Source organism: Helianthus annuus, chromosome 16 (assembly GCF_002127325.2).
Source record: "Helianthus annuus cultivar XRQ/B chromosome 16, HanXRQr2.0-SUNRISE, whole genome shotgun sequence".
In the NCBI taxonomy this organism is placed as follows: Eukaryota; Viridiplantae; Streptophyta; class Magnoliopsida; order Asterales; family Asteraceae; genus Helianthus; species Helianthus annuus.
Window position 1 is genome coordinate 159,783,127 of NC_035448.2, and position 72,089 is coordinate 159,855,215.

The 72,089-nt window shown below is 37.2% G+C and overlaps 2 protein-coding genes and 2 long non-coding RNA genes across 4 annotated transcripts; 3 read left to right on the forward strand and 1 right to left on the reverse strand.

Moving 5' to 3' along the window:
* Positions 1-9,626: 9,626 nt before the first annotated feature.
* On the reverse strand, positions 9,627-10,317 carry LOC118488385. The gene is made up of 3 exons (XR_004884455.1): positions 10,261-10,317; positions 9,940-9,996; positions 9,627-9,859 (listed from the first exon to the last, which is right to left on the reverse strand). It is a non-coding gene; the product is annotated as an uncharacterized LOC118488385 (long non-coding RNA).
* Positions 10,318-15,914: 5,597 nt separating this feature from the next.
* Positions 15,915-46,931, forward strand: LOC118488386. Its single transcript, XR_004884456.1, has 4 exons — positions 15,915-16,040; positions 33,344-33,606; positions 46,538-46,759; positions 46,841-46,931. It is a non-coding gene; the product is annotated as an uncharacterized LOC118488386 (long non-coding RNA).
* A 3,254-nt stretch (positions 46,932-50,185) lies between these two features.
* LOC110917444 lies at positions 50,186-52,470 on the forward strand. The gene is made up of 4 exons (XM_022161996.2): positions 50,186-50,271; positions 50,336-50,384; positions 50,501-50,599; positions 52,265-52,470. Exons 1-4 carry the CDS (start codon positions 50,192-50,194, stop codon positions 52,355-52,357), a joined length of 321 nt encoding a protein of 106 aa, XP_022017688.1. The 5' UTR covers positions 50,186-50,191; the 3' UTR covers positions 52,358-52,470.
* A 10,492-nt stretch (positions 52,471-62,962) lies between these two features.
* LOC110919842 (uncharacterized protein YtfP) lies at positions 62,963-66,360 on the forward strand. The gene is made up of 3 exons (XM_022164092.1): positions 62,963-63,034; positions 63,516-63,593; positions 65,308-66,360. The coding sequence occupies exons 1-3, from the start codon at positions 62,963-62,965 to the stop codon at positions 66,358-66,360; spliced, it is 1,203 nt and encodes a 400-aa protein (XP_022019784.1).
* The last annotated feature ends 5,729 nt before the right edge of the window (positions 66,361-72,089 follow it).

The following is a 72,089-nucleotide window of genomic DNA, read 5'->3' on the forward strand; positions in this document are numbered from 1 at the left end:
ATCTCTCTTTTTAAGTTATAATTATGCATAAAATACACACTCAAATTGATTTATGACATAAAACATATTATAAAAATAAAATATAATATAAATGGGTTAAACGGGTCAACCCGTTAACCCGACCGGGTTGACCCGAACCCGACCCGTTTAGCTAAATGGTTTCGCGGGTTCAACCTGAAACTGACCCGAACCCCTTTAGACTAAACCTGAACCCGCAAATTTTAAACATGCAAGTTAAGGATTAAATGGGCCACCTAATTGTTAGCAGTTTTGTGTTTGTTATGTTCTTACTTGTTACCTAAATTTTGTATTATGTTTTATAAGTTACTAAATTAGGTTTGAAGTTTGATTTTTGTTTTTTTGTCATGGTGAATAACTAGTTAGTGACAAATGGTCATGGATAAATCATGGATTTCATCAGATAGATTATCAAATGCATATGACAAAGGCGTGGAAGCGTTTTTAGATTTTGCGCAAAGTAATAATCCTCAATTGGATGTTATTCCATATCCTTGTGTAAATTGTATCAATTTGTGTCACCGCTCTATTGATGATGTGCGTTATCATTTGTTTGCCCACGATTTTGATGAAAGTTATACGGTCTGGTCTTTTCATGGAGAAAAACTTCCGAAGCTTGATTCTAGATGCCTTAATGAATCTAGACCTCCCGACTTTATTAATACAAAGGAAATGCTACATGATGCCTTCAATTATGTAGAGAATGAACCCGATTCATTGAAATCACTTCTTGAAGAATGTGATGAACCACTTTATGTTGGGTCAAAGTATAATGCACTTAGTGGATTATTGAAATTTCAACATTTGAAAGGTCAATTTGGCTGGTCTGATGCTAGTTTTGACGCTTTGTTGGGTGTCCTAAAAGATATCTTACCATCAAACAATACAATTCCTACCTCGATATATGAAGCCAAGAAGTTGCTAAAAGGAGTAGGTATACAGTATGAAAAGATTCATGCATGTGAAAACGATTGTGTTCTATTCTGGAAAGAACATAAGGATGCTTCTCAGTGTCCATCTTGTGGCACATCTCGTTGGAAGAAGAATACCCAAAACGTGCCTTCAAAAGTTTTGTGGTATTTTCCTCCCATCCCTAGATTTAAAAGAATGTTTTCATCACCATAAATTGCACATGACTTAACTTGGCATGCACAAGGTCCGGTCAATAATGGTAAGCTATCTCATCCTCGCGATTCCCCCTCTTGGAAGCTTGTTGACAACACGTGGAAAGAATTCGGAAAAGAAAATCGGAATCTTGGGTTAGCCTTGTCCGCTGATGGTATCAATCCTCACAAGTCATTAAGTTCTACGTATAGCTGTTGGCCGGTTATCCTAATAACATATAATCTTCCATCTTATTTGTGTATGTCAAGAAAATTCATGATGTTGACTCTATTGATATCTGGGCCAAACCAACCTGGTAAGAATATTGATGTATACTTGGCACCATTGATAGCATATCTAAAACTCTTATGGGAAACTGGTGTTAAAACGTCTGATGCTTATAAGAAAGAATACTTCAATCTAAGAGCAATATTACTCTGGACTATAAATGACTTTCCCGCATATGGTAATCTTTCGGGGTGTGTTACCAAGGGTTATTATGCTTGTCCAATATGTTCAGAGAATACTTGTTCACAATGGTTGCCAAAGTCCAAAAAAGTATGCTTTCTTGGCCATAGAAGATTTCTCCCACTTGAACATCCTTTTTCGTAAAAGAAAAAAAAGATTTCAACAATCAACAAGAGAACGATATTATAAAAAAGCCGTTATCAGGTGAAGAAATTTACGACTCTTTGACGGGGTTTGAGAATACATGGGGTAAGAAGAAAAAGACAAAGAAGGAAACGTCAAGGAAGAAAACGTCAAAGAAGGAAACACCAAAGAAGAAAACTTCAAAGAAGGAAAAACTAAGTATCGATGAAAGAGCTAAATTGTGGAATAAAAAGTCAATTTTTTTTGAACTTGAATATTGGAAGAAGTTGCTTGTTCGTCACCAGTTAGATGTTATGCACATAGAAAAAAATGTGTGTGAGAGTGTTTATGGGACATTGTTGAATTTGCCCCACAAGAAAACGGATGGATTAAATGCACGACAAGATCTTGAGGAGTTAGGCATTAAGTCTGAATTACAACCTCAACCAAACGGGAATCGACTTTTGCTTCCACCTGCGTGCTACACATTGAATTACTCGGAGAAATGCCTATTTTAGGATACCTTGTCTAACATAAAAGTGCCTGATGGGTATTGCTCCAACTTCAAAAATCTCGTCTCTGATGATGTTTCAAAGATGAATGGCTTGAAGTCTAATGATTGTCATGTCCTAATGCAACAACTTCTCCCTTTTGCAATCAAAGGGGTGTTACATGAGAAAGTGAGGAAAACAATCATAAGCTTATGTCATTTCTTCAACAAGTTGTGTAGTAAAGTTGTTGATGTTAGTAAACTAGGCAAGCTGCAAAGTGACATCGTATTGACTTTGTGTTTGTTAGAGAAGTATTTTCCTCCTTGGTTTTTGTAAGGCCTCCTAATCCAAAATCTCACTCAGCTAAAGCAACCAACAGGTGTGCGGAATCCTCCTGATGATCAACACCCCAATAGTTCCTAAAAATGATATCATAACAATAGGTAAAGAGTTTTATCTCAAAATTTTAATTAATGCTTGATTTATGTACCAAAGGGCATTTTAGTCTTTATAAAAGCATGATTTTCGATCATTTGCATAACATCAGTTTATGCCCAGAATGTAAGTGTCAAAATATTTAAATATGCTTACTAATCAGTACCTAATCCGTTTGCATGTTTATTTATATTAAAAACGTCATTTTTAGACCAAAGGGCATACTAGTCAATATTAAGCTTAATATCGGAAACATGCATATAATTCAGATTACTAAGTGACCATGTAATATAACCTTGGAGGGATATACTACAACATCATATGGTCATCATGTAACCTTAATGCATAAAGGAATTAAGCTATTTCGGGTCAGAACTGAAATTCAAAGCAAAAGTCAAGCTTTTGCGACTTTCGGTTGCGAACCGAGTTTAAACTTAGAATTGTTGGGTTAAACTTATTTAGACACGTTAGATTAATGTTCACCAAGTTATTTATTACAGTGACAAAACATGTTTTATAACCTCTACATTATCATATTTGATTTTTATTTTAAAATCTGATTAGTTTGACTTTTTATTTAATTACTTTGACCCGACAATTAACTAAGTAAATGTGGTAATTAGGAGGTGCCCTTTTGAGGGATTAACACCTACCTTATTACAATCACGTAGCCATATTCGCCTCGAACAATGGCTGGACCGTTTAGGTCTAAACCGAAAGTAAAAGCCGTTTTGTGGCAACTTTGACTTTCGGTCTTTAAACGCATAAAAACCGAACTAGAGTGGCTAAAGACACTTACAAAGGGTCCTAACTCGAAGCTCAAACTAGAAGGATCATCCTAATTTTATCAAGAATCTCAAAGGCTGGCCATGTCACAGGCATCATCTCTGTAGTTGCATTAACCAATCCTTGTATCTATATATTATTTCATCATATAGATGAAAATTGTTCATTATTAATATAAGTTAACATCATGTAGACGACATATAAGTATGCAAATGCTCTTTTAAATACTTTTAACTAAAAAATTAAATTTTGAAGTTCAGAATTCTAGTTTTGAAGAGAGTAAAATAGGAAAGAATCATACATGTTAAAAAATTGGATGAGTCAAATACGGAGTCTCCCTCACAAGCCCAAAAGGGATAGCATCCTGAATCTCTGGTGCAATAGATGCAGTAGTGAATGTCACCTAGGAAAAACCTTCAAAATTCTGGTGAAAAAGGTATACAAACATTCACAATGTATGGAAAAGGGAGACACTCACAGATTTCCCCAATGCGAAACTTTGAACACAGTATCAACATCTTCAATAAGGTTATACAGCTCGTATAGAATGAGTTTGCACAGAAATAAATGCAGTGGAATCTTTTTTTTTATTTACATGTATACGAGCCGTATAACAATATACGACCCGTATACATGTATATACGAGCAATATATTGTTCTACGGCCAAATGTGTTTATTTTTTGAGGTTTGATCAGTTTTTTGGGTTGAAGATCTGTATACGTGTATATATATATATATATATAGGGTAGGGATCAAGAGTAAACCATGTTTAAATTGTGAACAAAAGCGAACAAATCCTGGCCGTTGGATGATGAGGTCTTGATTATAGGATTTAAATGGTTTTTAAATTAAATAAAATAATAAATTGTTATATAATAACCGAATAAGGACATAGTTGTAATTTTTTGTTCTCTCAAATCACATTGTTATTTATTTTTAGAAGCAACTAACAATGATTTGCATTTTTTTATCGTGATCCCAACTAAATCACATATTATATATATATTTTTAATTTGGTGAATACATCATCCTTTCTTTTAATATTAAATACATATGACCTTATATGCAAATGCTTGAGTTATCATAATATTATTTAATATTCTTTTGCACACATACGTGAAATACTATAATACATGTATGTATAATGGTTATAACATACTAATGTTGATAAGTAAACAAATATGTACATATGTGTATAAAAAACAAACATTAATTTAAACAACAACCATACACATTTTTATAAAGAACAAACAGTCACTGAACATCAACTACAAGTATATACACATGTGTATAAAAACTAATTGCTTAGCGAACAACAATTATAAACATTTGTATAAAAAACAAATCGTCACTTAACACTTAACGACAACTATACACATGTGTATAAAAAACAAACAGTCACTTAACAACAACCATACACATGTGTATAAAAACAAATATTCACCAAACAACTACTAGATGTATACAGAAAGAATTAAAAAGTGATAATTTGTATTTGTTCTATATGAATATTTCTAAATGAGGAAAACATAAATTAAATCCATAAACGTTCTTATTAGATACATACACAAACTTTATTTCAAAATATATAATTGATTATGGTTTGTTATATAAGAAAACTATTGGGGATTACCAATGTTATAGTATTGATCCAAAATTAACAATTTTATTATCAAACAAAGTGCTACGTGAATAAGAAAAAAAATAATATATGAATGTGTAAAATAATCCAGAAAAACAATAATGACAATGAATAAACTGATGCAAAGATATAAGAAAATTCGAATATTGAATTTTGTAATCTTGATAATATTGGATCAATAAATTAAAAATCACATGAAATATAGGAAACGGTTACCTGATTTTGATTAATCAATTTTAAAATTTGTTTACAATTAAAAAAATTAAGTTAAATGACAACCCTACCCTTATATATAGTGAAGAAGATCTATGGCCAGGATCTGTTCGTTTTGTTCACAAATAGGGAAGTGTTCACAAATGAACCTAACCCTATATACATACATATATATATATATATTTATTTATTTATATACCGGTTGAGTTCATTTCAGAACTCTAAATAACTACCGAACTTTCAGAACTCCTAATAAACAATCATTATATATACAAGTTTTTGTATTTAGGATATTTTTATCATCTATTATATATATTCCTTTGATTACATTCATGTTAAAAGTACTTTACATATGTTTAATTACCAAAATTATATATATGTGTCATAACTAATTACATATATGTAAAAGAACTAGTTTACACATGTGTAATTATAAAATTACATATAAAAAATGATAAAATTACTCTTAACATGTATGTAATCGTAAAAAAATACACATAATAAATGATAAAATTATCCTAAACATAAAAATATATAAATAAAAAGATTGTTTATTAGGAGTTCTGCGAGTTCTATAAATATTTATGGCTCTGAAATGATCCTGGCCCTATATATATACATATATATATATATACATATATATATATATATATATATATATATATATATATATATATATATATATATATATATATATATATATATATTGTGTAAAACCGAACAACCGTTTAATAAATTTTAGTAATTCTTTGGGTTATTGGATTTTAATAATCCAAACTTTGACCAACTGGCCGGCAATAATCCCAACTTAAAAAATTCCCCTACCAGTCCCAACTTTCAAGCTATTTTCCTCCACCAAGCCTTTACTATCCGGGTTATAACCCAGTTAGTGTTTTGCATATGTGGCAGCTTATGTGGCACACAACCTGGTTAAATGCTGACGTGGAAGCTTACGCGTCACCATCATCTTCAACACCACCACCCACAACCACCACCTGCCACCACCATCACCACCACACACCATCGACAACTTGTTTCAGCGACCTACACCTTACTCCAGCAACTTGTTCCGGCGACCTTACAACTTGTTCAGGCGACCTACACCTTACTCCGGCAACCTGAAACCTACTCCGGCGACCTGCAACTTGTTCCGGCGACACTATTTACCTATGAAACCACCAAACGAGACAACCGCCAGTCATCTCCAACCTCCTGTGACCTTCTCTGCCACTCAAACCTTCAAAATTTCAACTATCGTCGTGTCTCATGTTTTTCCGGTGAGGTTGGAGTAGTGGATGATAGTTTGATGGTTGTAGCCGAGGTTCGAAAGGTGGATATCTACCGAAAATCTCACCCTTCAAACCTCCGACCACCTCCATTAAACTACCATCCATAACTCCAAACTCACCGGAAAAACGTGAAACAAGGCGTTGGTGGAAATTTTGAAGTTCTGAGCGGTGAAGGTCACATGAGGTTGGAGATGACTGGTGGTTGTCTTGTTTGGTGGTTTCATAGGTAAAGAATGTCGCCAGAACAAGTTGCAGGTTGTCGGATTAAGTTGCAGGTCATCGGAACAAGTTATAACGTCACCGGAGTAAGTTGCAGGTCGCCAGAACAAGTTATAAGGTCGCCGGAAGAAGTTGTCGCGATGTGTGGTAGTGATGGTGGTGGCAGGCGGTGGTTGTGGGTGGTGGTGATGGTGTTGATGCCACGTAAGCTTCCACATCAGCATTTAACCAGGTTGTGTGCCACATAAGCTGCCACGTATGCAAAACACTAACTGGGTCAGTTACTAAAGGCTTGGTGGAGGAAAATAGCTTGAAAGTTGGGACTAGCATGGGGAATTTTTTAAGTTGGATTATTGTCGGCCAATTGGTTAAAATTTGGATTGTTAAAATCCAATAACCCTAATTCTTTAGATAACGTTTTCAGTATCCGGAGTTTGTTGGTTTGTTTGTAGCTAGGGTTCAGAATGCTTGAATATGGTGATATTAGAACACTCTACACTACATGTAAACACAGCGACTTTGTGATGGAAGGATCTTCGAATGCGGTATGTACGTTAAATTTTATTAAATGATACTATTACTCGTTTACCAGATGGAGTCCTTTCGCGGTCTAATCATATCAACTATGTAAGAGAGAGACCTTTAAGTACGGATCCTACAGTTGCATTTGGAACAAGAAGTCCAACAATTCGTTCATTATCTGTTATTATCTCAATGCCCACAACACGCAGTCGTTGATGGGCTTTGCGGGCCTGATGTTGTTTAATAAATTTTAGTAATTCTTTAGATAGCGTTTTCAGTATCCGGAGTTTGTTGGGTTGTTCGTAGCTAGGGTTCAGAATGCTTGAATATGGTGATATTAGAAAAGGAAAAACACTACCATAGGTGAACCCTTCAGAAGAAATCGCAGGTTGATACATAAAAATACATATAACGAGTTATCCTGAACCCTAACAACTGTCCATGTGGGTTGTCGCCAGAACCCTGCCGATGATCGTCTATTAACTACCGGATGGAGTACTTTCGTGGTCTAATCATATCAACTATTCACTACATAGAGCAGATAACGGTTTGTTGGGTTATTTGTAGCTAGGGCTTAGAATGCTTGATTATGGTGATATTAGAACATTGTAGACTTCATGTCAACACAGTGGCTTTGTGATGGGAACCACATATTTGTGTGTTGCACTGTTGCAGTTTGGAATGATGACCGAATACATGTCTGAAATTTGTGAGCCTTCAAATTATTCTCAGACAATTCCTAACAACTGTCCATGTGAAAGTTAGGGTTTGTTGGGTTGTTTGTAGTTAGGGTTCAGAATGCTTGAAGCATATTATGTAACTTTTTATAGATGGTGTTTGTAAGGTTTAGGGTATAGTTATAATTCCTCTAATATCAGACCCATCGTTTACCGTTTGGAAAGATGATTTAATAGAGATCTGAATAACCGATACAACTCATTTGTAACCCAACTCAAATCTGGTAACTGTGAATCTCTTCCCTCCAAAACCACCACCTTGTCGCATATGGTCGTCACCCCCAAACTAGGACATCAAAATCAATTGATGTCCAATTAACAAACACGAATGTGTGGAATAGGATTTATTTAAAAGTAAAAAGAAAACTGAAACCAGTTTTCCTTGATAGCAGAAGCTGTTCGATTTGATGGTTCTGAACACAAGTTTTCTTTTTAAGCTTGATGGATGTCCATTATCTCAACGCTTCTCCTTACATTACTGATCAGGAATTGGAGAACCGTTGTGTATTTGCTTACTGATTGTTGAAAAGATTTGTTGAAATCGAAGAAAAGAGTAAAAAAGATGAAATGAGGCGTGTTAACGCAAATGCAATACTTACAATTAACCAACATACATTGATTGTGGATTTAATTTGCAACATACATCTAAGCTCCATGCAGCCGAGACCGCTTAGCTAATTTTAATGAAGCAACGAAGATTGAAGGTGCCAAATAGAAACTAAATGAATTATGCAACATATCCATATCCCCTTGGTAGTTGTTACCATATCCATTGATGTCCAACTGTCGAACACGAATGTGTGAAATGAGATTTATTTAAAAGTAAAAAGAAAACTGAAACCAGTTTTCCTTGATAGCAGAAACCAGTTTTCCTTGTCTGAGTTTCTTTCTCTTTGATGAAATGAGATTTATTTCAAAGTAAAAAGAAAACAGAAACCCGTTTGCCTTGATAGTTAAAAGTCTTCCATTCCATTCCAGAACCCCATCAGTCCCAAAATTCCCAGAAAATTGTTGAGGATCAATGGGCCCCAGCTGCTTATACTAGACAGAAATGTGACCCGGAAGACAGGTTTTTAGACTGCATCTAGAATACCTGATCAAATACACACAATTTTCTCACCCGTAACGTTTACTCCTCTTACAGATACTTTACCATCATCTTCAACCTCACAACTGAACTCCCATGCACCCACATATTCGGTGCTTTTGGTTATTTGTGTGTCAATAAGTTTCATACCAACTGTAACAAGACTGATTATCAAAGGCTTCTTTTATAACCTAATACACAAGAATGTTTTTTTTGATCATTCTATATATTGTTTACCTAAATCATCAGACTTTTCCGAGCAATCAATATCTGAATATTAGATTATTCAAACCATAAACAACAAAACAAGATACAAACATTATCTAAAACAGCCAGCGTTATTAACTTATTACAGCAGAGTATCTGAGTATCTGACTCTCGTTATTCAACAAAGTTTATTGTAGCACTTCCAGTCAATAAACATCGGTTTTTAGGGAGAAAAAGATGATCAAATTATGGGAAAGTGTTATTAAAACATAAACTAGATTGAGGCCTACCTCGTGCAACGACACAGTGTCATTGCTGGCCATAGCAAGCATATTTCTGTCCTGTGCCAGAGCAAAACACGCAATTCTAGAATCATGAGCTAAAATAAACTTTGTTGGTTTTGATGCGTAATGCTCAACCCTAAATTGCCCCTTCCTTAATCCGAGACACACAAGCACAAACTTACCATGCGCTTGTGAAATCTCACAGAGCCCTTAGGTTTCCCAAACATCTTAATCTGTTGCAATAACTTTAAATCTATAAAATTATACACAAACATAAACATCTCAATCTGATTTATCTTTTAATAACCATTACCTCAGCCCGCAGCTCGTCATCCAAAAGCAGATATCCTGTAACACCATATCTCCCATCCTGTAACACATGAACACAACCACTCTATCAACACAAAATCAACAAGCAAAATGCACATTTCTACATCCACAACACACTTACTTTCCAAAAGCTTACACAGCATTTTAACTTACAACCTAGAAATATGAACCAAAACTGTAACATCATTTTTCAGTTACAATAACTAACCTCACTATCACATAAACAATTATAACAAAACATCTGACGAAATCCACTTAAAAAATACAGATAACATGAACTATAACCATAACGAATGATCAATACCTTCCTAAACTAGTACAGACCAGACGCAACCGCTAGCCAGAAGATCTACAGGCTCCTGAACGCCAAAACAAAAACAAAAACAAGAAATCAAAATCAACAATAATCGTTCAATATTCTCATCTATGGCCTTGATTCTGAAACCCTAAACTTGAGAATTGCAGAGTAACCTGAGTGCGGTTATAATCTCTGATTCTGAAACAGCGCATCGCACTGCGAAAGAATTCTTTAAATTCACACGAAAACAATGAGAATCACATTGAAGATTAGAGTATTCGTACGAATGATGAACCCTAGATAGTGATAAAATAAGAATTTGGGGAAATTGGGGGGTTTTGGGATTATTTTGGAATGGGCGGGAGGTTGCTTTACAAATTACTAGAAAAGTGAATTAAGTATAAATTTTTCTTTTTCATATACAACCTTTTAAAACGGTCGCAACTTTTGCAACAGGTTTGCGACAACATCTCGTACTTGCGATCACACTTAACCTTTATATACGCATATAAACATACTAGGTTAATGCCTGCGTAATACGCGGGGCTTCAACCAAAACTATATTATTTACTTTGAAATGAAATGTTCTGTACAAATACATACATCGGAAGAAAAAAACAGAAAACTATTCAAATGCCGGAAAAAACTTCCTTGTAGACTACATTTGAGAAGTTCACAGCCTAACCCACCTGCAGTGCGACACCCACCACCAATATACGTACTTACTCTTGAATATCGTCCCTTAGCTTCACAAAATCAGAGCAAGTTAGGTACAACTAAAATCTTAATAAGATATAATAATAATCATATTACGAATCTAGAAGAGAAGTTGAGGGGTAGTACGGGTTAAAAAAAATTGTTTAGGGGTAGTCGATAACTAACTATATTTACCATGACCTTCCTCTGTGATATAAAAACTACTTTCAAACAAAATTATATTTTGGACCAAATTTTCACTGCAAAAGTACAAAGGCAACTCCAATAGGTGAAAGGCTGAATTTTCAATACTTATTAAAACCAACATGTGTTATCATTTGTATCCAACTTGATACTAAAAGTGCACCTGAAAAGGCATTATATAATAACAAAACCACGGGCGTCAACCAAAACTATATTATTTACTTTGAAATGAAATGTTCTGTACAAATACATACATTGGAAGAAAAAAACAGAAAACTATTCAAATGCCAGAAAAAACTTCCTGGTAGACTACATTTGAGAAGTTCACAGCCTAACCCACATGCAGTCCGACACCCACCACCAATATACGTACTTACTCTTGAATATCGTCCCTTAGCTTCACAAAATCAGAGCAAGTTAGGTGCAACTAAAATCTTATTAAGACACAATAATAATCATATTACGAATCTAGAAGAGAAGTTGAGGGGTAGTACGGGTTAAAAAAATTGTTCAGGGGTAGTCGATAACTAACTATATTTACCATGACCTTCCTCTGTGATATAAAAACTACTTTCAAACACTACTAGAAAAAAGACCTTTACTGACACAAGAACAATGACACACACTAATCTTATGACACATAAACACGTGTATCATAAAAAAAATGTCATGGTTGGTAAAATCTGAATATTTTATGACACCTATATTTGTGTGTCATCGTTTAAATGTCATTTAAAAAAAACAAAACACATTAAAATATGTGTGTCATCGTTGTGTGTCATCTTATAATTTTTATGACACTACAGTTGTGTGTCATCGTTTAACCATCATTAAAAATCATATTGAAATATGTGTGTCATCGTTGTGTGTCATCTTATAATTTTTATGACACTATATTTGTGTGTCATCGTTTAAACATCATATTGAAATATGTGTGTCATCATTCTGTGTTATCTTATAAATTTATGGGGGGTTCATTTTATCCAAAACCCGAACCCAATACCACCCGACCCGAAAAACTATCATACCTGAATTACCCGAACCCAATGAAGGGTGAAACCCAAACCCAATTGAACTTAATCAATGGATATGATTTTGGTGTTTCGGGTTCACCCGAAAAACCCGACAAACTATTAGAAACATTTCAAATCCCAGTATATTCTAAGTAATTTTAAAGTTGGGAGGTGGAAAAACGGGATTCTATGCGAGTATGTTGTGATAAACTGAATATCCATGGTCAATTTATGCATCATTACAAGAAATTTTAGTTATAGTGGCAACACTTTCAGCGGTGACAAAGGAAAAGTCGCTGCTAAAGGCCTAATCTGGAACACGGGCTTTTCAAGTGATTTAGGCCTTTCCGTCCTTAACAAATCAAATGGACAGGGTTTATCCTTGAATAAAGGAGTAAAAGAAATTAGAATAAATAATTAAAAGTTGAAACGCTAAGTCAAAGAAATTAAAATAAAATTAAAAGTTGAAATGTTTTTGTTATTGTTTTAAACCGTAAAAACATTTCAATAAATTATTAAATTATGACTATATCAACGCCCTTAGGCTCCCTTACTGCTCGGCCAGTAGACACGTCATATCCTTACAAATCCTTAAAAACTCAATTCCACCTACAACCACACACACATCCTTACATATCGAATTTTCCATATCATCACCTAACTTTTTAATTATTATATAAACTTTACTTTTTATATAAATATTTTTAATATAAAAATAGCAAAAAAAATTTTGCCCTATGTTTAATTAATCATCCAAGTTACTAGTATACGACCCAAATTGTGTTTGATTAAATAAGCCTATTAACTGTTAGCCCATGAATTCAACCTTAAAATTGTATGAAAATCAACTTCTACCCTAAAATAAGATAAGTTATCTCAACAAGCAGTCGCTACCATTTCTAGTTTTCTACCGTCCATGATTCATCAACTATCAGTTATTTCTCTATCCTTCCATCGTTCAAATGGAATCACCTCCGTTCAATTCCCCCTTTTTGCCTTACTCTGCTGCACCACCTTTACTCTCCCGGAGCACTACCGCACCACCTTGACTCTGCCGGAGCACCGCCATCTCTATCCGCCTCAATCTCCAACGCCACTCTGAAAATGATACTACATTCCGAATTTCTTTGTAATTTCAGTGGTTATGTTGATAATTTGAGTAGATTTGTGTCGTTTTTAACTACCAACGAAACCGTAGAATAGTTTGACTTGATAGAGGAGGACAAATAAATATATTAGGCCCAGAGGAGAGTAGCTTACGAACATCGTACGAAAATCGATTCAGTCTTGTGCCTCTGTAAATTTTTATGTGCATATGTGATTTCTATGTTGGAAATAGAAATAGTTAGGAATGTATATTTTCTATGTGGGAAATAGGAATGTGTGTTTGGCTGGGTTTTAATGTTCACAAAAAAGAGTACTCACACTTGGCTAGGTTTTAATATACTCGACCTATATTTAAAATACCCTACCTCGATCTAACCAGTTTGAATCAGCAACTACTCAAAACAGCAATCTATTTTTACAAAGTTCGGTTTTCTTTATACTTGGGTTTTTATTGTTATACTATTTGAATGGCAATATAACTCATTTATGTCGGTTTGTGAACTAATGTGCTCGAACAAAATTTGGTTTTCTTTGTACTTGTGATCGTAGGTTGTAGGACGTATCAGAGGAAATACAAGCTCGAGAACACAGGACCGTTTCTTATTGAACTAATGTACTCGAACCAAATACAAATTTCTGATCTCATATTGATTGACTCGCTTTTGTGGTTTGTTCATCCAGTTTGTAGCAGGTTAACTCGTCAGCCAGTTAAAGATTTTTTGTTTTAAATCTCTAACACGATTTCTAATAAGAAACTTTTTATTATGTGTTATTCAAGATCTAACCATTTGTGCATCGGTAGATTACTCTAATATACAGATGGAATAAATCCAGGTTTTACTTCACATGGAGTCAAAATTTCAAATTGAGTTAATTACTGTTTTCGTCCCTGTGGTTTGTCAAAAATCACTATTTCAGTCCATTAGTTTAAAAATTGCGATTTCAGTCCCTGTGATTTCACTTTGGTAACCATTTCAGTCCAGTCTCCTAACACCGTCTATTTTACCTTTAAGTTTTTAATGAAATACCTAAATTACCCTTGTGTTAATTAGTTATGGACTTATATGATTTTATTATTGGATTTATATGATTTCATTGTTGTATGACATATGGACTTAAATTGGATTGTAGGGTTTGACCCACCATGGCTTCAGTAGAAGTAGAAGTCTGGCACTATTTTTACAAATATGGTTCCAAAATTTTAATTGGAATTTAGAATGAGAAAATGTCCAGGTAAGCATTATTTTTTCAAAGTTATTATGTTAATTGATGCTGCTAGGAAGATATTAATTGGGGTGGGGTAATGGGTCGCCGGGCATTAAGAGGGTGGGTTTGTGATGCCGGAGAAGATGACCGGAAACTTTTGCCGGAAATGAGAGCAGAGATGGAGTGGGGTGGGGTAGCGCGGGGTTGTGTTTTAACAAGTGGATCCTAGAATATAATCTTTTAAATTTCCATTGTTTTTTTTATTAAATTAACACAAGCGTAATTTAGTTATTTCATCAAAAACTTAACGGTAAAATAGACAGTGTTAGGAGACTGGACTGAAATGGTTACGAAAGTCAAACCACATGGACTGATATAATGATTTTTTTACAAACCACAGGGGCGAAAACAGTAATTAACTCATTTAGATATCTTTTTGTTTTTATTAATAAGGGCATTATGGTCGATTCATGTGTACTTAACAAAAGAGTTAATTACTGTTTTCGTCCCTGTGGTTTGTCAAAAAGCACTATTTCAGTCCATTAGATAAAATTGCGATTTCAGGGAGTGGTTTCACTTTCGTAACCATTCCAGTCCACTTCATAACCATTTCAGTCCCCGTTCTTACAGAATAAATGGATTGAAATGCTTACGAAAGTGAAACCACAGGGACTGAAATGGTTACGAAAGTGAAACCACAAGGACTAAAATGCAATTTTTAAACTAATGGACTGAAATAGTGATTTTTGATAAACTACAGGGACGAAAATAGTAATTAACTCTTAACAGAATAAATGGATGGGGTTAACGGAGGTGGAGGTGGACTGAAATGGTTACGAAAGTGCAACCACAGGGACGGACTGAAATCATAATTTTTAAACTAATGGACTGAAATAGTGATTTTTTGCAAAACACAGGGACGAAAATACTAATTAACTCTTTCAAATTTAATAGCCTTTACAAGAGTTGCCCACATCAATTTAAACCCGATACCCGAGAAACCCGACCCGGTGAAACCTGAAACATCAGTTTTATTAATTTATAATAAAAGTTATATGTATGTAATATACATTTTTAATTTATAATAGTTGTTGTACAAATAAAATTATATAATAATTATAACAGTAAAAATGGATTTGGAAATCTCAACATATATCTTTAACCAAACTAATGGGTATACCCGATGCCCGAAGGGTAATTACCCGACAAATGCCCCACAGGTATTGGGTCCGGTATGAGACACGATTTTATAACCGGGTATGGATATGAGATTACCAATACCTGACCCGAACCCGACCCATTGACATCTTGCCCAAAGAACACCCCCTTTTTCTAATTCCCGCCCCTTTGAAATAAAAAAAAATTCGATCAATTTACAACTTCAGTTCAATCTTTTCTATTAACTCCCACACCCACTTCCGGTAATTCTCTCTAAAACTAAATCATCACCCTCTCAATTAAAACACTTAGTCACATCAAATTTGAAGGCCGCTTCACCACTGCAACCGCTGGAAAACAAGGAATCGCTTCATCACTGCAACCGCTGGAAAACAACCGCCGGTAAATTTCATCTGTTTACATCATCTGCTTATGAATTGCGAGTTTTATCTTTTTAGTGTTTGTGAATTGCGAATTTAATCCATTACTAGTTTACATCATCTGCTTCAAATCTGTAGCTAGGGTTTTTGAAATGTAGAATATGTCTCATAATATGTTAGTTAGGGTTTTGATAATTATACAAAAGTATATTTGGAGAAAGTTTATACCTCCTAGCAAGATCAACAAGTGCAAGTTGTAACTTGAAAGTACATTCGCCATTTGTATAACTCACCCTGATGAATCTCGTTGGCATTTTTTTTCGTTTTTTTACTCGATACATTTGAGCTAATCTTTTAAATTGGCATGTTTAAGATCAAATACAACCCAACCCAACCCAACCTAACCAAATTTAAGAGGTGAAAACTCACATCATGCAGTGCTTTATAGTCCAGTGCTTTGTAGTCCAGTCTCTCAACATTTCTCTTTGTAGTTATGCGGCCAAAATCGCCATTTTTTTTGTACGCGATTCTGGTAAATCTTGTTTATCTCTAGACATATCAAGCCCTTGAACGTATCTAAAAGTAGATGGCAACGGTGTTGGCTTATCTGTACCAATAAATAATACAGATTATATAAAAAATTGAAGAATCGAATTTCATTTAACCATATCTCGCATATTAGTAGAATAACTTGACCTGCTAGAACCAAATAGTGTTGTAGATCATAAACCTGGACATATAGGCAACCAATGAAACTAGTTGTGCACCCCACGCGCATTGCGGCACGCTAAACCAATTCGTACTCGGTTTGACAACATAATAGGATGTAGCGAAAAAAACATTAGGAGTAGATCAAAACGTCTAAAAATATTGTTACACCTTCAATGTAGATTTACTAAATAATGCCATGAATCTAAAAAATATATCGAGCCGTTATGATCTCCTCCTCGTGTATTGTGAACGTTGATCGCTTTAATCCCAGCCATCATAGATACGGTAAATTAGTCTTTTTTATCTACAACTCTTCTCGTTACATTGCAAACGTGTCAGTCAATCAGAATACCTGAAACCGAGGTACGCATCGTCCTTTAACTTCAACTTCATCTGCTGAACTTTTGATCCCACATGTCATTGACTGTTTGATTCAGACACCTTTGCAGACCTTGTGTTCAAACACCATTGCAGACCTTGTGTTCAAAGCAACCCTCTTCTTCAAATCGCCATCGCTTGACTGTTTTGATCCCACATGTCAGTTCAAATACCATTGCAGACCTTGTGTTCAAAGCCGCCCTCTTCTTCAAATCGCCGTCGCTTGACCGTTTTGATCCCACATGTCATTGATTGTTTTGATCCCAGCGGCTCTCTTCTTCAAATCGCCGTCGCTTGTCTCTCCCCTTTAATTCATGGTTTTTTCAAACACCATTGCAGACCTTGTGTTCAAAGTTGTCGATCTCGCCAATCTCTTCCGAGTAACACTACTAGTCTCACCAATAGCTTGAGCAACTAATTTCTTTTAATGTTTTTGTTCCCTCACAATCAGTGAACACTGATTACCCAAGAGCCCATACCACCACTGCTGTTATTCACTCTCAAAATGAAATCAAACAATTGTTCTTTCAGATCTTGAATGAACTCAAATGATTAATTATATCTAAATGAAATCAAAATGGCTGCTTTGTTCACTAGTTTAGATTTACTTTAATTTTATAGGATAAATTACCTAAATATTTGCCTGTCAATCTTCTCCGGTCAAATCCCAACCCACGATTTTCCGGCAATCGGAACAGGGGTGGATCTACATTAACTGATATGGCTTCACGCGAACCCACGACGTTTCAAAATTTTAATAGAGATGATATGAAAAACAAGTATGAACCCATAAATATTATTGTTTGTGAATCTATAACTAAAACTATTCACAGTTCAGTTGTTAATTAAGACTTTTGCTAACAATGCAAAGATTCACCGATTCGAGCCTCACGCCAGACATTTTTTGCAATGTTACTTTTAATTGTGATTTTCTTACCTGTTGTACTAGAGTGGGGATTGATACTTTCATTTGTGGAAGCTAAGGGGCCAAATTGTACATACCAGCTAACTAATCAAACTAGGGGTGCTAAACGGGTCGGGTTTGTGGGTTGCAAGGTTCAATGCGACCCGAACCCGGAAATTTTAGACGAATCCGAACCCGAACCCGAAAATCTTGTTATACATATGAACCCGAACACGACCTGAATATTAGTGGGTTGACCGGAACATGACCCGTTAAACCCGGATTTTGAATTTTTAAACTTTTTTTTCGCAAATTAATATGTTTAAATTAAAACTTTACTACAAAAAACACAAATATATATATATATATATATATATATATATATATATATATATATATATATAATTGCATTTAATTATAAAACATTATGTCAATCTCTCTTTTTAAGTTATAATTATGCATAAAATACACACTCAAATTGATTTATGACATAAAACATATTATAAAAATAAAATGTAATATAAATGGGTTAAACGGGTCAACCCGTTAACCCGACCGGGTTGACCCGAACCCGACCCGTTTAGCTAAATGGTTTCGCGGGTTCAACCTGAAACTGACCCGAACCCCTTTAGACTAAACCTGAACCCGCAAATTTTAAACATGCAAGTTAAGGATTAAATGGGCCACCTAAATTGTTAGCAGTTTTGTGTTTGTTATGTTCTTACTTGTTACCTAAATTTTGTATTATGTTTTATAAGTTACTAAATTAGGTTTGAAGTTTGATTTTTCTTTTTTTGTCATGGTGAATAACTAGTTAGTGACAAATGGTCATGGATAAATCATGGATTTCATCAGATAGATTATCAAATGCATATGACAAAGGCGTGGAAGCGTTTTTAGAGTTTGCGCAAAGTAATAATCCTCAATTGGATGTTATTCCATATCCTTGTGTAAATTGTATCAATTTGTGTCACCGCTCTATTGATGATGTGCGTTATCATTTGTTTGCCCACGGTTTTGATGAAAGTTATACGGTCTGGTCTTTTCATGGAGAAAAACTTCCGAAGCTTGATTCTAGATGCCTTAATGAATCTAGACCTCCCGACTTTATTAATACAAAGGAAATGCTACATGATGCCTTCAATTATGTAGAGAATGAACCCGATTCATTGAAATCACTTCTTGAAGAATGTGATAAACCACTTTACGTTGGGTCAAAGTATAATGCACTTAGTGGATTATTGAAATTTCAACATTTGAAAGGTCAATTTGGCTGGTCTGATGCTAGTTTTGACGCTTTGTTGGGTGTCCTAAAAGATATCTTACCATCAAACAATACAATTCCTACCTCGATATATGAAGCCAAGAAGTTGCTAAAAGGAGTAGGTATACAGTATGAAAAGATTCATGCATGTGAAAACAATTGTGTTCTATTCTGAAAAGAACATAAGGATGCTTCTCAGTGTCCATCTTGTGGCACATCTCGTTGGAAGAAGAATACCCAAAACGTGCCTTCAAAAGTTTTGTGGTATTTTCCTCCCATCCCTAGATTTAAAAGAATGTTTTCATCACCAGAAATTGCACATGACTTAACTTGGCATGCACAAGGTCCGGTCAATAATGGTAAGCTATCTCATCCTCGCGATTCCCCCTCTTGGAAGCTTGTTGACAACACGTGGAAAGAATTCGGAAAAGAAAATCGGAATCTTGGGTTAGCCTTGTCCGCTGATGGTATCAATCCTCACAAGTCATTAAGTTCTACGTATAGCTGTTGGCCGGTTATCCTAATAACATATAATCTTCCATCTTATTTGTGTATGTCAAGAAAATTCATGATGTTGACTCTATTGATATCTGGGCCAAACCAACCTGGTAAGAATATTGATGTGTACTTGGCACCATTGATAGCATATCTAAAACTCTTATGGGAAACTGGTGTTAAAACGTTTGATGCTTATAAGAAAGAATACTTCAATCTAAGAGCAATATTACTCTGGACTATAAATGACTTTCCCGCATATGGTAATCTTTCGGGGTGTGTTACCAAGGGTTATTATGCTTGTCCAATATGTTCAGAGAATACTTGTTCACAATGGTTGCCAAAGTCCAAAAAAGTATGCTTTCTTGGCCATAGAAGATTTCTCCCACTTGAACATCCTTTTTCGTAAAAGAAAAAAAGATTTCAACAATCAACAAGAGAACGATATTATAAAAAAGCCGTTATCAGGTGAAGAAATTTACGACTCTTTGACGGGGTTTGAGAATACATGGGGTAAGAAGAAAAAGACAAAGAAGGAAACGTCAAGGAAGAAAACGTCAAAGAAGGAAACACCAAAGAAGAAAACTTCAAAGAAGGAAAAACTAAGTATCGATGAAAGAGCTAAATTGTGGAATAAAAAGTCAATTTTTTTTGAACTTGAATATTGGAAGAAGTTGCTTGTTCGTCACCAGTTAGATGTTATGCACATAGAAAAAAATGTGTGTGAGAGTGTTTATGGGACATTGTTGAATTTGCCCCACAAGAAAACGGATGGATTAAATGCACGACAAGATCTTGAGGAGTTAGGCATTAAGTCTGAATTACAACCTCAACCAAACGGGAATCGACTTTTGCTTCCGCCTGCGTGCTACACATTGAATTACTCGGAGAAATGCCTATTTTAGGATACCTTGTCTAACATAAAAGTGCCTGATGGGTATTGCTCCAACTTCAAAAATCTCGTCTCTGATGATGTTTCAAAGATGAATGGCTTGAAGTCTAATGATTGTCATGTCCTAATGCAACAACTTCTCCCTTTTGCAATCAAAGGGGTGTTACATGAGAAAGTGAGGAAAACAATCATAAGCTTATGTCATTTCTTCAACAAGTTGTGTAGTAAAGTTGTTGATGTTAGTAAACTAGGCAAGCTACAAAGTGACATCGTATTGACTTTGTGTTTGTTAGAGAAGTATTTTCCTCCTTCGTTTTTGTAAGGCCTCCTAATCCAAGATCTCACTCAGCTAAAGCAACCAACAGGTGTGCGGAATCCTCCTAATGATCAACCACTGCAGATGAAACACTAGAATGCAAGGATTTGAGAGAGAAATCAAGAATACACTGAGTATTCTTGATGAAGATGAATGACGTCACTCACACAAAGCAGCCGCCAGACAAAACACAATGATTAGGGTTAGGTGCACAGAATTTCACACAGAATCGCTGCCTTGTCTATTCCACATTAAAGTATATATACAAGGCAAAGCCCGGACTTTCAAGACTAACTAGAAAGCCCGGACAAAACATATAGCACAAAGCTCAGACCTTTTGACCTAGACAAAACTCAGACAAAAGGTCTACATAAACAAACTCTGACTTTAGTCCCATACAAAAAGGTCTGACTAAAGAAATCAACCTAAAACTTGGACAAAATGTCCCTAGGATAAACTTGGGACTATCTTTTACAAATGTACAATAAAGACCCTATAACTTGGGAGACATGCACTTATCACCTAAAGTGCATTAACAAACTCCCCCTTGATCAGTGCATGGTCTTCATTGCTCTTGAGATCTTCATACTCTCTTCGAGAAGCGGCTTCCTGCCCAGACCTTGTTCTTCACATAGAACTGAACCACCTTGATGAACTGGTCCGCTAGAACACGATCTTCTTCATTGTACTTTAGAGGCAGGCGCCGAAGCTTCTTCAACTGAGCTTCTCTAAGGTTGGCAAGCCAAATTGGATCCAGAATCTTAGCAATCTCCTCCGTCACTTTCTTTTCAATAATCACGGTTTCCCACTCTTCCCATTGAGATACCAATAACCTATTTTGTCGAATTTATCGAGATCGAACTTTCGCATAGGAATTCTACGAAGGTAACTCGCTGGAGGGTAAACCATTTTCCATTCTTCTTTACCAGGGAACTTGTTTAGATACTTAACTTCTTCTTTGACAAAATCTTCCCCTTTCACAAACTCAGTTTTAGGGATATTTTTCAAAGCCTTTTTAGATTTCCCATGTGACTTCGGTTTTGAGTTCACATTTTGAACTTGATTAAGAATTTCCAAAATCTTATTGCTTATCAAATTTTCAATGTTTTCAAGATTTACTTCATTTTTCTTTGAAACTCCACTCATCTTCGACTGATCTGAGTCAGTAACTTCATCTGGCTCAGATTCTGACTCACTTTGCGGTTCAACCGTCAGAGGAGTCTTTGGCACAAAATTTGCCAATTCCGGATCAATGCTTGGCATCGATGTGTAGTTATGGTTTACCGGAGGAGGCACCTTAGTATAACCATTGCCGAACATTTCTTCCTCAGATTCTTTGAGACGTTGGCTGTTAATACAGAAATTCATCACTTCGGATGAATCCCTGAACTTTTCAATCTTTCGTTGCAAATCTAAAATCAGATTATCTTTTTCCAAAATGATTTTGTTCTTTTCCAAAACACAATTTTGATTCATTTCAAGTTCAGATTTTAATTCCTGATTTCTAAGATTTCCCTGAGCCACAAGTCTCTCAAATTCGGAGATATCATTTTCAGCGCTTTTATCTTAATTCGGTGTTCTTTATCCGAATTAGATAAAACAGCAATGAGTTCTCTGGATTTTTCTAAATCTGCAATTAAGTTTTTGTTATGAAGTGCATATCTATCAATCTTAGTCACAAACTCAACACATCTAGCACATCGCTTATCTACAGAAGATGATTTTACCTCAATGCCAGCCATGAATGCACAAGCCTCGTTTTCTATGGAGTTTTCTTCCAACCTTTTAGCTTCTGCATCCGCAAATTGCTGCATTTCGGCTGTGGAGATGTTGAATTCAAAGCGTTATGCCTTTTCTCCATCTTCTGTCTTGCTAGACTTCTCAACAGACTCTTCAATCGAGGGATCTTCATTTTCAGCAACATTCCCCGAGTCCAATTCTTCCCCAATAACCTAAGCTACAACTGCAAGTTCCTCAATTCTACTCTCTTCGACAATCTCCTCACACACTTCTTCGTTCACAATTTCAGCTATAAATGCTTGTGACACAATAGCTCCCGAAATGTCTTCCAAAGCACAACCCCAATCATAAGGCTCAGTCACATTCTGTAGAGGTTGAGCCACCATAGCATTGTTTGTCGAAGGTGTAAGATTTTCAGACCCACTTGAACGAGCACTTGAGTTAGAGGTAGCCGTTAAAGCATTGTTGTGAGGTCTTGAATTACTTCCTCGAGAATTGTTGTCAGATCTGTTCATTTTCGGCTTTCGACAATCACGTGCGAAATGCCCGTAGATACCACAGTTTTAACATTTTACTTTGGACATGTCGACTCCCATTCGAGTCTCTGTCTGGCCTCCTATGAACTTCCTACCCGTCTTCAACAGAAACTTCTTCGCTCTTCGAACTAACAGTGCCATATTGAGTTGTAGATCAAGTTCTTCCATTTCGTCTTGATCTATCTGATCAAAGTCCTCATCGAGACTTGACGGTTCAACGAGCTTTCCAAGACAGAAGTTCTCGTAGGCAGTCATGAAGGACGCCAACAGACTCATGTTTTCTTCAATCAACTTCAAACAGCTTGCATCTATCTTAGGAATGTTCAGGCTTGTTCCTTGAGATTTCTGAGCTCCACTAGAAGAGTACATCCCTTGATTTGAATTGTTTGTTCCACCTGAACTGTCATTGTTGCTTATGAAGGCGTGTTCACTTGTAGGACCTTCATTTTCCGAATACAAAGCGACACCGACACCACCATTACTACCCTTATCCGTTGGTTTCGAAGCCTTATACAACTGAGGATCTTGGATCTTCTCAAAATCAGATGCTTGATCTTCCATATTCCAAGCGTAACCCCTCAGTTTCTGAACAGCTTCTTCCAATGAAAGCTCTTCGTAGAGAACACCCTCTCTGATCAATCGGTGTACATATTCCATTCTCTCGAAAGACAATTCAGAAACTTCTCAACCTTCTCGAATTTAGTGTAGATACCCTCTTGACTTCTATCAAGTTCGCTCAGCATATGATAAAATCAATTCACTGTGTCATCAAATGATTCATTCTTCAAAGCCTTGAACACAACGAATTGAGTCTTCAAACGTTCTAGACGTCGTTTCTTGTACATTTCGTTTCCTTCATATCGCTGGATCATACTATCCCATAATTCCTTTGAGCTATTTCGCTTACGGAATGTATGAAGTATAGATTGTGCCATTGCCATCGTTATCATTGACATAGCTTTCTCTTCACAATCATAAAATTTCTTCTGGTTGTCAGTGAGTGCCAAATACGTATCAATCGTCAATGTACGTACTAGAGTAGCTCCACATCCTTTAATGATACACAACCAGATTTTGATGTCTTTTGCTCGTACATACCTTTCGAAACGCTCCTTCCACTCAGGAAATCAAGCTCATTTATCAACAAAGGAGGTTTGTCGCTACTTCCTACCTCAGCATTGTGCTTGAGGTTTTGCACCATTGCAGTCAGATTGTTGTTTGCCATTTCAGAAAACAACGCTGGGCTTCCAAGCAAGAACTGTGTCACAGAAGACTTTTTCTAAGTCCAAACTCGGAGAGAAAACACGGAGTGAAGTGTCTGAGCTTTAAACAGAGTTGCGAAACCCGGATCACACAAACCTGATGTAAAACACAAACTACAGAAAACTCGGACTATACTGTTAGAGATTTAAACTCAGACTATTAAAATTCGGACTACCAAGATGCTAATATAAAATTCGGACTCCTTTGGACAGGATATAAAATTCGGACACACAATACAAGGAGAAAAGCTCAGACTTTGTCTTGGACTTTCTAGTGAGTCGGACTATCAACACTTAATGAGGTACGAGTTTTCATTAGGTAGTAAGTCAGAGTTTTTATAACTCAAACTCGTGACCGGCCTTTTACACCCACTTAGGTCCGATTTTCTTTGCTTTCTTTTTCATTCACACCATACTACAAACCACAGAGGATTTGCATTCATCACACCTTCCTTCTTTGTACTTCTCTACTTCATCCTTCTTTTTGATTCTTGCAAATTTTTGTTCTTGTTGAGACTAAAACCCTAAGTATTCTTCAAGGAAGGTATGTAATCTCTAACCTTTACATCTCCATGGTCTGTATTTGGTAACATTTTGAATTCTAGGGCTTGAATGTGAACTTAGTGTTCATGTTCCTTATGTAATTCATGCTTGAATCTTCTTGCTTTCTTACAAATTGTTGATATTATTTGATGTTCTTGAAGCTTTTGAAGTTAGGGTTTTTGTAGAAAATTTGGGGCTTTTGTGTTTGGCTTCAAGAACTTGGTGTTCTTGAGGTTGGGGTTCATGAATCTTGAAGGAAACTGAATGATTGAGTTGTTTTTAGCTTTGTTTGGTTGAAAGTTGTGTGTATGTGTGTTTCAAATTGGTTGTTTAGACAAATAGTGTTACTTGCTTGTATGATTTTAGTGTATGTTCTTGGCGCGAAACTTGGTTGTGTTAGGAAGAAGATGGAGAAGATTTGAATTTTTACCTTTTTGATCCATCATGAAATGAGTGCTTTTACGTGTTTATGTTAAAATCTTTGAAAATCAATTCTTTCTTTCTTCCGTAAGTTCGGAAGGATCAAAGCTTTGATTTGGTGATAAATTTTTAACTCGGTGTTCTGCACTTTTCTTTAGTGATAAATTCCAAGTTTTGATTATCTCCGAGTTTTGAAGTTGGTTTTGAACTAAAGTTATTTTGTTTCGAGTTTTTGATACGCTTTAGAATTCCGAGTTTTCTACTAAAACAGAGTCTGAGTTTTATCTAGCAACATTGACTGAGTCCGATTGACTGAGTCCGAGTTTTCTATATGTCTTAAACAGTCAACTGTTCCGAAGTTTCAAAATATTACTGTTTGGTCCGAGTTACAAACGCTTATATACAGTACCGAGTTTTTAGAGTTTGTTATTTCCGAGGTTTGGGATCAGCTCATAGGTTCCGAGTTCTTTTTAATTCTCCGACTTTTGCAATGTATCATTGTTCCGAGTTTTAGTGTCAGGTTCCGAGTTTTCCTTATCAAATTTCTGTCCGAGGTTTGATCAGTGCTCCGAGTTTTATAAGTTTCTGCTTTGTTCCGAATTTTGCAGTTCATACTATTTGTCTCCGAGTTTTATAACGTGGTTCCGAGTTTTAACAGTATGATGATTTGCTTGTTCTGTGTTACCGAGTTTTAACAGTCCGATGTTTTTGCTTGTTCTATGTTTCCGAGTTTTGGATAAGCCATAGGTTCCGAATTTTTTTTTTTAAATGCTAAAAAAGTGCCCGAGTTCTTGAGATCATCAGAACAGTTTTAACACATGACTGAGTTTTACAGTTTTGTTTTTTTATGATATATTTCATCTGTTATGATTCTAGGATTCGAGTTCTTGACCTTTGGTTGTTGTGTTCTCTGTTTTCAAAATCTTACAACGACAGTACAATTATTATAATGTTCAGTGGTTTTTAACCTGTTCAGTGTTCATTCATATGTTAGAATTGACTGCTCATGCTTCATTTTTCATCATTTTAACTGCGTGATTAACTGTGACAGCAATTTTGCCAAAGATTGAATATTGAAGTTCACTATGTGAAAACTGAATGTTTAACTTCCTTAACTGTTCTGCAATTGTAACTGATAATTGTAACTGATGCATGTGTCTCGTTTTTGGCCTGTTTTTCAACGTAAATGGCAGAACAACCTAGTCTGGTTCGTGAGTTTCATCGTAATCATAATCAAATTGCCTTGCTAAACGTGAACGTTCGTGGTGGAGCCGAATATACTGATATTATTCGTTTTCTTCGAAATTCAAGAATTGGTTTCGCGATTTCCGAGAATATTCACCAAGTGCAAGTGTATATTGATGATTTTTGGTGTACGGCTCGGATTGTTGATGATTCTATCGAAGCAACTGTTTCTGGAAGCTCTATTGTTATCACGGAGGCAGTTATTCGTACGGCTCTACAGTTTGGTGATTTAGATCATGGAAACACGTGCTATGTGCGGCAAATACGTGAACGTGGGGTTAGATCTTTTGGCTATGGTGGTTCTTTTACCATGAAGGAGATCATGAAGGAATTGATTATTGGGCAGTGGATATACTTCTTTCATGTGTTGATGCAGTGTTTGTCTGCACGAAAATCGGGAACTGATACGATGGGTCATGATCTTCTTTCTGCGATGATTGGATTAACTTACAACCAGCCGTACAATTTCTCTCTCATGATACTCCAAGCTCTCAAACACCAGATTGGTCTGAAGGCAAATGATAAGCGACAGTTACCCGGCAGGAACTGCACTTACAGTCTCCCCATTAACTGTTGCATCAGTTCTGTGTGGCATCGATAATCTTCAATCAACAGATACTGCACTTACAGACTCCCCCTTGACTGATGATATCATGCATGCTTTAAACTTTAGCTGAGACTTGATCTTTTAGGTATAGCACAACGATCTTCAACCCTTCTAATTAAAGACTTGTTGACGATCACTTAAGGCCGCTTTGAGAAACCCGAAGAATCCAACATCAAACACTGTAGATCCTCCCCCTCAAACTACTCCCTAATCAAGTTAACGCGAACCGACCTACAACCACATGTAGGAATATCGCTCGATACATTAATCTTCAAACCTAACCGGTAGCAGAAAGAAACATTGGATTTCAAATGCCCAACCTTGAACACTTCAAACTTCACAAATACATGAAGCTCAGTTCGATAAGTTAATAACAAACTGAACTTTGTAAAAGTACATCCACCATCTTGATCAGAGTCTTCAACTGAGTGTCTGAGATCATTTCATCTCGAATCTTCAAGATCCAATCTCGTATCTTCACAAATCCACCAATTACCCGTTGACTTTCGTTTCTGATCTCCCCCTCAATGTAAAAACCCCTATTTCGAGAATCCGATCAGTCACCAACTTGGAAGAGGTACCAAGAAGACTAATCTTCTCTACTCTAACCGGCATACGATAAAGGCATGACCTTCAATTAGTTGCCAAACGAACAATTTGCTTCATCACGTTAACACTTGATTAAACCTTGAACAAACTTGACAAAACTCAATCATACACTAGCTCTAACTTGCTTCATGTTTTAAACACTTCGCCATCGGTAAGATTAACACTAAGTTAATCTCAAAGATAGTAAACATGAACTTGTTTCGATGTAGCACCACGAGCTTTTGATTTACAATACAAAACTTTTACTCCCCCTTTTTCTTTGTAAACAATACAAAAGTCCAAGCACGTCTTATTCTCTTCACCTCCTCACTTGATCCGGACAACATAAGTACCATAAAACTTTTCGATAATCCGAAACCGACTTCAAGTTTCCAAACTACACATAATTCTGACTCTTAGTTAGTTATCCGGTACCCCAGGTAACCCGGAATAACTAGAAAAACTCAGAACATTCACAACTCGAAACTTCCGAACAACACAAACTTCTAAATTTAGCTATAAATCCGGTACCCCAGGTAACCTTAACCTGGAATTCTAGAAAATTCGGAACTCGTAAAACCCGAAAGCTCTTGAAACCTCGAATCAGATCATCGGAATAGTACTTAGAGTACAAAGAAATTCAGAACAAGCAAAGAAATCCGAAAAACCCATAAATTCGATTTTTTTTACACATTTTCTTTTGGCCCATTTAATGATCTTGTACACCCGGCCTACTAGTTATCTAGTAATTCATGACCTCGCCCACTCAACTTGAAAATGCCCACTCAAATTTAAAGGTGTTTGGTCCAAACAAAATGCTTTTAACACCCGGCACAAAAAAAATATATCATAAAGTTGCCGAATATGGAAAGAGGCCCCCACAAATAGCGACCCAAATCTGAAGTAAACCACACTATGTATGGCCTAATAAAAATACACAGACCAGGCCTGATACAGACTAGTGTATGTGGGGCATTTTTCATGCGATCCAGGCCCAAGATGCAAACAATGAGGTCCAAGATAAACCTTCCAAATCCAACTTATATGTAGCCCATAAATGGATTAATGCAAAATTTGCAAACCATTCATTGGGCCAAACCATGATTTTAAAATCCAACTAATGGATTTTAAATTAATTCATACCTGGTCATCGTGGCCCCTATTAAAATCCATGAATTATTATTATTAATTTTTTTATGTGAGCCTCAAAGAATAATCAATCAACAATTTGATGAATGGGTGCCCCAAATTGTTGTAGCTTAAAATGATAATCCATGTGCATCCAATAAGACAAAACTGATTTGTGCATGTCTGCTACATCATGGCCCAGACTTCAAAATCCTTAATGCTCCACATAAACAGTCACGACAAAAGAATGTTTCACATTCCAATTGTGGCCTTGTAATTAAAGCTTTAGAACTGTGAGAAACATTGGCCATTATTCAATCAAGCCCATGCAAACAAACAGAACCCTAGCCGCCAACAAAAAGATCCCAGACATCACCGGAAAACCCCATCAAATCCTAGGCGCCAACTTCTTCCGACTGACACTCTTGACCGCCGCTATTCTCTATCGTGCACCACCATGTACCTTCACCATCAACCGGTACCTCCCATGTCACCGGAGTACCGTACATGCCGGAAACGAACCATCGTTATACTCCATCGTGCACCGTCATCCTACGCCACCGTACGAAACCCATAAATTCCGTTCATTCTGAACCTCATCCTCCATAGCCACCATTCTAAGTCGCCTGAAACAACCGTGGCCGACATTCAACGTAATCATCGGAGAAGCATAGTGAACGTTTAAAACTCAGAAATACATATTGACTTTCCAAAACTCGGAGAGGCATCGTGACTGTTGAAGACTCGGAACTTTTCAAAACTCGGAGAGGCATAGTGACAGTTGAAGACTCGGAACTTTTCAAAACTCGGACAGAGGTTTCACAGTCTAAAACCTCGGACAGAGCTATGGACAGAGGTTTCACAGGTCAAAACTCGGAACTATTAAATTGTTGTTAAACATCGGAACGAAAGGAACAATCAAAACTCGGATTATCAACCCCGAACAAGAAACTCGGACAGAAACCTCAGAAACGGACTCGGTGACCTTTCAAAACTCGGAACATTCATACTTTAATTCTCGGTGACCTTTTAAAACTCGGAACATACATAAAACTCGGAACCGTAAAAGACATAAAGTTCGAAACAGTAAAAGTGATTTAAACTACAACTTGAAAATGAATAAAAGAACTCGGAACATCGGAACAGTTAACTTCATGAAAGAAAACTCGGAAAAACTGAACCTCGGAACAACTATGTTGTTAAACGACGGAACAAAACGGAACAGTAAAGACGATGAAACAACAACTCACTGTTTTAAACATCGGACCAAAACCTCGGAAACATAAAGTGTTTTAATCATCGGAACAGAACCTCGGAAAGAACATGTTGACTTTCAAAAATTATTTGACTGATTGACCGGTTTTTTTAAAAAAAAAAACTCGGAGCAACAGTTAAATAAAAGTTCGGAACTGGACTTTTGATCCAGCAGTTAAATAAAAGTTCAGAACTGGACTTTTGAGATCAAAACTCGGACAGAAAACTCGGAAACATTAAAAAGCTCGGAATATTTAGATTTCACTGTAAAACTCGGAATATTATTCAGCTGTAAAACTCAGAACATTGACTATAAAACGCGGAACATTGACTGTTTAAAAACTCAGCTGTAAAACTCGGAAAAAGAAAACACATACAAAACTCGGAGACACTTTTAAGACTCGGAGTTCCTACTAACATCAGAGTTTTGAAACTCAGAATAGTTCATCGACCATGGACTTCTTTCATCACTTTAAAACTCGGAAACAAAGTGAAAACTCAGAATCATCATAAAACTCTGACCGGAAACAAAGAAGGAAACTCTGATTCAAAATAAAACTCGGACAAACCAAGTGAAGAGAAACTCAGAATCATCATTAACATCATAAAACTCTGACTGGAAACAAAGAAGGAAAACCTGATTCAAAATAAAACTCGGACATGGTGAAGATCAGAAACAAGTCTCCGGACTTTCTCCCTAGTGTGACTTCACACTAGTTCACCAAAACCCCGGAAACAACAAACACAGAGTTTTAAAACTCAGACAAGTTTAACACTAAGAAAAACTCGGACAGAGCAATTTTTGGATCAAACCTCATATCTGCAACAACAAAACAACCACGAACAGCTTCATTTTCTTCAACTTTTCTGCAAAATCTTCAAGTCTTCAAGATGTTTGGCGGAAACAAACATCAAATCAAGAGCAATGGTGATTAGGGAGGCGGTTAGACCCTTCCGAATCGGTAACCATGCTTTGATACCACTGTGAAAGCACTGGATCAATAACGAACATCAAACATTGCACTTGATTTCAAGACATGAAGAACAAAATATGGTAGATAAAGAAGAAGATGCAAGACAAACTCATTCATTTCAATACAATCATCACAGATTACATACCAAACGAGTATACATCATCTTCTACAAGCTGGTTTAGATCACAAAGATCTAAACCCTAGCTTTCTCTCACTAACACATAGTCTCTCTCTCTAGAATTCACACCAGGAGGAACAAGTTGGGAGAGGAGCACAAAGCTTCAAGAGTTTTCCTAATCTACACAATACACACATATATATAGGCTAGGGACTAAACCCGGACAAAACACATTGTCCGGGATACAAAACAATACAATTATCCGACTCACTAGAAAGTCGTCCGGATTGCCTTCAGCAATTGATAGTCTTCATTATCATTGACTTTGACTTGGACTTCTGCTTTGGTTGACACATAACTGATAAGCGACAGTTACCCGGCAGGAACTGCACTTACAGTTTTTCGATGTCATGATTCACTTGATGGTGCATTTAGTTAGAGAGGTTAGGTTATGTGGCCCGGTTCATTTTAGGTGGATGTATCCATTTGAGAGATACATGAAAACACTCAAAGGGTATGTACGAAATCATCATCGACCCGAGGGTTGCATTGCAGAATGTTATGTGGCAGAGGAAGCCTTAGAATTTTGCTCGGGCTACTTGAAAAACATGAAGTCAATTGGAAATCCTTATGAACATGTTGATGAAAGAATCCGCACAGGCAAGCCTTTATCGAGGGCTACGATTGAGGTTGTGGATGCTAAGTTACTTGATCAAGCTCATCTTTATGTATTACGAAACACTGCTAGTGTGGAGCCGTATATAGAGTAAGAATTACATTGAACTCTATATTCTATGTACTTTATCTAATACATAATGCTTCTTTAAACTTCTACTATATTCCAGGCAACATATATTGGAATTGAAGAATCACAACCCACGTGCCTCTCGAAATAGTACATGGTTGCAAGGCCAACACAGTCGAACATTTATTAGTTGGCTTAAGAACGAGGTTTGTTTTTAATAAGATTGTTAGAACTACAATATTTTAAATAGTTTTGTTTGATTTACATTAATTCTATTTCCAATAGGTTGAAAAACGTTTGGCTAATGCGGAAGATGTTTGTGACACTGTTCGTTGGTTGGCCAAAGGGCCTAGTTTTGCTGTTGTTAAATATAGTGGTTTTGCCATAAATGAGTATCGGTTCCATACAACATCTTGAGATGAATCTAAAACAACTCAATGTAGTGGAGTATCTTTAGTTGCACATGCTATGCAAATTGCTAGTGCAAAAGACTCCAATCCCGTTTATGGCGCTGTTACTTACTTCGGTCATATAAAGGAGATATGGGATCTTGATTATCGCATGTTTACCCTTCCCGTTTTAATGTGTGATTGGGCTGATAGTCGTGGAGTAAAAAAGGATGATTTTGGATTCACAGTGGTTAACTTTGATAGGCTTGGTCACCAGTCTGACCGCTTCATATTAGCTAGTCAAGCCAAACAAGTTTTTTATGTTCAAGATCAACAAGATGAGAATTTATATGTTGTTGGTTTCACACCACACAAGATGTACAAGTATGGAGCAAGTGGTGAAATTGATGATATGTTGGCATTTGATGCTACTGTTGATGTTTCACAGTACTCCGGTTTAGTAGACCTTGACGATGATTTTTCGTGTATGCGCGTGGATGGCGAGGGCATATTAGTTTAAAGTATTTCGTGAATAATAAAATCTGTAGTTTTTGTGTTTTTATTTCAGTTCTTAGATGTGATTAAATATGTTTGAACTGTTTGAATTTGAGAATTTTGTGATTAATTTGATGTTTTAATTACCTAATTCTGATTCGGATCATGATGAAGATTGCAAATTGCATGGAATTTGTCTTTTTTACTTAGTTATGTTATTGTGTTTCTATTACTTAATTTTGTAACTAGTTATTGTGTATTTGTTACTTAATTTCGATTCACACCATGCTATAACTACTTATTGTGTATTTGTTGAAACAGGTTCTTTTTTGTGACATGGAATCGAATTCTGACTCGGATCATGCTGAAGAGAACAAATCACAAAGAGGTCCAACAATAAAGTCAAAATCTAGTAAATGGAAACTTATAATTACCTACAATAAAAAAGGTGTCCCATTGGAAAGGAATCAGTAGCACTCTCTACTTTTGAGGGATTGGTAGCAAGAACTATGATTCCCATAACTTATACCACTTGGCGGAAAGTTGGTAAGGAAACAAAGGAAGAATTATGGCAATATGTCATGGTAAGTCTAACATCTAATCTTAACTTTAAATTATCTTCTTAAGAGTTAATTATACAGATAGTCCCTGTGGATTACCTAAAATAACACCTTTTAGGTACTAACTTTTTTTAACGGATTTGGGTTCTATGGTTTCTGTAGGTCCCTTTTGTCGGAGGATGACGAACCTCAAACCTTGTTATACTAACCCACTAGCGAGTGCGGAATCCAAGCTAGCAAGCAAACCGAGATTAAGCAAGTATAAACACAACACACACGGGTTCACCGATTAACACAACTTGTATTAATGCAAATGAAGGTTTCGGTTACAAGCACAATGTTTACAAACCTAACTTGTAAACTCTCAAAGTGTGTGTGTGTGGTTCCGGACAGAAAGCTCTCAACTTGTCTCTCTATCTCTCGGGTGTGCACTCTCAGAACTCTACTAACACAACACACTGCATGGGTATTTATACCCAGCTCATGATGTCTGGTCCGAAGGATCCGATAGATGGTCCGAAGGATCATCTATCGAAGACAAAGTATTCGAAGGATAAGCAGGGACCTCGAAAGATCATCTTTCGAGGTCTATCTTTCGAAGCCTATCTTTCGATGTCATCGAAGGATCTACAATATCCTTCGATGAGCTATCCTTCGACACAGAACATCTTTCAACATTTACCAACTGTTGTCCAAGTCAAACCGGAGGATGGTTGACTTGGTCAACTTACAACACTAATCAGGACATCGTTTACATCGTGACCGAATACAGACAAAGTACAGACACAAGTGCACCAACAAACTCCCCCTTGGCTGTAGCTTTGTCTTTATCTTCTATAGCTGTAGACTCGTCTCGATGTCCTTTCAAGTCTTCAAAGTCGGAGGATCTTCAAAGTCTTCACGTCTTGAAAGCAGAGAGTGTATCAACAAACTACCCGTATCATGTAGGAAGTGTGTTGACAAACTCCCCCTTAACATAAGCTCCCCCTTGAGTTATGCTCGTGAAAAGACTTTATCTTTATGAAGTGAGATCCTTGTGGTGTTGATGATGGCCAGCGGCAACTCGATCATCTTCATCTTTTGAGCGCCTTCTCGTCGTGTCTTCATTCCGAAGCTTTGTCATCGACCATGTTCTCCTAGCCTTTAGAATCTGCACATGCAAGAAATCTAAACGCGTAATGAGAACAACTGCTTGGAATATAGTTAACATAAACAAATGACACACGAATGACCATGTCACTATCAAACACCGTCCGACAGTTTGAAAGTTTAATAAATTTGTCAATTTTAGTCTTTAACTTTCAAAACATGCAAATTTTGACCGTTTATGAAGATTTAGTCAATTCGGTTTTCGTTCAGGTTTCAGGCAACGAAGACTCGAGTTCCAACATCGTACGATCGAAAATAAAGTAGAAAGAAAATCTTTTTGGCTTTTATAAAGTTTATATTAAAACACACCTAAAATCTTTTTGGTATTTTTGAAAGTAAAAGTCAACAATTTAAAATCCTTTGAGTGTTATCAAACGACATCACCGCTAATGTCGTGCTGATATGCACCAAACGACGAAACTGTTAAAAAGAAAACAATAAAGGTTAAGCAGTAAATAAATAAATATATACAAACATTCTTTTTGCGAGTTTCGAGGGTAAGAGAATCATATCAGTATACGGTCATGCCAAAACACTCTTGTTGTTCAGTTAGTTAACATTAAGATAAGCATCCTATAACAATTATCGGTATTGTTATCCACTTAAGCTCAACTTATCAGATGTAATCATGGCGAGGGGATACGTTAAGGTATGATTTATACTTACCGACCGGTGTTCATCCACATCACGACACATTCCCGTATCAAGGTATGCACGAGAGTTCATCTTACCGGTGAGTATACCGATTATCATCTGTTTGACCGTATAAAATGTGAGATACTCACTTATTTTGATTTGAAAACAAGCCCTATGTGATATGATCACTTATTGATGAGGAACTTGATTTTCGTATGCATGAGGGCACAGGTGCAAGTTCGTGAACAGGTCAGTACTTCCGTACAGCAGAGAGACGAACTTGACACCCGGAAAGATTTGATATATTATCACTTATTTGATTTGGACATGTGATTGTTTATCACTTATTGGGGTCGAATGCAGTATGTAATATGTACACGTATGTATAGTATCATGGAAGATCTAGACTTGCGTCCCCGTTATTTTTCGGTAAAAGATACAACCATGATACCCAGATGATAAGCAGCATAAAGACCGAATATCTCAGAACCTCGGCAATCTATCAAACGAAATTTCGGTACTAAGACCATATGCCAATGAATGGTTCCCACCTGATCTTCAGTCGATTAAGATTTATATCACCCTGCACACTTTAAAATGATTGTGAGCCTACCGATACATCTTATATAGAGCTGCTTATCGTTTTTCATTTAAGGTTTAAAGAGGTTTGTATAGACCACTGATGTACTATCACTTTCTCTTTTTCTCGCCAGGAAACTCATTTTTGATTTTCTATTGTTTTTGTGTTTTTGAAATTTTTCGATGTTTTTGGATTTTCATATTTTTGGATTTACTCCCCCTAAAATCAATAAACTAAGATAAATTTAAAAACACACAAAGATATTTACAAAAATGATTTTCCGATGTTGGTTTTACTCTTGCTTGACCTTAATGCCGTTTACCAATAATAAAAAGTCAAATCTTGATTTGTCAAATGCTTTGGTAAATAAGTCGGCACGTTGGTCATCGGTGTGGACCTTAACAACATCGATTAGCCTTTTCTCAAAGCAATCACGTATGAAGTGATATTTGATTTCGATGTGTTTGGTCTTTGAGTGCTGCACAGGATTTCTAGTGATATCTAAAGCAGCAGAATTATCAACGTAAATAGGAGTAGTTAGGAATTCAAAACCGTAGTCCCGCATTTGTTGCTGGATCCAAAGAACTTGGGAGCAACAACTCGAGGCAGCAATGTATTCAGCTTCGCATGTTGATGTAGCGACACACGTCTGCTTCTTGCACTGCCATGTGACTAGGCGATTTCCTAAGAACTGACATCCAGCCGTTGTGGATTTACCGTCGATTTTGCATCCGCCAAAATCAGAATCACTGAAAGCTACCAATTCAAAGTTATTATCCCTAGGGTACCACAGACCGGTGTCAGGGTACGCCTTCAAATAACGAAAAATCCTTTTAACAGCAGCAAGATGTGAGGCCTTCGGGTTAACTTGATATCTGGCAAGCAGGCACGTTGGGTACATTATGTCTGGCCTTGATGCTGTGAGGTACATAAGAGATCTGATCATTGCGCGATAGTTTGAAGGGCTAACAGCTTCTCCCTTCAAGTCTGGAGTAATTCCGTGATTTGTTGGCAATGGGGTACCAATGGGCGTTGCATCTGACATCTGGAACCGGCTCAAGATGTCGCCAACATATTTAGTCTGATGGATGAATATCCCAGACTCTGTTTGTTGTACTTGTAGGCCCAAGAAGAAGGTCATTTCCCCCATAGCACTCATCTCGAATTTATCCTGCATTATCCGCTCGAATTCCCTACACAAGACATCATTAGTAGAACCAAAAATAATATCGTCAACGTATACCTGTACCAGAAGAAGATCTCCATCTTGTTCTTTGATGAAAAGAGTACAGTCGATAAGACCTCTACGAAAACCGTTCTCCAGCAGATAGTGAGATAAGGTTGCATACCAAGCTCGCGGTGCTTGATGAAGACCATAAAGAGCTTTGTTGAGCAACCAAACCCGATCGGGATGGATAGGATCTTCAAAACCTGGAGGCTGTTCGACGTACACCTCTTCTTCAACCACACCATGTAAGAATGCACTTTTCACGTCCATCTGATAAACCTTGAATCCTTTGAAAGACGCATAGGCTAGAAAGATTCGAATTGCTTCGAGACGTGCCACTGGTGCATAGACTTCGTTGTAGTCGATCCCTTCAATCTGACGAAAACCTTGAACGACTAAACGTGCTTTGTTTCGGATAACAACTCCGCGGTCATCCTTTTTGCATTTGAAAACCCAACGGGTACCAATCTTCTTGTATCCAGCAGGTTTCTCTACGAGTTTCCAGACACCCAGCTTCTGGAATTGTTGCAGTTCTTCCTGCATTGCTTCAACCCAAGCGTTATCTTTCAAGGCTTCTTTCCACGTTCTTGGTTCTTCCTGTGAGACATAACACGCGAAGGACCAGTCGTTTTGTTGCCCGGATTCTCGAATAGCTGCATACAAGCCTGCATTGTTGTTGTTTCGCAACATGTTTCTTGTTTGAACGCCACTTTGCACATTTCCAATGATGTTTTGTTGAGGATGGGTATTATGAATCCTTGTTTCTGGATTATCTGGAACTGGAACATTTATACCCAGGTTGTTGAGGTTAAGATCAACAACCAATTCAAGGCCCGGAATTGACGAAGAGGATGATGCAGTAGCCTCAGCTGTTCTATGGGCATCCACTGGAGGAGTACCTTCTGAAGTACCATGAACTGCTGTTGTAGGAGCTTCCTGATCTGCATCTAGAAATTCATCATCCTCTGAAGATTCGTTCAATTCATTTGCATCATGAAAATCCTCATTGTTGAGAGTATTATTGTTCACCGAAGAAGATGGTTCTTGATTAACAAGAATTGGACGAACCACCGGTGAAACTGTTGCATTGTCACTCTCGAAAAACATCCTAGCCGCAGCATTTTCTTCAACGGCTTCAACATTGATCGAATTGAAAAAGTCATCATACTCAAACATCCAAGGTTGACCCGGATTTTTGACTGGCAAAGTGTGCCTTTGTACTCTGACCTCAGACCATTCCTCGATCCTTTTAGTCTCTAGATTCCAGACTCGTAAGTTAGGGGTGGCATACCCAAGAAAGTATCCATCAATTGCTTTTGCCCCAAACTTTCCATTAGGATCGATGATTGTGCATGGAGCTCCAAACGGTTCGAGATAAGACAAATCTGGTTTCCGTTTTTGAAGAAGCTCAAAGCAGGTCTTGTTGTGCCTTTTGACTGTAAGGACTCGGTTCAATGTGTAACATGCAGAGGCCACAGCTTCAGTCCAGAATGGAATGGGTAGCTGCGACTCTACCAACATTGTCCTAGCAGTCTCGATCAATGTGCGGTTCTTACGTTCAGCGACACCATTCTGTTGAGGAGTATAGGCTGCACTAAACTCATGAAGAATACCCTTTGAAGTGCAGAACTCCGTCATGGAATGATTTTTAAATTCAGTACCATTGTCGCTACGTATCCTCCTAACCTTCAACTTATACAAATTCTCAATCTGAATGATCAAGTTTTTGATAATACCAAAGGTTTCACTCTTGTGTGCCATGAACGCAACCCAAGAAAATCTTGAATAATCATCAGTAACCACAAGGCAGTATTGATCACCCCGAATACTCTTGTGCTTGACAGGACCGAACAAATCCATGTGCAAGCGTTCAAGAGGAACTGCCACCGTGTTGATCTTCTTTGTAGGGTGCTTCTTCTTCGTTTGCTTTCCTTTCTGGCACGAAACACAGACGTCTTGAAGATGGAAATTTTTGAGGGGTACACCATTCACCAATTCATTTGAAACCAAATGATTCATTTTGCGTAAGTGAATGTGACCCATACGTCTATGCCAAGAGATAGTGTCTTTTTCTGTGGCTTTGGAAACGAAACAAGTTGCTTGTGCAGACGTAGTAATAGCTTGGCTCATGTCAAGGACGTACAAATCATTTATCCTTGGAGCCGACAAGAGAATCCATTCTTTTGGAATTTTGAAGCCGGGTTTTAGCACATAACATCCATTAGCATCAAAGTGTACTGAGAACTGCTTGTCACAGATTTGAGAAACACTAAGAAGATTGTGATCAAGTTGTTGCACAAAATTGATCTTGTCAAAGCTGACAATCCCGTTAGATATCATTCCTTCACCCGTAATGTATCCACCTTTATCTCCAGCAAAAGCAACATAACCTCCTCTAATAGATTTAACGTCGTAGAGAAGCTTCATGTCGCCTGTCATGTGCTTGGATGCCCCACTATCAACAATCCAATGACTACTGATAGTTCCTCCTGAAGCACCCTGCACATGAACTCAAATGAATTAGTTGGAGATGGGGACCCAAGCCATTGTGGTCTTGGGTCTTCCATTTTCATCAATGACAATAACTTCTTGTCTTTGATGGTTGGTGAATGGTGATGGTCCCCCTGATTCAGTAACCGATTTAGGTTTCCATGTCTGTTTTGTTTTACCAGTGTCTTTCTTTAAAACTTTAACTTCTTGGTTGTTTGAAGTTGTGGAATTGTCTGGTTTTACAGCAACAGATTGTTTTTGAACCACATCGATTTTAATTGCTTTTTCAATCTTCTTGACCTGTTGCCGTTTCTGTTTCTTTTCCCTTTCTTTTACAAGTCGGGGATCTTGTTTTGTTGAAACAGTTGGCTTACGGTCAGTTTTGCCACGGGGATCATCAACCTTTCCTTTTTGTTTATGAAGATATGGACAATTACGAATAATATGTCCAATGGTTCCACATTCAAAACATGATCTTCGTTCTACAAACCCCGAAGTATCATGTGATCGCTTAGCCGATGATGTTGAACTTTGTGAACCCGAGGTACTAGGCTTTGAACGGCTTGGTTCATTTCTTTTCTCGACAATAGTTTTCTTGACAAAATCTAAGTTAGATTGATTTTCAAACTTTTCAATTTTGTCTGTTCCCGTCGATTTCACAAAGTTAACATTTTTCTTCTTCTTTTGGTTCGGCTTCTTTTGAACTTGAGCCGGTGATTTTCCTTTGGTCTTGGTGTGATTTTGCTGTTTTGGCACTGTTGGTAATTTCTTGTTGCCAAATTGTTTTCGAATTTCAGCCTTTGGAATAGGAGGACACTGTGTAACTGTAACACGTGGTCCTGTCTTTCCCAAAAACTTGCTTGTCGAATTTTCAAAGACTTTGCAGATTAAGGATTGATTAACATTCTTAATGGGAAAATCTTTGTCTGAGTAAATTTTATCATCACCAACTAGAGTGTACAGCAAATTCACACTCTCCGGCTCTTCTGCAGATGAAGACTCAGTTGCAACAGTCTTAGCGGGTTGTACAGGGGGATCACATAGAATGTGATTCTCAAGAGGTATGTCCTCATTTTTGGCTACCGCATCAGACTTTGCTGGGACAGTATCATCAGATTCATCATCAGACGAATCAGCATCCTCAATCACAACTGGAGGATCTTGATTCTGTTCAGCACTTACAAATGTATCTGCTGACACATCTGAATCTGAGGATACTTCCTTTTGGTATCCGAGTCATGCAGCAAATTCCTTAACATCTAGAGGCACAGACGGTTCAAAGAATACCCTGTCCTCTTCATCAGGCATGGCATCATAATTATGTCTCACTGGTGGTGGACATTTCTTGTAGCCTATGCATGTGACATCTCTCTTTTCCTTCTGAACATCAATGATGTGATCTAACACATAGCTAGAGCTCAAATAACTGTCTAGCTTGAGTTGGATCGCATCACTTTCGGTTTTCACACAAGCCATCTCTTTTTGCATAATCTCAAGGCGAGATATATACAAATTAATATCAGTTTGTTTTCTAGAAACCATTTTAGTCAGTTCAGTTTTATCTTTCTTTAATGTTTCAATTACTGACTTAAATTCTTTTTCATGGTTTTCATAAAACATGTTGGCTTCTGTGCATTTAGAGAGATCCACAGTCAACTTCTGATTGTGGATGAATGTCACATCATATTTCTCTTGCAAAGCCTCATGCTTGCTTTGCAAGTCACACCAATCAGCACTCAAGGAACTATGTTTGTCTTGCAAGTCAAACAAACTAGCTTGTAAAGCATCATGTTTGACTTGCAACTCAGACATGTTTCCTTCTAAGTCAGCACACCTAGCATGCAACCTAGTACATTCATCACAATTAACAGCAGTGGGTTCATCGACACATACCTGACTTGATGAACCGTCGACATTAGCCATAAAGGCTGAATGGAGAGAAGACGAAGTATAAGCAGCTTGATCCACCAGAATAGATCTTCTTTGAGTTTCTGCTGCAGTTTCCTCCAAAAGTTCATCAAAGTCAACATCATTCGAAACATTAAATGTCTCACCCACATGATCATCACCAGAGTTGGATGATTCATCATCAACACTCCTACTGTATCCAGAGGAGTCTTCATCTTCAGACGATTCACCACCACTGGCAGAAGATTCTCCACCACTGGTGTGAACTAGCTTCTTCACAACCTGAGCAAAACATGCTGTTCCATCGGGAGCATCACCACCCAACTGGATTGACCAGTCACAACCTTCATCCACCTGAACTGCAAGTGCCCGATTGGTTTGGTTGTTGACAGGCACCAATGTACGCTCATTGTTTCTGTTCTGCTGGTTGCCTTGGTTTCTGAAGGGGTTTTGATTCCCGTGCTGAGCTGGCTTTGTGCATTCCCTTTTAAAGTGACCCCTTTCACCACAGTTGAAGCACTTAACGGCCTGCTTATCGAACCCATACTTGGTGTCTCGCTTACTTTCCAAGCTGGTTCTGCCAGTACTTTCCATCCAATCCTTTGCTCTTCTCACAGCACTCGCAAAGGCCCACTTGATGTCCATCAAGTCCATCTCCTCTTTATCAATCTGCCTGTAGTCTTCTTGTGTCAGATTAATGTTGCCAATCTGACCTTCTATTAATCCACAGTACGCGCTCACTACAGTGTTAAGCAGCTCCATGTGTTCCTTAGCTACTTCTACACTGATTTTAGAGAAGCTTGACGTGTCGAGCTGTACGGTACCTGACTTTGACTGTTGACCAGCAGATGATGTTCCTCCATAACATGCACGTTGTTGTTGTTGAGCAGGAGGAGGAGGAGGTGGTTCTATTGGATTTCCATACATGTCTGTGGTGGGAGGTGGCTTAACAGGAACTTGCACCGGATTGCCATACATATCGGTGGTTGTGACAAACGCTGTTTGCAAAGGAGCATGTGGACCTGTTCTTGCAGACGAAGTATTGGAAGTTCCACAATACATTTCAGGATTTTGTGGCAATGGAACTCTCTTCGCCTTTAAGGTTTCCTCCTGATCCTTGTTTTCCAGAAGCTGCACGAAGTCGTTGATATTTGTAGTTTTCAACACTCCGTTATACTTCAGGATTTCCAAGAAACTACTCCATTGAGGAGGCAAAGCATCAGCAAACTTTTTCACCACTTCTGCTTGAGTTGTTGTAACACCAAAATTATTCAGCTCAGTAAGCAAATGATAAAACCGACTTGTCATGTCTCCCAAAGACTCCTTATCTAAGCATGTGAAACAGTTGAACTCTTTCTTGAGCAGATCATGACGCAATTGACGTGTTGCTTCATTTCCTACTCCCCTGGTTTTCAAACCGTCCCATAGCTTCTTTGTAGTCTTGAAGCTGACAAATTGATGATAGATGTCTTTGCTTAACGCCTGAGTGAGAATGGCGTAGGCTTTCTTCTCCAGATCATAGATTTTCTTCTGATCCTCTGGAAGATCGGCAAAACTAGCAGTTGTCGAAGCAGCGACCTCGATAGCTTGATCAAAGTCTGTGGTGAAACGTATCCACGGCTCTGTATTTTGACCCAGAACATATGTACGGAATCTGTCAGCCCAACCCGGATACTCATTTAAATGCATCAGCTTCGGAGGTCGATTCAAACTTCCTGTTTCGCTTTCGCTCAGTAAGATACTTTGAATACTAGGAGTTTGATTCGAGACTAACGCCCACTGATTTCCCTGAGAAGATGTCGATACCGGAGACTCGGCCCATGAAGGCGATAGACTTGTAGACGTGTATTTTCCACTGTCTGGCGCCGGTGTACCCCACCATGAGGGAGTGACACCTGAACTTGTATATTTACCACTGTCGGGGGCCGGATTCCACCAATTAGGATTCATGATAAATGAGCAAAATAAATGCTAAGTAAGAATTCCGAAAGATCACACAGCCGAAGGATCCTGGTCGAAAGATTAGAAATCACAGAAATTTGTTAGCAATAAACTAACCACAATCGAAAGATCAACTATTGTTCGAAGGATCAACAGTACTCGAAAGATTACTGTTGAATCTCGAACAATAATATCGAAAGATTCAAGAACTCGAAGGATTCCCTTTTGAAAGATCCTTATCTTTCGAGTATATATCCTTATCTTTCGTATAGCTGACTTTCGAAAGATCACACTAGTTCGAATGATCAACAGTGTTCGAAAGATCACTGTTGACTTTCGAGCACTGGCTTCGAAAGATTCAAAATCTCGAAAGATTCACACTTGAAAGATCCTTATCTTTCGAGATAAATCCCTATCTTTCGGACACTTATCTTTCAAAAAGATTCCTTAATCGAAGGATATGTTTCAGACTTCGAAGGATGGGTCGAAGGATGTTAGTCTTTCGAGCCTTCCTTGATCGAAAGATGGTCGAAAGATGATCTTTCTTGTCGAAAGATGATCTTTCTTGTCGAAAGATACCTTTCGAGAGATTCTGACACAACTGACGTTGATGTGATAGGTTGGTGAAAAGGTGATGGGTTGGTAAGTCAACTTTCGGCAAAGAGTATGGCAGGCTGACAACTTTCCCACCAACTTTGAAAAGATTGCCCAAAAAGGATAACCTTATCCTAGAACCAGTCACCGGAAGTTTAACCGGAATATAGCCAGAAATTACCAACACACTCAAAAACAAGTTTTAAGTTACCCAACCCACTTATGAACACTCCCGGTAAGTTTAAAACACGTTTTCCAGTTTAAAAGTGTAGAAAAACCAACAAAAACGGATGTTAAACCAAGTGTTCAAACACACACCAAGAACTTGAATAACCCGGTTTTAAACAAGGTAAAGAGCCAAGCTCTGATACCACTTGTAGGTCCTTTTTGTCAGAGGATGACGAACCTCAAACCTTGTTATACTAACCCACTAGCGAGTGCGGAATCCAAGCTAGCAAGCAAACCGAGATTAAGCAAGTATAAACACAACACACACGGGTTCACCGATTAACACAACTTGTATTAATGCAAATGAAGGTTTCGGTTACAAGCACAATGTTTACAAACCTAACTTGTAAACTCTCAAAGTGTGTGTGTGTGGTTCCGGACAGAAAGCTCTCAACTTGTCTCTCTATCTCTCGGGTGTGCACTCTCAGAACTCTACTAACACAACACACTGCATGGGTATTTATACCCAGCTCATGATGTCTGGTCCGAAGGATCCGATAGATGGTCCGAAGGATCATCTATCGAAGACAAAGTATTCGAAGGATAAGCAGGGACCTCGAAAGATCATCTTTCGAGGTCTATCTTTCGAAGCCTATCTTTCGATGTCATCGAAGGATCTACAATATCCTTCGATGAGCTATCCTTCGACACAGAACATCTTTCAACATTTACCAACTGTTGTCCAAGTCAAACCGGAGGATGGTTGACTTGGTCAACTTACAACACTAATCAGGACATCGTTTACATCGTGACCGAATACAGACAAAGTACAGACACAAGTGCACCAACAGTTTCAATTTTGTAAGACTTTGGGGGTATTAAGGCCAACAGACGTTAAAAATTCTATTTAGTTTGAGTTAACTGACTGTTTTACCCTTAAATAACCACAGGGACCATATGTGTAGATAAATCAAGTTTAATTAGAGGGACCACTTTTGTAAATTACTAAACAAAATAAACAACAAAATGGTTCTTCAATTTCAACTGCTTTTTCTACAATGTTGTTGCTCAAACCATTCACCCTCCATAGGTGGATTAGAAGGACAAAACTGGATATTATTGTGATATAGACAGGGAGGAGAGTCTGAAGCATTGGAGCTTTCTTGAGAAAACAATAATAAAAATTTTATTTAATATCATGATCAAAAGTATAAGCTAAAATATGATCATCCATAATGCATGAAATAGAACTATTAGATTCATTGCCATTTGACAAATGAATAGGAATTTCATCCAAAATCTGATCGTCCTCTTACGAAATTGAAGAACCATTCTGTTGTTATTTTGTTTAAAAATTTACAAAAGTGGTCCTTGTAATTAAATTTGATTTATCTACATATATGGTCAATTTGGTTATTTAAGGGTAAAACAATCATTTAACTCAAACTTTATAGAATCTTTAACATCAGTTGCCCTTAATACCCCACTGTGTTACAAAATTGAAACAATATAACCCGAACCTGTTACAAAAAAAAGTTAGTACCTAAAGGTGATATTTTGGGTAAACCACAAGACTATCTGTGTAATTAACTCTCTTCTTAATTAGGAACCAGATTTAGCGATAAAAGGAGCCTAATCATGTTTATTTAAAGTTATTATTGCCATTTGGTAAATTCTACTTATTTCAACAGTCAGTTTCCATCTTTGCTTGAGTCCAAGTCTGATTATTTTGACCCTAAACCAGAATGAGGTGCTAAGAGTTAAGGGTATCCCAAAGGAACCATTCTCTGAAAAAATTACAACAGGAGCATCAGTATTACATTCTAGTAGTGGTGTTAACCAGTTATGTATTAATATGCATGTATATAGAATATTAGAGACAAACCTGGCAAACGGGTCGGGTCGGGTCATGGGTCAAAACGGGTTCGGGTCAAAACGGGTCAATTATAAAAAGGGTTGTTTGGTTCGGATCGAAACGGGTCCGGGTTAGAACGGGTTTCAGTTCAGGTCGGGTCGGGTAGGGTCAGTTGGGTGGCGGGTCAGAACGGGCGAGTCAGGTCGGGTTGGGTGGCGGGTCAGAACGGGCGAGTCAGGTCGGGTTGGGTGGCGGGTCAGAACGGGCCAATTCAGAAAAAAAGGTTGTTTTGGTTCGGGTTAGAACGGGTTGTCGAAACGGGTTCGGGTCGAAACGGGTACGGGTCAAAATGTGCAGCCCTATTGTTAACCTATTTTTGAATATATTGTTTGTTTTGTATTTTCAGGCACATTTTGTGGTTGACCCAAAGAGCCGGAAGCAAACTATTTAATCAATTGGGACAAAGTGGAGAAACTTCAAACATACTCTATACAGGGATTACATTGAGACACAAAAAGATGACCCTGAGGAGAAGAAAAGTTTACTTAATCGTCCTCTTAAGTATCCGTTCTTGAAAAAAGAAGACTAGAAACTATTTGTAGCACAAAGAACTTCAAAACAATGGGAGGTTTGTTTAAACTTTTGGTGCTTGTATTTGTTTAGTAGTCCATGTCTTATCTATATAAAAATTTTAATGTTTCTAATACAGGAGACAAGTAAGAAGGCAAAGAAAGTCCGCGCACATCATAAATACAATCATCATTTGAGCAGAAAGGGATATGCCAGACTCACTACTAACTCACTACTGAGATTGTATGAATGCAATTAACCCAACAATTCACTTTTTTTTGTTTACGTTAATTCAATTTTGTTATTCTTGATAATTTAGATGCAAGAAACCGGCCTGGAGGAAGAGGAGATTGATAGGGCAATGTTGTGGAAACGAGCAAGAGAACTGAAAATAGGAGGTTTCGACTCAGATGACCAAGTGGTAGTTGATAGAATTGTAAGTCTTTCTTTGATCTTACACTATGAGGTTTAAATGTTGAATGCAATAGGTTGATTTGGTCAGTTTAGTAGGCTGGTTTGTGGCAGTAGTTGCTTTGTTTGTGAAACTTACCCTCAAATACGGGTACCGAACCATACCGTATTGTACCGGGTATATTCAGTACCGATACCGGTACCCACTTTTGAGGATTTGGTACCGTATCGGGTATATTCGGTACCGTACGGTACCGGTATTTTCGGTACCGGTTGGTACCGAGCTCATCCCTATCCAAGACTAACTATAAAGGGGTGTTTGGGTTTGTGGTAGCTAATTAGTTACATAAAAGCTGGAGTATAGTAATCAATAATTTTTTAGAGAAAAAAAAACCTTAAATCCTTTTTATTATCTATTCGTCCTCTGTATTTTTTATATTTTCTGATTGGGTTTTGATTACATAGATAACAATACTCAGTGGCGGATCTTGCCCGTTAAACGTGTCAGGGCCGAAAGACACGGGCACTAAAAAACGCCCGGGTAAGCCCGGGCCAAACATAGTATATATAAAAAATTTCGATGGAAATGCGGAAAATTAGCACTATGGCCAAAAAACTTGCCCGGGCCGTGGCCTTGCCACAACACCATTAAGAACCGCCCCTGACAATACTAGCACAATCAAAATGATACTAGCACAGTAAAAGGTAAAAAAACATGATACTAGCACAATGAAAATGATCGATATTAGCACAAACAAAATGATATCAACACTTGAGGGTATTAGCGCAAACAAAATAATATCAGCACACTAAAAATGATATCAGCACAAATATAATGATATCAGCAGAAAACAAAATGAAACCTGATGGAAGAAGAATAAAAGGGAAAAAGGCCTCTCGCGAATCTAGATGATAAATCAAATTGCGTGAAAGTAGGATCTGGAACGGAATGATAATGATAATCTGGAATCAATCTAATATTTTCATAGCCTAAATTTAGGAATTTTCATTTTTTTATACTGTCAATGACAAAAATACCCTTATTAAAACTATTTAAGTTGTGCCATTTGTCAAAATCTAAATAGTTCTTACAGTTTTCAGGTTCAAAGTAGTTTGTATTTGATCCTCCTCCAATAAACGTAATTATAACAAGTAACAACTGGGTTCAACATAATTACCATTGCTAACTTACATTTTTTACTTACTGCTGACTTACATATGACTTACTGTTGAGTGTTGACCTACTTCTGTTGTTTGGTATTACTGCCACTGACTTACAGTTGACCTTTTGCTGCCTTTGACATTGATTATGTTATTGAAATCATTGCTCCACATACATCCTCTATGATTGAAACACTGTAACTATAACACCTACTTGTTGGATAGTGTATTAATAGACATCTTTTATCCAATTTCAGGACAAGCTTAAGGAATCAGATTCTAGAGAGGGCACATGTGGAACACATGATGTGCTTACCCAGGCCTTGGGTACTGATGAACAACGTGGGCATGTACGCGGGATGGGCAAATTTGTAACTCCACAACAATACTTTTATTTACCCAATACTGTCAAGCATTACATGGACACTGAGAAGAAGAAGTATGATAAACGACTCAACAAGCTTGAAGATGAATTAGAGAAACTAAAAAGAGGTGTGAACAACGTATCAGAAGCCAAGCCGAAAGTTGCCAATGGGGTAATGAAGATCTTGAAGACAACCCAGATGAAGAACCACTTGTAAGTCTTGGGTAAAAGTGTTTCTTTTTAAAATAATTTCTTTATGTTCTATAAGAATTCATTGCAAGTCTTGGCTACAAGAAGTAACATCCTATATATATATATTTGTAGGATATGTCATGTTTTCTTGTGGTTGACAATGCATCAAACATAGTCGCCAAAGGAACTATACTGATGGATACAAATGAAGAGGAGTTCCTTCGAGTCATGGTGGAAATATGTTTACATAGAGAAGCATTACTACCAGTTCCACTTGAAGAGGAGTTCATTATGGAGGTCGGAGATGCAATTGGGCACATACTGAGTTGGCCAAGACATCTAGTCATTCAATGCTCTGACTTCGTAATATTATTTTCATAAATTTAATGCATATAAACATGAGGTCTAATTTAAAGAATTTATATTTTTTTCAGGAAAAAATGTTGGCGAAACCAAAGACAAAACCCGTGAAAGATTTAAAAAGTAATAAACAAATAAAACAACTAAGAGGAACTAATGAGGAAAACGAAAAAGAGCTTGAACAAAAGATTGTACAAGTGGAAAAGGTCACGGGAAAAGAAGTAATAAGTGAAAAAGGAAAAAAAAATGGAAAAGAGAACCTAAAGTGGAAAATGAAAAAGAGAATGTACAAGTGAACGAAGGCAAAGGGGGGATGACGAGAGCACAAAGGAGGCCAAGGTTAAGAGTTGAAAACAATGCAGTTTTGACAATGACTGCATTGGTGGTTGACGCACAAGTTTTAAAGGTTGATTCTATAAAATTGCAGTGTGTGGACGATCTATTTGGGTACGAGAGTTTCACATATTTAAATTGGGATGATTCTGAAGCAATTTTTACATTGGATGAGCTGACTGATGAGCTGACTGGTTCTGTCATCACTATCACTGCTTATATGATGTAAGTTTAAATTTAGTTTCAAAAATTGTTTGTAAAACACAATTTATTTAATTGATTTACTTTTTGTATGTTGACAGGTTCTTGTATGAGCAAATCAAGAATGGGCCAAAACTTGATCATGGTATTTGTTTTGTGAGCCCGAGTGCAATCTCGCCAAGTGAACGTAAATCAAAACGCAAACATATTGCTGATGCAAGTAGAGTGGTTGCAGATCGGTTGTCTACAAGAAAGGACAACGACATCATCATATTGCCCTATAATCATGGGTATGATTTTCCATTTAAATAACTATTTATAAAGAAAAAACTATTATCTTGATATTATTTGACTTAGTTTGGTTTTTATAGAAGACATTCATAAAGAAAAAAACTATTATCTTGATATTTTTTGACTTAGTTTGGTTTTTGGTTTTTGTAGAAGACATTGGGTGTTGCAGTTTTGGACATGAAAACATATACTTGCTATTATCTTGATTCTATAATGAATAGCACAATCAATCCGGTGTTGAGGCAAATTATTGATGCGTAAGTAATGTACATTATCGAAAAATTATATTATATTATTATAATATATTTCTTAATTTTTTAGGGCAATGTCCTTGTATGCTATGCAAAGTGTCAACTGGGTTAAGGCTAAGGTGAGCACTTATATTTTATTGAAGGAAACATAACAGTATTTCTATTTGTGTAGTGCACATGTGTTGAAATTGTAGCTTTAACTTCATCGACTGAATTGGAATCTTTAATTGTGTAGTGTCCATATCAGACGGGAGGTACTGAATGCGGCTATTATGTGTTGAAGTTTATGAAAGAGGTGGTTGAAGAAGGAATTGAAATACTTGCCAATGACAACGTAAGTACTATTTTTTTAAATGATTACTTTTGGAGTATTATTAGTTTGTTAGCTAATTAGTTGCAAAACTTTTTTTAGATCACTAAATTACTTTAGAGTAAACTGCCATTTTGGTCCCTGAGCTTTGGGCAGTTTTGCCACTTTAGTCCAAATCTCAAACATTTTGCATCTGGGTCCCTGTGGTTTCATTTTTTTTTGCCATTTTGGGCCAAAACTAAAATCAGCTCATAATCATCAAATTAAATATTGATGTTTTGTCCTTTTCCTCAGGGATAAATTGGTCATTATAACTTTATTAGAACTCATTATTAATTAAAATAATAAAAAACTTCTTCAACAACAAGCAACAGCAATCTAATATCAGATTTAAACAACAATCACAACAACCTGAACTCAAATTCCTACACTCAAACAAAAAAATGTCGCTAATAATCTTTCTTCTCAACTTTAAACAAGACCTGCAACTCTTTTCAATACCCAGCTGACACAAACTCAAAACCACAAGATTATTTGCAACTTCAGTTCTAGTTCTGCAATACCGAATCAAATCTGAACTTCAGGGATTCGTGAGTGCTATTGATGCAAATATAACACTTGATGATGCGCTGGTATTTAAAGAATTACTGAAAACTTGCCATTTTCTATTTTTTATATCATTTTCTGTTCGTAAACATGATTATTCAAAAAACTGTTTTCACCTAAATAAGATTATTAACAGATTCGATCAACAAATTTATGTATATACTCAGTTTTGATACCAATCTGTCCGAAATAGATGAAAACCGTTCAAAAAATTCAAACGACACACCTTGGTTTCCAGTTTCAATCTCTCTGTTTAACCAAAAATCATCGAATCATTCCGAGATTCATCGAATTTTCAACCAAAACAGTTAAAATTCAATCTCAAAACACCAAATCAGTCGTAAAAATCAATCCAAACACATTCAGTTTCACCGAAAGTCAACAAAATGATCCGAAACTCGACCGACAGTGTCCGAAAAATTAGAAAATGTTACAGGGCGTGATTTTAATGTTGCAACTGTGGGGTGCTGATTCTTCAGAATTAGTTTTATCGAGTGAAAACGATTACTGATTCATCAGAAAATGTTCGAGTGAAAAAGATTACTGATGAAGAGTGAATTAGGGTATTTGTTTGTGATTCATTTGGGGAAGATGAAGATAGTTATTAGTGCTTTTATTTAGTTTTATTATTTTAATTCATAGTGAGTTATGATAAATTTATAATGACCAATTTACCCCTGAGTAAAAAGACAAAACATCAGGATTTAATTTGAGTATTATGAGTTGATTTCATTTTTGGACTAAAATGGCAAAAAAAAATGAAACCATAGGGACTCAGATGCAAAAGATTTGAGATTTGAACTAAAGTGGCAAAACTGCCCAAACCTTAGGGACCAAAATTGCAGTTTACTCTTTAGTTTATAATTTTGAGGATTTTGATGAGATTTGTTTGTTTGATTTGCATATAAAAGAAACTGGGTGAAAATATAACTAAATAACCGGATGAAATGAGAAGATATTGTGTGGATATCATCTTTGTTTATCATATCAAAGTGCATGTATTTAGGCTCTATAATTTTGTTTGTCATTAATTGTTTTTCATATCAAAGTGTGTGTATTTAGGTTCTTTAATATTTTTCTCAGGTTGGGGAAGGCAAAGTGGTATACACGGATGAGGATATTGATGGAATACGTGAAGGGTGTTCGAGTTATGGGGCAACATTTGTTTTCAAGTGACTATTTTAGATGTTGAAGTATGTACGCCAAATAATACTTTTTGTTAACTTAAGATATTTGAATTATATTTGACGTATGACTATGAAATGAATTGTTTTGGTTTTTGTGTATTTTGTCATTAAATAGATTTATATATTGTTTTGGTTCTTTAGAGAAAATTCGAAATTCTAAAAAAAATTAAAAAATGAAAATCGTGACTCGCAAAGTGTGTCATAAATGTTGTCATTAAAGTGTCATAAACGCGTGTCATTAAAATGTGTCATCAACGCGTGTCATTAAAATGTGTCATTAACGCGTGTCATAAATGCATGTCATTAAGGTGTGTCATTAAAGCGTGTCATAAAGGTGTGTCATTAGACTGTGTCATTAAAGCGTGTCATAAAGGTGTGTCATTAAAGCGTGTCATTAAGGTGTATCATAAATGGATGACACACAAATGCATGTCATTTTCAATTAATGACAGGGGCTTCCTTGACACTCTTTTGTGTGTCATATCTACCCTTTAATGACGCGCAATGCTTGTCATTGAAGGTTTTTTTTTCTAGTAGTGAAACAAAATTATATTTTGGACCAAATTTTCACTGCAAAAGTACAAAGGCAACTCCAATAGGTGAAAGGCTGAATTTTCAATACTTATTAAAACCAACATGTTTTATCATTTGTATCCAACTTGATACTAAAAGTGCACCTGAAAAGGCATTATATAATAACAAAATCAGTACAAAACATTTTCAGTATTGGTACCCATATTTGACAATTTTTGGTACCGAGCTCATCCTTAGGTAACATAGCGAAAGTTAACCGGAGTGTAATTTTGATGCTTAAAACCTCCTAAATTATTTTATTCAAATGCATAGGTTCCATTAAAAAATTAAAATAACATATCTTTAACAATCGTTTGGCATGCTAATCATTAACCGAAAGCATCGGCAATTTTGGGGAAAAAAAGTGCTTAGTGTTAACATGAACTCACCCATTTCGGCAGGTACCAAGCATACCTTCTGAAGTAGATGTTGGGTTCAGCAACTCATATATAAGAAGCATAAATGTGTAAAGCTACCTTCCCCTGTTAACATTACATATGCATCTGCAATTGTCAAAAGCGTGTGATGAATAACCTGACATCAAAACAAATATCATGAGTAGATTAGTCGGCATCTATGTTTCCAGCCAGCATGTTTGTAAAAACTCAGGTGACTGTCCTTCGCTTGTATACTTTTCATTATCTTACTTTGGAGGAAATTTACACTTTTTAGGCATAACCTATTTTAGACTCTTTTAAATATTCAGGTGTAAAACAAATGTCTTTAATGTCAGCTTGTCCTAGATATCACACATTAGCAAACAACATAAATCCAATTCCCTTCAATCTTATCCCATCTCATGTCTCCCACGGCAATGCCCTATAGGATCAATATTAACGAAGTGAATTATAGATATGGACATTAATTTCAGTTAAAATATAAGAAAAAAAATATCAAACATACCTGCATGAGAAGATTAGGTAGTAGGCGTTGCCGCGTTAATTAACTCCATTAAACGCAACCAGTGAGAAACACTAAGAAACTATACCTATAAAAAAACAAACAAAAGCCATTAAGAAACACTAAGAATCTATACCTATAAAAATGTTAATAGGTTATATTTGGTCTGTTTAGACACATTAATTCTAATTCTGATCGCTTCGGTTTTTATTTAGGTCCACAAAACTTCAAAAACTGAATAAACCAATATGTGAATCGATGAACACCCATGGATGTTATCATAAACCTCCCACTTGACTTTTCTCTAAATGCTAAGAATATAATATGCTATAAAACATACTTGTAACAATAATATGCTATAATACATACTTGTAACAATAGCACTACAAAGACCCCACTCTTACATGGTAGTTTTAAAGATTAGGATCCAAACACCAAGCCAATGTCTAAAAAACAACATGTTAGGATAAATATAAGAAGTAGAAAAAATATTATAATAAGAAAAAAAATCAAGTGAAAATAAAGACATCGATGTTAAAATTGACTTCTGGCTACTTTCAATCCGTTTGAACCATTCCCATCACTACTAGAAAATACACATTTCTTGACGCACGTCATAAAGTAGTAATTATGACACGCAAAGGTGTGTCGTTGATTGAGGAGTCATAAAATTAACATGACATTCATTTGTGTGTCATGTTTTTATGACACACATTTAATGACACACATTCATGACACTCATTTTATGACACATTTTAGTGACAGACATTCATAACACTCATTTTATGACACATTTTAGTGACAAACATTCATGACACTCATTTTATGACACTATTTAATGACACACGTTCATGACAAGCATTTATGACACATGCACATGACATTCATTTACGCGTGTCATGCTTTTAATTGTTTAAATTTTTTTATTGATCTATTACTTTGTCCTGGATACATGTATAATGACAAAAACAATAAATCTTTTTCATAAAACAAATATATATATATATATATATATACCAAAACAGTCCATTACATAATCATTTGTCAAGCTAAAAATATTTTAACGCTAACAAAAAAAAAAAGAATTGTTTGTCAATACATCGTCAACACCTAAAATACGATTTGTCACTTAAAAATAGAGGTAACCGCATAAGTCGACCAACCCTCATGAATGCCATCCATATCCGCAATCGAGTATTCCTCCTGAGACAAAAATTAAATAAAATAAATCTTAAAAATCAGAATTTAATCCTAATATATGAATCTAAACATTTGTTTGGATATATAATACATATTTCTCTAATATACAAACTAAAATATACCTAAACTTACATTATCATTTTCAAGTATTTCAACTCCTTGGTAAGTTATCTCCTTCATGAACTCCATCACATAGTAGCTGCATTCAGTGCCTGCCTCCTGGTTGACGTGACACTACACAATTAAAAATATCTAGAAATGTGAAACCATTACGATTTAAGTTTAAACTAAAGGTTTTAATATTTACAGTATCATTCCAACCACAATTTAAATAATCGATTAAGTGCTCACCCTGGCTGTTGATACATATTATGTGGTCGCGACTCAGTTCGGTTCAACTTGGTTTTGACACGGTTAGGTCCGGCTCAAGCCCGACGTCACGACATTCCTCCGTCGTGCGCCTAGAGTTCGACACGCGAAGCACGGAGAGCCGCGAACCATTCCCGTCGCCACATCACCATGACATCATCATGATGATGTCATGATGATGTCATATGTTGTCTAAACATGTCAAGTCTTCCAAATGTGGATCTCACGTACAAATGCATGGAACACCTTCACTTTGACCAATCAGAATGCAACATGGGCTTCTTCAGCCTTTGGGCCAAAGCCCAATCTCAACGGAACATAATTGAAGTCGACGAAACTGATATGTTTCGTCGACCATGAGTGTGATTCGTCAAATGCTTTCCATTTCGTCAATGTTTAATGTGTTTCGCCAAGTTGTGATTCGCCAAGTCAGATGTGTTTCGTTGTGTGTAGTGCTATAAATAGTCTGTTGTTAGATAGAACACATAAAGAGAACACATAAAGAGAACACAGGAGAGCACACAGAAAGCAAACACACACACACGAGAGTTTGAGAGAGTTTATAGAATACATCTGTAAACATTGAGCTTGTAACCGAACCTTTCATACGTATTAATACAGAGGGGTTAATCAGTGAATATTGCGTGTCGTGTATTTGCGTGTTCTATCTCGATTTTCCTTTCTGGTTGGATTCCGCACAACCGGGTTGGTTTGTACACAAGGATTAGGCGACTAGATCCTCCTAGCCGGACCTACAAGTGGTATCAGAGCCTTAGGCTCTTCTCCTTGTTAAAACCGAGGTGTTCTTGGTGTTTTTCGGGTTTTTAAAGTTTATATTTTTCTGAAAAACATTGTTTAATCGGGTTTAAACCTTGTTGTTTGCTGAAAGTTCATATAAAAACCTTGTTGTTTATCATCTTTACATGTTAAAAATGGGTTTTTGGTGAAGTTTTTAAGCATTTACTCGTGTTTGGAAAGTTTCGGTTCACCGGAATCTTCATGAAGTTCATGGTGTTCTTCATTTTGTTCTTCACCGTCTACACTTTTTGATCCTTAAAAAATTTAAGTGTTAAAGTGTTTGTGTGTTGGAAGTTGTTAAGTGATTATAATATTCAAAGCCATACCTTGTTTGGTGAAAGAGGCATGTCCTTAGCCGAAAGTGGTGTATGCGTGTGTCAGTAAAAGATAGGTTGAAAAAGTCTACCAACCCAGTTATCTTTTTGGCGAAACACAACTCAACGAATCAGATCTTCGGCGAAACAAAAATTCAGTTTCGTCAGGAGCATTATTGGCGAAACAAACTCTCGGTTTCGTCAAAGCCCTTTCAAAAGACCTTTTGTTTCGTCAATAGTAATGTGTGTTAAATTGTGTTTCGCCAAATATAGAGCTGGGCCAGTTTCGTCATCAAAGAGCCCATATTAAAACTGTTTCGTCATTATTGTGTTGGGTTCATAGATAATAAATTTGTTTCGCTGACTTGAAAGCCCAACAAGAAAAATTCTTGTTTCGTTGACAAAGCCCAAACAAAAATCTTGGTGAACCTGACGTGAAGTATAGAAATAACAAATTTAAAAAAATCTTGTTGACTTTCCAAAGCCCATATATAACATAGTCTTTGTTTCGTCAAACCCAAGATAAGACAAAAATTGTGTTGGGCTCATATATATATTTGGGGCCTCATTTTCGTTGACTTGGAAGCCCAAGAAAATCATTTTGTTTCATAAAAGTCACACAGGCAGTTTCGTCAAGACTTCTATTTCGCCAAGCGATTTTACAATTCTGTTTCGACAACCAAGTGGTTAAAATTCAGTCAACAAACCGTTTCGTCGAAACATTTTTTTAAGTGTTGTTTAACTGTTTGTTTGAAGTGTGACTTTCAGGTAATCATCTTTGGTGTTCAAACATGAATCCAAGTTGGTGGGGTACCTTAAAGGCAAAAAGAGTTCCAGTGCCACAAAATCCTGAAATGTATTATGGAACTTCAAGTACTTCTTCTGCAAAATCCATTGTGCCATGCAATCCTGAGATGTATTATGGAACTTCCAGTTCTTCGTCTGCAAGACCCGGTTCACATGCTCCACTTCAAACGGCGTTTGTCACAAGCACGGATTTGTATGGCAATCCAATACAAGTTCCTGTTAAGCCAGCTCCCACCACAGACTTGTATGGAAATCCATTACCCCCAATTGCTTTACAACACCATCGTTCTACTGTAGAACCATCAGAACCATCATCTCTTGATCCAAGGAACAGTAGTGAGACAAAAACGGCGTTGTATGCTGAAATTGTCAAAGATGCAAGCAATGGTGAATCCTCGGGAAATAATGACAGTTCTGAACATAACAGAAGTTCAGATGAAGATGTTTTAACTTCAGTTGAGGATGATAAAACTTCAAGTTCAAGTGAGGATAGATCTCAATGTGAATCATCAAGGGAGGTTATTAATTCTGATGCAGAAAGGCCAACATCTGAGAGTGATTGCAGTCAGGTATGTGTCGATGAACCCACTGCTGTAGATTGTGATAATTGTGCTAGATTAAGAGTTAAGTGTGCTGATTTAGAAGCAAACATGTCTGAGTTGCAAGGCAAACATGATGCTTTACAAGCTAGTTTGTTTGACTTGCAAGACAAACATGTTTCATTGAATGCCAAGTGGTGTGAATTGCAAAGCAAACACGAAGCTTTGCAAGAGAAATATGATGTGACGTTTATCCACAACCAAAAGTTGACCGTGGATCTTTCTAAGTGCGCAGATGCCAACATGTTTTATGAAAAACCATGAAAAGGAGTTTAAATCGGTAATCGAAACATTAAAAAGGGATAAGACTCAGCTAACGAAAATGGTTTCAAGAAAACAAACTGAAATAAACCTTTACATCAGTAGGCTCGAGTTAATGCAAAAAGAAATGGCCTGTGTTAAAACTTAAAGTGAGGCGATCCGACTTAAGTTAGACAGTTATTTGAGCTCTAGCTATGTGCTGGATCACATCATTGATGTTCAGAAAGAAAAACGGGATGTCACATGCATAGGCTACAAGAAATGTCCACCACCTGTGAGACACAATTATGATGCAATGCCTGACGAGGAGGATAGAACTTTCTTTGAACCATCTGTTCCTCTAGATGTTAAGGAGTTTGCAACAGGACTCGGATATAAGAAAGAAGTATCATCCGATTCAGATGTATCAGCAGATACATGTGTGTCTTCTACTGAACTGAATCAGGATCCTCGAGTCATTATTGAGGATGTTGATTCTTCTGATGATGAATCCGATGATGCTATCCCAGCAAAGTCTGATGCGGTAGTCAAAGATGAGGACATACCTCTCGAGAATTACATTCTATGTGATCCTCCTGCAAAACCCGCTAAGACTGTTGAAGTCGAGTCCTCGTCTGCAAATGAGTCGGAGAGTGTGAATTTGCTGTACACTCTTGTTGGTGATGATAAAATTTACTCAGACAAAGATTTTCCTATTAAGAATGTTAATCAATCCTTAATCAGTAAAGTCTTTGAAAATTCAACAAGTAAGTTTTTGGGAAAGACAGGATCACGTGTTACGGTAACACAGTGCCCTCCTATTCCAAAGGCCGAAGTTCGAAAACAATTTGGCAATAAGAAATTACCAACAGTGCAAAAACAGCAAAATCACACCAAGCCAAAAGGAAAATTACCGGCTCAAGGTCAAAAGAAGCCGAATCAGAAAAAGAAAAACAAGAATGTGAACTTTGTGAAATCTAAGGGAACGGACAAAATCGAAACTTTTGAGAACAAATCTAACTTAGATTTTGTTAAACAAGCAACAGTGTTGAAAAGAAATGAACCAGACTGTTCAAAACCTAGTACCTCGGGATCACAATGTTCATCATCGGTAAGACCATCACATGATATTTCGGGGATTGTTGAACGAAGATCATGTTTTGAATATGGTACAATTGGACACATAATTTGGAATTGTCCATATCTTCATAAGTTGAAAGCAAAGGTTGATGATCCCCGTGAACAAAATCATGCCACCCAAGAGAATGGAAAAGTCAAACAGGGCGAAAACAAGAAAAAGGTTTGGAAGATAAACTTCGTGAAATCAAGAGGGACTGATAAAATTGATACTTTTGAAAACAAATCCAACAAGGATTCTGTTAAACAAAGTAAAATTTTGAAAAGAAACAGTCAAAACAACTATACACAACAAACAAACGGTTGTGATGTAGGACCAAGTACCTCAAGATCACGAAGTTCATCATCCAGCTATTACAGTTATGATACTCTGAGGTTTGTTGAGCGGAGATCATGCTTTGAATGCTGTGAGTATGGCCACATCATTAAGAATTGTCTATATCTCACCAAGGTAAAGTCAAAAGTTGATGCCCCCCATGGTAATAATTATCATAAAAGATCTGTTTCACCAAAACAGGACCCTCGTCTTGTTAAACAACGAGAAAAGAAACAGAAAAAGAAACAAAGAAAAGAAGTTGAAAAGGTTTTGAAACCAGAGGCTATCCAAACAAAATCTGTTAAATCAGATGTTAAACATGAAAAACAGAAACAAATTTGTATACCAAAACCGGTAACTGTTTCAGGGGGAGCTACATCAATTCCGAATCATCGGGAAATGGATGTTACAATTCTCGATGATGATGGACGACCCAAGTCTGTGAAGGCTTGGGTCCCCCTCTCCAACTAATCTCTGAATGAGTGTGCAGGATGTTCCAGGAGGAACTATTGATAGTCTTAGGATTGTTGATAGTGGAGCGTCCATACACAAGATTGGCGACATAAGGCTCCGAAATATTGTTATATCTAGGAAAATGTTGTTGCCATTGATGGAGAGAGAGGAAAGAAAAAGAAAAGAAGAAGAATATGTTGGTGAAAGAATGTGGTTGAATGAAGTTGCAAAATTCGACCATATGAAAATGTGCCAAAATTTGGTTGTTATGGTCTTTGATCGGGTCCTCAAGAAAGATTCCAATGAAATGTGTGCGGATGCCTTGGCATGGATTGAACATCCGCACACCACTTCTGAAAGAGAAAGACAAAGACCTTCGCTGGTGCAATGTGGAAGACCAGCTGAAACCAAAGGTTTTTGATCGTGTTGCTGTGAAGAGATTTTTCAGTAGCTACAAAATCGACTTTGAAGTCCACACCGGGTGGATATCCAGTTTGGGAGAGTGCTCAGATTCCTTGCAATGCACGAAGCAGTTGTAGGATACGGTTTTTAAATTTCTAATCTCTCCTATACTTGTTGATTTTTAAGCTGTTTTATGAATTATTATCATCTCATACAGTACTCTTTGACCTGACACGTTGAACTTTAATATCACCTCACACGTGATCGTTTCAATATGAAACTCATCAATGTTGTCATGGTCCACACCGATGACCAACGTGCCGACCTTTTTACCAAAGCATTTGACAAATCAAGATTTGACTTTTTATTATTGGTAAACGGCATTAAGGTCAAGCAAGAGTAAAACCAGCATCGGAAAATCATTTTTGTAAATACCTTTGTATTTTAAATTATCTTAGTTTGTTGATTTTAGGGGGAGTAAATCCAAACTTGAAAATCCAAAAACTTCGAAAAATCTCAAAAACGCAAAAACAATAGAAAAACAAAAATGAGTTTCCTGGCGAGTAAAAGAGAAAATGATAGTACATCAGTGGTCTATCCAAACCTCTTTGAACCTTAAATTAAAAACGATAAGCAGTTCTATATAAGATGTATCGGTAGGCTCACAATTTTTTTAAAGTGTGCAGGGTGATATAAACTTAAATCGACTGAAGACTGGGTGGGAACCATTCATTGGCATATGGTCTTAGTACCGAAATTTCGTTTGATAGATTGCCGAGGTTCTGAGATTTTCGGTCTTTATGCTGCTTATCATCTGGGTATCATGGTTGTATCTCTTACCGAAAAATATCGGGGACGCAAGTTTAGATCTTCCATGATACTATACATACGTGTACATACTGCATTCGACCTCAATAAGTGATAAACAATCACATGTCCATACAAGTAAGTGATAATTTATCACAGTTATCTGGGAGTCAAGTTCGTCTCTCTGCTGTACGAAAGTACTGACCTGTTCACGGACTTGCTCCTGTGCCCTCATGCATATGAATATCAAGTTCCTCATCAATAAGTGATTCTATCACATAGGGCTTGTTTTCAATCCAAAATAAGTGAGAATCTCACATCATATACGGCAAATAGATGATAATCGGTATACTCACCGGTAAGATGAACCCTCGTGCATACCTTGATACGGGAATGTGTCGTGATGTGGATGAACACCGGTCGGTAAGTATAAATCATACCTTAACGTATCCCCTCGCCATGATTACATCTGATAAGTTGAGCTTAAGTGGACAACAATACCGATAATTGTTATAGGATGCTTATCTTAATGTTAACTGACTGAACAACAAGAGCGTTTTGGCATGACCGTACACTGATATGATTCTCTTACCCTCGAAACTCGCAAAAAGAATGTCTGTATATATTTATTTACTGCTTTCAGTCTTTACATTTGAAATATTCAAAAAAAAATACCATAAAGATTTTAGGTGTGTTTTAATATAAACTTTATAAAAGCCAAAAAGATTTTATTTCTATCTTATTTTCGATCGTACGATGTTGGATCTCGAGTCTTCGTTACCTGAAACCTGACTGAAAACCGAATTGACTAAATCTTCATAAACGGTCGAAATTTGCAAGTTTTGAAAGTTAGAAACTAAAATTGACAAATTTATTAAACTTTCAAACTGTCGGACGGTGTTTGATTGAAACATGGTCATTCGTGTGTCATTTGTTTATACTATATTCCAAGCAGTTGTTCTCATTACGCGTTTAGATTTCTTGCATGTGCAGATTCTAAAGGCAAGGAGAACATGGTCGATGACAAAGCTTCGGAATGAAGACACGACGTGAAGGCACTCCAATGATGAAGATGATCGAGTTGCCGCTGACCATCATCAACACCACAAGGATCACAAGATATAAAGATCAAGTCTTTCACGAGCATAACTCAAGGGGGAGCTTATGTTAAGGGGGAGTTTGTCAACACACTTCCTACATGATACAGGAAGTTTGTTGATACACTCTCTGCTTTCAAGACGTGAAGACTTTGAAGATCCTTCGACATGGAAGACATGGAAGATGAACCTCACGAGTAGCGTCCAATGGGGAGTTTGTTGATACATATTATGTGGTCGCGACTCAGTTCGGTTCAACTTGGTTTTGACACGGTTAGGTCCGGCTCAAGCCCGACGTCACGACATTCCTCCGTCGTGCACCCCAGAGTTCGACACGTGAAGCACGGAGAGCCGCGAACCATTCCCATCGCCACATCACCATGACATCATCATGATATCATGATGATGTCATATGTTGTCTAAACATGTCAAGTCTTCAAATGTGGATCTCACGTACAAATGCATGGAACACCTTCACTTTGACCAATCAGAATGCAACATGGGCTTCTTCAGCCTTTGGGCCAAAGCCCAATCTCGACGGAACATAATTGAAGTCGACGAAACTGATATGTTTCGTCGACCATGAGTGTGATTCGTCAAATGCTTTCCATTTCATCAATGTTTAATGTGTTTCGCCAAGTTGTGATTCGCCAAGTCAGATGTGTTTCGTTGTGTGTAGTGCTATAAATAGTCTGTTGTTAGATAGAACACATAAAAAGAACACATAAAGAGAACACAGGAGAGCACACAGAAAGCAAACACACACACGAGAGTTTGAGAGAGTTTATAGAATACATCTGTAAACATTGAGCTTGTAACCGAACCTTTCATACGTATTAATACAGAGGTGTTAATCGGTGAATATTGCGTGTCGTGTATTTGTGTGTTCTATCTCGGTTTGCCTTTCCGGTTGGATTCCGCACAACCGGGTTGGTTTGTACACAATACCTAAACTTACATTATCATTTTCAAGTATTTCAACTCCTTCGTAAGTTATCTCCTTCATGAACTCCATCACATAGTAGCTGCATTTAGTGCCTGCCTCCTGGTTGACGTGACACTACACAATTAAAAACATCTAGAAATGTGAAACCATTACGATTTAAGTTTAAACTAAAGGTTTTAATATTTACAGTATCATTCCAACCACAATTTAAATAATGGATTAAGTGCTCACCCTGGCGTTGATCCAAATGAGTTTAACCTTCATGTTGTAAGTGCAGTTCCTGCCGGGTAACTGTTGCTTATCAGTTCTGGTCAACCAAAGCAGAAGTCCAAGTTAAAGTCAACCATAACGAAGAATTCAAGACCACATGAAGACCATGCATTGATCAAGGGGGAGTTGTTAATGCACTTTGGGTGAAAAGTGCATGCCTTCCAATTGTTAGGGTCTTTATTGTACATGTCTTGAAAGCTAGTCCAAGGTTTATCCTTGGACAACTTGTCCAAGTTTTAGGAGAACTTTTGTCTGAGTTTTATGTGTAGAATTGGTTTGTCCGAGGTTTAGTCCCTAGCCTATATATATGTGTGTATTGTGTAGATTAGGGCAACTCTTGTAGCTTGGTGCACCTCTCCCACTCGTTCAGCCTCCTGGTGTGAATTCTAGAGAGAGAGAGAGAGACTATGTGTTGTGATCTAAACCAGCTTGTAGATGATGTATACTCCTTTGGTTTGTGTAATCTATGATGACTGATTCATCAATAAAGAGATTCATCTTCTACATATTTCTATCTTGTTCTTCATATTTTGTTCTTCATGTCTTGAATCAAGTGCAATGTTTGATGTTCGTCATCGATCCAGTGCTTTCACAGTGGTATCAGAGCGTGGTTACCGATTCAGAATGGTCTAACCGCCTTCTGAATCACCATTGCTCTTGATTTGATGTTTGTTTCCGCCAAACATCTTGAAGACTTGAAGATTTTGTAGAAAAGTTGAAGAAAATGAAGCTGTTCGTGGTTGTTTTGTTCTCCAAGTTGTTGCAGATATGAGGTTTGATCCAAAAATTGCCCTGTCCGAGTTTTTCTTAGTGTTAAACTTGTCTGAGTTTTAAAACTCTGTACTTGTTGTTTCCGGGGTTTTGGTGAACTAGTGTGAAGTCACACTAGGGAGATAGTCCGGAGACTTGTTTCTTCTGAGCTTCAGCTTGTGAGTTTTCATTTACGTGTCCGAGTTTCAACCATTTAACATGTCCGAGTTTTCTTTACTGAGAGTTCTCATGTGGTCTCCGAGATTTATCATGGTTTACAATGCTCCGAGTTTTGAATTTTGATCTTTAATTCCGAGTTTTAGATCAGGTCTTTAATTCCGAATTTTAGATCAGGTTTTTATTTCCGAGTTTTATGAAACAACTTTTGAGATCCGAGTTTTTGGGTCCGAGTTTTTTATGAAACTGCTTTTGTATTGTCCGACTTTCACAGTCAGGGTTGTTCCGAGTGTTGATCCTTCCGCAGGTTATAAATAAGACATTCCGAGTCTCAATCATTCATCAATCATGTCCGAGTTTAAACACTCTTGTGTATTGTCCGAGTTCAATCAGTACATTAACAAAACTCCTAGTTTTGTCCGAGTTTTATCAAACCATATTGATTATCCGAGTTTAAACAGAAAACAGTGGTCCGAGTTTTAAGAGGGTCCGAGTATTACTGTAGTTCTCTTTAGATAGGTCCGACTTTTACAGCATATGGGTCCGGGTTTTGATACAATCAGGTTCAGTCTCCGAGTTTCTTCTCATTTTTTGTTATCTCCGAGTTTTGTTTTTGAAAGTGGCTCCGAAGTTTTAATACAGTACCAAGTTTTGATCTCAGTCCGAGTTTTTTTTTTGTCGGTCCGTATTCTGAAACAAGTTTCTGTCTGAGTTTTAATCCTTTCTCCAAGTCCGAGTTTTGTGTAAATTCCTTTTTGGTCCGAGCTTTTTTTTGCAATTGTAGTCTGAGTTTTTAAAACTCTCCCAGCACTCTCTCCCATCATGGTTTTCTGATCATGGGGTTGAATTGAAGAATGAAGAAGATGGAAGAGTTTTTCCAGTGCGTGATAATTCGTCTTCTGTAGTTGATTGCCTTTTAAATGAAGCAAGGCAGAGGGGAGTTAAACTGCAGACAGGAAAGTCTGTAACATCAGCTTTTACTTCAGCTGGTGGCAAATTTACGCTTAAAATTGAGAAGCGCACGATCGATTATGTGGAGTTTATTGAAGCTGATTATTTGTTAATCGCTAGTGGCAGCAATCAGCAGGGTTATAATCTTGCCAATCAGCTTGGCCATTCAATCATTAAACCGGTACCAAGCTTATTTACATTCAAAATCGATGATAAGCCGTTGACAGAGTTATCTGGGATTACATTCCCGAAAGTCAAGGCGAGTTTAAAGCTCGAACCGTTGCAGACGAACATTCCGGAGCTTACCCAGGTGGGGCCCATGTTGGTCACGCATTGGGGACTTAGTGGACCGGTTGTTCTTCGGTTATCTGCTTGGGGTGCTCGTGATCTCTTTAGTTCGGAATATAAAGGAACGCTTCTTGTTGACTTTTCTCCTGATGTGCATAGTGAAGATTTGAAGTCTTTGTTATCTCAACACAAAAAAAAAAAAAAAATTCCGAAGCAAAAGGTAGTCGGTTCATACCCTCCAGAACTCGGGCTTGTGAAGAGATTTTGGAAATATTTGTTAAACCGTGAGGGGATAGATGAAGATATCTTGTGGGCTTCCATTTCGAATAACGCTTTGATGTCGGTTGCTGCTTTACTAAAGCAGTGTTCCTTTATAGTGAAAGGAAAGGGCCAATTTAAGGATGAATTTGTCACAGCTGGAGGGGTCCCATTGTCTGAGATCTCACTGAAAACTATGGAGAGCAGAATTAAACCCCGTTTGTTCTTTGCTGGAGAGGTGCTGAATGTTGATGGAGTTACAGGAGGTTTCAATTTCCAGTTTCTCTATATGGGTCTGCTGATCATCAGTCAAAAAGTATACCTCTCATTCTCTATCTAACGAGACGAGGCTTGGACTTTTGTATTGTTTACAAAGAAAAAGGGGGAGTAAAAATTTTGAAGTTCCTGTTTTCTTTGTAAATATAAAGCTTGTGCGTGAAATAGCTCGTGTGTAATGGAGTTTTTGTCACGTGTGTTTATGTTATTAATCAAGTGTTGACATGATGAAGCTAAATTCTCGGTTGACGACTAGTTGAAGATTGAGCCTTATTAAGTTGCTATTTAGAGCAGAGGAGATTAGTTCTGGTCTCGAAATAATGTGGGGCTTCTTGATTTGAGGGGAAGGTCGGAGATGAAAGCCATCGGGGATTCAGGGGATTCGCGAAGATAGGAGATTGATTCATGAAGATTCGTGATGAGATGAGATCATACATGAAGGGTTGAAGACTTTTGATCAAGATGGTGGATGTACTTTTACAAAGTTCAGTTTGTTATTAACTTATCGAACTGAGCTTCATGTCTTTGTGAAGTTTGAAGTGTTCAAGGTTGGGCATTGGAAATCCAATGTTTCTTTCTGCTACCGGTTAGGTTTGAAGATTAATGTATGGAGCGATATTCCTACATGTGGTTGTAGGTCGGTTCGCGTTAATTTGATTTGGGAGTAGTTTGAGGGGGAGGATCTACAGTGTTTGATGTTGGATTCTTCAGGTTTCTCAAAGCGGCCTTAAGTGATCGTCAGCAAGTCTTTAATTAGAAGGGTTGAAGATCGTTGTGCTCTACTTAAAAGATCAAGTCTCAGCCAAAGTTGAAAGCTGACATGATATCTTCAGTTAAAGGGGAGTCTCTAAGTGTAGTATCCGGTGATTGAAGATTATCGATGCCACACAAAACTGATGCAACAGTTAAGGGGGAGATTGTAAGTGCAATTCCTGTCGGGTAACTGTCGCTTATCAGTTCTGGTCAACCAAAGCAGAAGTCCAAGTTAAAGTCAACCATAACGAAGAATTCAAGACCACATGAAGACCATGCATTTATCAAGGGGGAGTTGTTAATGCACTTTGGGTGAAAAGTGCATGCCTTCCAATTGTTAGGGTCTTTATTGTACATGTCTTGAAAGTTAGTCCAAGGTTTATCCTTGGACAACTTGTCCAAGTTTTAGGAGAACTTTTGTCTGAGTTTTATGTGTAGAATTGGTTTGTCCGAGGTTTAGTCCCTAGCCTATATATATGTGTGTATTGTGTAGATTAGGGCAACTCTTGTGTTGATACATATTATGTGGTCGCGACTCGGTTCGGTTCAACTTGGTTTTGACACGGTTAGGTTCGGCTCAAGCCTGACGTCACGACAATCCTCCGTCGTGCGTCCCAAAGTTCGACACGCGAAGCACGGAGAGCCGCAACCAATTCCCGTTTACACATCATCGTGACATCATCAGAATGATGTCATGATGATGTCACAAAGTGGCTAATCTTACAATTTGATGAATACAGAAAAGTGAAACAAGTAAACATCACTTGGGCTAGTAAATGGTTGACGAATCATCAATTGGGCCTAAAGCCCATATTGGCGAAACTCTATGAAAGTTGACGAAACAAAACAGTTTCGTCGACTTTGTTTCTGTTTCTTCAATATCACATGTGTTTCGTCAAGCATGGATGTGTTTCACCAAGTTGTGATTCGCCAAGTTCTGTTTCGTTGTGTCTGTGTGTATAAATAGACTGTTACTAGTCTTAGACAAAGTAGAGAACACATTGTAGAGAGCACACACACACGAGAGTTAGAGAGAGTTTGCAAAATACATTTGTAAACATTGAGCTTGTAACCGAACCTTTCATACGTATTAATACAGCGGTGTTAATCGGTGAATATCGCGTGTTGTGTTTGTGCGTGTTCTATCTCGGTTTGCCTTTCCGGTTGGATTCCACACAACCGGGTTGGTTAGTATACAAGGATTAGGCGACTAGATCCTCCTAGCTGGACCTACAAGTGGTATCAGAGCCGTGGCTCTTATCCTTGTTTAAAATCAAACATAGTTCGGGTTGTTGAACAAGTTGTAGTGTTTTTCACAGATTTTGGTTCTTAAAACTTCATATTTTTCTGGAAATTTGGTTCTTAAACTCTTGACTGTTTGGTGTTTTTGCTAAAATTTTAGTGAAAACCTTGCTTGTTAGTGTGTTTACATATTTACAAGTTGGTTTTTGTTGGAAATTTTAGCCAAGTTTAGTTTTGAAAATTATCAGTTCATTCGTGTGTTCAAGAGTTCTTCATATCTTCATCCTATATTCAAAGTGTTCTTGTTAAAAGCATCATTTTAATCTAAAAGATAAGGTTGTGGGTTTTTGGAAAGTGTTTGACCAACTCCTTTTACCCACCATACCTCTAAGTTGGTAAGAAAAGCAGTTCGAAAATCGTGTGACTTGACAGGCTGGGTATAGACAATTCACCAACTTTTACCAACCTCTGACAACCTTTTTGACGAATCACGCTTCAACGAAACATAAAGTCAACGAAACAGAATCATCTCGCCAAAGGTCTCTTTGACGAAACTGAAAAGTGTTTCGCCAAAGATCCCTTCGACGAATCAAAGTCTGTTTCGCCAAAGGTCCCTTTGACGAATCACATATCTGTTTCGTCAAACTTCTTTGACGAAACAAAATCTGTTTCGTCGTCTGTTGTTTCGTCAAAAGCCATTTCAGTTTCGTCAAGAAAGTTGTAAGTTTTCAACAGAAGGTTTGCAAGTTTTCAAGGAGAAGCCTTGGCTCTTCTTCTTGTTAAAACCGAGGTGTTCTTGGTGTTTTTCGGGTTTTTAAAATTCATATTTTTCTGGAAAAACACTCTAAATCTGTTTAAACCTTGTTGTTTTGCCTTGTGTTTGATTAAAAACCTTGTTAATTTTCATTTTCACATGTTAGTTATGGGTTTTTGTTAAACATTTGAGCAAAATATTGTGTTCGGAATTTTAAGGTTAACCGGAAAATTCATAGTGTTCATATAAATCTTCAAAGTGTTCTTCATAGTTTCACAGTTTTTGATCTTTGAGGATAAGAAGTGAAAGTTGTTTGTATGTTGGGAAGTGTTATTGATTAAAATAATACAAACCATACCTTGTTTGGTGAAAGGGGATGTCCTTAGCCGAAAGTAGTTATGTGTTGTGTCAGTAAAAGATAGTTTGAAAAAGTCTTCACCAACCCAGTTACTTTTTGGCGAAACAGATTTTCAACGAAACAAATTTAATTCGCCAAAAAGGGTCAACGAAACAGAAAAATCCTTTTCATCAATTTAAGTTGACGAAACACATTTGGGCCTCCTAGTTGTATTTCGTCAAAGCCCACAAAAGCTTTTCTATTTCGTCAAAATCAAAAGGAATCACATAACCTTTCTATTTCGTCAAGGCGATTAGTCCCCTGTTTGAATTCTTGGGCCATTAATTGCGTTGACCTATTGTAAAAAGACTTTGTATTTTGGGTCTCACTTTCGCCATCTATAAAGCCCAAAAACAAACTTTCTATTTTGTCAAAAGCCCAAAGTTTCTGGGCTTGTTTCGTCTAAGATAAAAAGGCCAAATAATTCTTGTTTCGTTAACGGCTAAATCCATTTCATCAAAGCCCATATAATACTCTTGTTTCGTCAATCCCAAAGAATAATTCCTGTTTCGCCAAGAACAAAAGACAAAAGGAATTTTCTCTTCTGTTTCGTCGACCTTTATTAAAATCCTCCACTTGTTTCGTCGAGATTTGGGCCTTGATCATTTTAGCCGATATTGTTCTTGGGCTTTGCTTTTCATCAACAGTTGGGCTTATATTGTGCCGTCGACTAAGAAGCCCAAAAACAGTTTCGTTGAACAAGAATAATCAATCTTTTGGTTTCTGTTTCGTTTTTTTATAAAAGGCCAACACACACATAACAAATTCCTGTTCCGTCAAAAATTAAAATATTCTGTTCCGTGAAACAGTTTCGTCGAAACACTGTGAAATTTAAACAGAAGGTTTACCAACGGGATTTAACTGTTCGATTTGAGTGTGATTTTCAGGTAATCATTTTTTTTTTGTGTGATCAAACATGAATCCAAGTTGGTGGGGTACCTTAAAGGCAGAAAGAGTTCCAGTGCCACAAAATTCTGAAATGTATTATGGAACTTCAAGTACTTCTTCTGCAAAACCCATTGTGCCATGCAATCCTGAGATGTATTATGGAATTTCCAGTTCTTCGTCTGCAAGACCCGGTTCACATGCTCCACTTCAAACGGCGTTTGTCATAAGCACGGATTTGTATGGCAATCCAATACAAGTTCCTGTTAAGCCAGCTCCCACCACAGACTTGTATGGAAATCCATTACCCCCAGTTGCTTTACAACACCATCGTTCTACTGTAGAACCATCAGAACCATCATCTCTTGATCCAAGGAACAGTAGTGAGACAAAAACGGCGTTGTATGCTGAAATTGTCAAAGATGCCAGCAATGGTGAATCCTCGGGAAATGATGACAGTTCTGAACATGACAGAAGTTCAGATGAAGATGTTTCAACTTCAGTTGAGGGTGATACAACTTCAAGTTCAAGCGAGGATGGATCTGAATGTGAATCATCAAGGGAGGTTATTAATTCTGATGCAGAAAGGCCAACACCTGAGAGTGATTCCAGTCAGGTATGTGTCGATGAACCCACTGCTGTAGATTGTGATAATTGTGCTAGATTAAGAGTTAGGTGTGCTGATTTAGAAGCAAACATGTCTGAGTTGCAAGGCAAACATGATGCTTTACAAGCTAGTTTGTTTGACTTGCAAGACAAACATGTTTCATTGAATGCCAAGTGGTGTGAATTGCAAAGCAAACACGAAGCTTTGCAAGAGAAATATGATGTGACGTTTATCCACAACCAGAAGTTGACCGTGGATCTTTCAAAATGCCCTGAAGCCAACATGTTTTATGTGAACCATGAAAAAGAGTTTAAGTCGGTAATTGAGAACTTGAGGAAAGATAAAACCGAATTAACTAAAATGGTTTCCAGAAAACAAACTGACATTAATTTGTATATATCTCGCCTTGAGATAATGCAAAAGGAGATGGCTTGTGTTAAAACTGAAAGTGAAGCGATCCAGCTTAAGCTAGACAGTTATTTGAGCTCTAGCTATGTGTTGGATCACATCATTGACGTTCAGAAAGAAAAACGGGATGTCACATGAATAGGCTACAAGAAATGTCCACCACCAGTGAGACACAATTATGATGCAATGCCTGACGAGGAGGATAGAGTGTTCTTTGAACCATCTGTTCCTCTAGATGTAAAGGAGTTTGCAATAGGATTCGGATATAAGAAAGATGTATCATCCGATTCAGATGTATCAGCAGATACATGTGTGTCTTCGGCTGAACTGAATCAGGATCTTACTGAGGATGCTGATTCTTCTGATGATGAATCTGATGATGCTGTCCCAGCAAAGTCTGATGCGGTAGTCAAAGATGGGGACATACCTCTCGAGAATTACATTCTATGTGATCCTCCTGCAAAACCCGCTAAGACTGATGCAATCGAGTCCTCGTCTGCACAAGAATCGGAGGGTGTGAACTTGCTGTACACTCTTGTTGATGATGATAAAATCTACGCTGACAAAGATTTTCCTATTAAGAATGTTAATCAATCTTTAATAAGTAAAGTCTTTGAAAATTCGACAAGTAAGTTTTTGGGAAAGACAGGACCACATGTTACAGTTACACAGTGTCCTCCTATTCCAAAGGCCGAAATTCGAAAACAATATGGCAATCAGAAATTACCAACAGAGAAAAGGCAGCCA

Excerpts from the sequence above, each read along its gene's own strand:
- LOC110917444 (XM_022161996.2), top strand. The coding sequence starts at position 50,192 with ATGAAAACATATACTTGCTATTATCTTGATTCTATAATGAATAGCACA. Across the intron at positions 50,385-50,500 it reads TCAACTGGGTTAAGGCTAAG|TGTCCATATCAGACGGGAGG; the intron begins GTGAGCACTTAT and ends TTAATTGTGTAG. Across the intron at positions 50,600-52,264 it reads AAATACTTGCCAATGACAAC|GTTGGGGAAGGCAAAGTGGT; the intron begins GTAAGTACTATT and ends TATTTTTCTCAG.
- LOC110919842 (XM_022164092.1), top strand. The coding sequence starts at position 62,963 with ATGAGTGTGATTCGTCAAATGCTTTCCATTTCATCAATGTTTAATGTG. Across the intron at positions 63,035-63,515 it reads GCCAAGTTGTGATTCGCCAA|TATCATTCCAACCACAATTT; the intron begins GTCAGATGTGTT and ends TAATATTTACAG. Across the intron at positions 63,594-65,307 it reads ATGAGTTTAACCTTCATGTT|TCTGAGTTTTTAAAACTCTC; the intron begins GTAAGTGCAGTT and ends TTGCAATTGTAG.